Source organism: Hydra vulgaris, chromosome 07 (assembly GCF_038396675.1).
Source record: "Hydra vulgaris chromosome 07, alternate assembly HydraT2T_AEP".
In the NCBI taxonomy this organism is placed as follows: Eukaryota; Metazoa; Cnidaria; class Hydrozoa; order Anthoathecata; family Hydridae; genus Hydra; species Hydra vulgaris.
In genome coordinates, this window is record NC_088926.1 from 1,315,133 (window position 1) to 1,387,221 (window position 72,089).

The following is a 72,089-nucleotide window of genomic DNA, read 5'->3' on the forward strand; positions in this document are numbered from 1 at the left end:
TTTTGAAAAAAATACATCAATACCCAGAGTTTTGATAAAGATTAAGAATGATTTGACCTTTGAAGGATTTCATTGTGGTATAAAAAATACCATCCAAAGTTTATCAAAAAACAGAATAACCAAATTTAAATCATATTCACAACTTGAAGAATGTTGGAGATATCTTAATACTTTAATGAAAAGCAACAAAGTTTATGTACTTCAGAAACATTTTGATGCAATGAGTCCTGTTATCATTGGAACAAAAAAGTACAATCCTGAAATGATTATTCGTTGTTTTGAGTATTACTCATTATCAAGATCCTTTTATGACAGACTGAGACAAGACCACCATCTTCTAAGTATTTCACTTCTTCAAAAACTTGCATAAAAAATTAATTCTTCTCTTGATGGTTATAAGTTCATCAGTGAGGTATTAAAAAAACCGAAGAACATTTATGAAAAAAAATGTATTTACTCTAAGTTTACTTGTAGGAAGCCATAGTGAACAGAAAGTAATATTTTTACTTAATAACTTTGTCCATTTAATAAAGTCAGTACGAAACAAATGGCTAGCTGAGAAAATTCAAACTCTAAAGTTCGAAGATGATGGTGAATTGAAATCAGCATTATGAGCTGATTTAAAACATACGATTTATTAAAATAGTATTAAAGTTTTGGAAGATTGTTAATGTTAAAGGACCATATGCAGACTTACGTTATCGTGATGATGATAGAACTGTTATATCTACAGAAAATGATGAAAGAATAACTTTTTTGAACAAAATTGCATGTACAGCGCAGAAAATGACTGGTATTCAAGGTCAACGTCAGTGTCAGCTCACACGTGATACAGGGACAGCACTTTGGCATAGAAATTCAGGTATGATTGCTCTTGTCAAGTACTTTCTTAACCCTGGAATTTGATACATGGTACTTGGTAAATTTATAACTGACCCTTTAGAGAAAATGTTTTGGAAGCTTCGACAAGAGTCAGGTGGGACTTATTTTATAAACACTCAGCAAATTTTTGAAAAATCAGAATATTTAAAACCAAATTAATTATGCAAGTGGGTTTAAATATAGATGAAGCTGCAGAAAACGAAGCAGATCATGATTGTGAAAAGTGCAAGTTTTTATTAGATGATGATTCATCAAGTTTTTCATAAATTACCTGATCTGGAAGAAAAGCTGGATGTAAATGTTAAAAAAGCCCTAACCTAAATTTCTGGGTATGTTACAAAAACAGAAACAGGCGAAGGAATAAAATTTTATTATGACAAATATGGCGACTATGTTAAAGAAATAAATCGTGGAGGTCTTAACATACCATTTGACAACGCCTTTTAATGGACCATGTTTTGTTATGCCATGTTTCATTCACTTACTGATAAAGTATGTCAAAAGTCTTTATGTAATATATTTACGTGAATTTCTGATTTTTATGGCTTCAGAATGAAAAAGAAATCTGGAGTAACTTTATGTAATATTTTGTTTAATAACCATAGTACTTTGTATAATCCTAGATCACCAAAAGAACCAAAGCAAAAACTTATAAAGCTGTAAATAGAACTTTTATATTTTTTCATATTTGTATTTGTACTTAATCTAATGATTTTTGTGAGCATATTGTCTACTAAACTCATTTTATTTTTGTCTCCCTTGTACATTCCTTCTTGACTCGTTTTGTTTCTCAATGAATGTATTATAAATCAACTGTTTTTAATTTAAAATAACTTTTTTTAATTACCCATTTTATCTATTTTGTAACAAAATTATCTAATCTAGTTTCGCTAATAAAACATTTACTTCACAGATTTAACTTATTTTTTTGCTAAGTAAGGATTTTCAGGATTAAACTTGGTTTTTACTTGAAATAATGTTAAATCTGTGTTCTCCCATTCAAAAGAATTTATTAAAAATGTTTATTTAATATGAGGCATAAATTAGCTGTATTCTTCAATGGCCCCCAGTTCATCGCACATTATTTTCGTTTACACGGCCTGTTAGTATGAAGATAGCCATGGTAGTGTCGATATCTTCGTGGTCTACTTCAAAATTTTCAAGTTCAATTTCCGAATAATCAGAATCAGAATCAACATTAAATAATACATTACCATCATGTTCATTAACATCTTGTACATCTGTTGAACTAATATTATAAAGTACTTTTATGATTGCCAATTGCAAGCCATGTACGATATATGTATCGTTCATGGCCTGCAATTGATGAATGGCCTGCAATTGATGCATGGCCTGCAAACTGATGGTTTTTATTAAGTAACTTTACCGTTCTCTTGTTAACGGCAATTCCGTCTGATTTTATGCACACAATATTTGACAAACCAATATTAAACTCTTTAAGCTTCTTTTCAATTAGTTCTGTGCATACCTCAGCAGGTGCAGATCCATGAATCCAAGTCAATCCAAGATTCCAAAAATTACCGTCATTTCCATGAATATTAATATTTATATACCTGCAGTTTTTATATGATGTCTATTCATCTGTGGTAAGGCTTTTTTATTGAGCTTATTCTGTGAAATTTCCTTTACAACTTCTTTCCTTATTTTATCGGCATAATCCGTTACTTTTTTGTAAATGGTTTTGGGCGATTTTGGTAACTCTATGTACCCTTTTGTTTTCATTAACAACTTTAAATCTTCAGATGAACACAATTTATTGAAAGGAATGCCATCTTGTGAAATCATTCTTGAAAGTACAGTTTCAAGATATTCGTCTTTTTATTTGATAAAAAAAGTAATTTTCGATGCTATTGCAACTGCCTTTTGTTGTTGTTGCGCGTTCTTCTATATTTCTTTTTAACACATTAATTTTATGTTGACTCTTTTGATGGGAATGTAAACCACTAGTACATCCATCTGCTGTTTTAATTCTTTTTGCGCATTGTTTGTGTATGGCTATATCTCTCGTTTCTGTACGATTATAGTAATTCCAAATTGAACGTTTATCCATTAAAAGGTCTTTAAAATAATTTTTAAAACGAAGTTAAAAAATATATTCTTTTTTAACGATAAAACGTTTGCTAAACAAGCTAACATCTATTTCAAACGTTGTTTTATTAAAGTCGTTAAGCTTACTCAAGCGTCAAGTTCAATCAAAAGGATGTTTTCCACTTTTATATTTTTAATTTTTAATTCATAACAAGAAAAAAAATAATTTATTTAATATTTATAGTACGTTCTTTATTAGATAAAAATATTCAGAAATTAGTAATTAAAACAATCCCAACATAGCAAAAAGCTTGATTTACCGGTAAATTACAAAAATTTACCGTTAAAGTTAAAAAACTTAAACCAAAAATAGGTATTTACCGTACACCGGTAAACCGAAAACCGGTATTACAATCCCAAGTTTTGAGTTAATCAGGCCTACTTCCCTTAATTTTTAACATAAGCACAAATATTTTGTATTTTAATACTTTTATTTATTGAAAGCAAATTTTATTGATCCATCCCTTAGTTTCTTTGTTTTATTTAGATTTAATTTTAATTTTAGCTTCCAAATTATTGCTGGAAAAACCATTTGGTACTGCTCAGAATAAATTGGATATTTTAAATATTAAAGATGGTATTGTTTCTCTTAAACCCCCAAATTTTGTATTAAGAAATACCCACTTTTTAAAAATTCGCAAAAAAAAAGATGAACATGACTTGCCAAATCTGCAAGAGTTCTTTACAAATTACTATCAAAGGAACTAGTAAAGGGAAGTTGTCTGCTAACATGATTAACCAAATTTCTGAAAAGCTTGCTGCTTCAAATGGTAAATTACCAAGCGAGTTTGTCAGACAGCCAAGATCACTGAATGAACTTGATTGCTGGAAAGCTACCGAACTCAGATCTTTTTTGCTATGTACTGGTATAGTTGCATTGAAGGGGATTGTTGACAACTCTGTTCACAAGCATTTTTTAAGTCTTTGTCTTGCAATAGGTTATTATGTGAAAATGATAATGTTATGAGAAACTTGAACCTATAAAGTGCTCAACAACTTATTGAATATTTTGTTATTAACTCTCATGAGATTTATGGAGGTTTGTTTTGTGTATATAATATACATGGACTTTTACATATTTGTGATGATGTAAAGTTTTATGGAGTCTCACTAGATAAATTATCTGCCTTTAAATTTGAAAGCTATCTTCAGAAATTAAAAAGATTAGTGCGCAGCAAACGTAATCCTTTGGCTCAAGTATGCAAAAGATTAGATGAAAGACTGACTACAACCAAATTAAAAAAGTAACTTGCAGAATGACCACAACTAAAAAAGATTCTTGTTTTTTAACTGAGGATAGCATTGTGTTTCTTCAAAAGTTTATCGATAAAGACCATTATCAGTGTTTTTCTGATAGTTTACAATTCTTAGATGATTTTTTTGCTGTTTTTCTTCCTTCAAGAGATATTGGAATCTAATTTATCAGGGATACAATAAAATCTGTTGTTTGCATTAAGCAGAAAAACAGCTTTTTGCGAAATGTGATTTTTATGAAAGTTAAAGATGGATTTGTTGTTTCTGCTTTGATGTTTCTGTTTTTGGCAGCTGAGAATGTTGATATGAGCACAAAAACAACATTTTAGACATTTATTTTTATTTATAATTTTTGTTAATAGACTATGATTTCTGTAAATAGATTTAGCTCGGTTAGATAAATATATGAAAATGGTTAAACATATATGCATATATATATGCTCTAAGTTCTCTAAGCTTTATTCACCATTAGCTCTAAATTTATATAAATACACATCATACAAATACATTACATCATTTTGATGCATTAAAATTTAATATAATAGCATTACATCATACAAATACATTACATCATTTTGACACATTAAAATTTAATATAATAGCATAACATCATATAAATACATTACATCATTTTGACACATTAAAATTTAATATAATAGCATTTTTTTAAGCCGATTAAAAAGTGGATGACATATAAGATTTTAAATTCCATATGAATGACAAAAAAGTGGATGTCACGATCCCATATCTTTTTTTATAGCGACTTACCCATATCATCATATATGTTTATATTTTTAAAAATATATATATATATATATATATATATATATATATATATATATATATATATATATATATATATATATATATATATTTATAACAACAATTATAAATGTATTCGATAAAAAAGAGTGCTCAATGTTCTTAAAAAAGAAGAGCAATAACAAATTATTAGAAATCACTTATCAATTTCAATTTTTTACACAATGTTTCGTCAATAAAGACATCTCAGATACCATGTAAGGTCAAGTTATTTTGCTCCTGACTCTGTCAGTTCAGTTTAGCTTGCTATTGGTAACATGAATTCCAGTACAACCTGCTTTATGTTAACGTCAGGAAGGGCATCCGGTTGTAAAACATTGCTTCAACTCTTTCAATGTCACTATGAAGAAACATCCAAACCACACAAATGTGGAAAAATTGATGCAAAACTTACACACAAAAAATTATATATATATATATATATATACATATATATATATATATATATATATATATATATATATATATATATATATATATATATATATATATATATATATATATTAATTTACATATATATTTATAAAAATATATATATATATATATATATATATATATATATATATACATAAATATATATATCAGGAATGAAATATATGTTTATATATATATATATTTACATATATATTTGTAAAAAAAAATATATATATATATGTGTATATATATATATATACATAAGTATATATATCAGGAATGAAATATATGTTTATATATATAAATATATATATATATATATATATATATATATATATATTTATATATATAAACATATATTTCATTCCTGATATATATACTTATGTATATATATATATATATATACACATATATATATATATTTTTTTTACAAATATATATGTAAATATATATATATATAAACATATATTTCATTCCTGATATATATATTTATGTATATATATATATATATATATATATATATTTTTTTTTATAAATATATATGTAAATTAATATATATATATATATATATATATATATATATATATATATATATATATATATATATATATATATATATATATATATATATATATATATATATATATATATATATATAAGTATATATATATATATATATATATATAATTTTTTGTGTGTAAGTGTTTCGTCACTTTTTCAACATTTGTGTGGTTTGGATGGTTCTTCATAGTGACATTGAAAGAGTTGAAGCAATGTTTTACAACCGGATGCCCTTCCTGACGTTAACATAAAGCAGGTTGTACTGGAATTCATGTTACCAATAGCAAGCTAAACTGAACTGACAGAGTCAGGAGCAAAATAACTTGACCTTACATGGTATCTGAGATGTCTTTATTGACGAAACATTGTGTAAAAAATTGAAATTGATAAGTGATTTCTAATAATTTGTTATTGCTCTTCTTTTTTAAGAACATTGAGCACTCTTTTTTATCGAATACATTTATAATTGTTGTTATAAATATATATATATATATATATATATATATATATATATATATATATATATATATATATATATATATATATATATATATATATATATATATATATATATATATATATATATACAGTATCGGATAAAACGAGTGCAACCAAATAATGCTAATTTAGTTTCCTTATGCAAAAGTGCTGCATTTTTTCAATTTAGAGAAATAAGTGTTTAACTATTTAGAGACAAAGTTCTTCAAGTTTTATTCATCACAATGTTCATTATTTGTATACGAAAATTTATAAATTAATCAAAAGTATTTAAAAATATTGATTTCCTTCTGGACAAAACAAGTGCAACTCGACAAAATGTTGACCAATCTGTATTTCGCTATCAATATTTCGTGGCGAATCCTTTGTTGTCGATTGCAGTCTTGCATCTTCGAGGAAGAGATTCGATCAGGTGATCATGGAAACTTTGTGGAATCGCTGCCCAGGCCTTTTGGATTTGTTCCAACAGTTGATCCTTATTACGAACACCTTCACGGTTAATTCTGCGGTTGAATCTCCCACAGGTTTTTAATAGGATTGAGATCCGGAGATTGAGGCGGCCAATCCATCACCGATCGGTGGTTGTCTTGAAGCCACTGCTTGACTACTTTTGCAGTGTGTTTCGGTCGTTGTCTTGCTGAAAAACCCATTTTATTGGCATATTCCATTCAGCATGAGGTAACATAACATCTTTCAGAATATTTTTATACATGAAACGGTCCATTATTCCATCGTTTCGATGTATTGGACCTAGACCGTTAGCAGAAAAACACCCCGAGACCATAACATTGCCTCCACCATGCTTTACGGTCTTGTGGCAGTAACGTAAATTGATGCGTTTTCTGGCCGGTCGACATACACCGCAAATGCCATCGCTCCCAATGATGTTGAACTTCGATTCATCACTGAACAGGACAGTTTGCCATTTCTGCACATTCCAGTCAATATGAGATGTAGCAAACAGGAGTCTTTTCTTCTGGTTTTTTAGTGAAATCAGCGGTTTCTTTGCAGGGCGTCGAGAAAACAATCCGACTTCAACAGAACGTCGTCTGATTGTTCGGTCCGATACAGGCAGCTCTAATTGCTTTTGTATCTCGACTGATGATATCCAGGAATCCTTCTTGACGGATCTGACAATCATAGAATTCTTTATGATCGCAGTCTTCCACCTTTGTTATCTGCTGCCAACTTCCCCGTAGAACGATATTTGGAACATAGTCTTGATATGGTCCATTTTTTCACGCGATATTTATTACAAATACTTTTTTGTGACATTCCACTTACGTAATCGCCAATAATTTTCTTTCTTAGTTCCAATCCAAGACTGTCGGGTGCCATTTTTGCACTTGAAGTCATAAAAATAATTAATCACGCTTCTCAAGGCTTACCGTGTTACATTTACCTTGTGATGATACAATAATGCTCTGTGAAACACAACGTCTTAGTTGGATGTGGACTGTATTGATGTAATGAAACACTTGTTGTATTTCACTTCTTGTATTGATGTTCTTCGATAAAACACTTTGATAAAACTCACTTCGATAAACTGTCTTAATAATACTGATTTATTTTACTATATAAGAGACATGTAAATCGACATGTAATTCAGTAAGTATATGGGAGTCACATATACTGACTGATTTACATGTCGATTTACATGTCTCTTATATAGTAAAATAAACCTGTGTGAACCTGTTCTGGCAGATTCTAGATGCTTCTTTTCGATGCTTTTGGAAGCTTCTGGATGCGTCTGGATGCTTCTGAATGTTTTTGGATATTTCTGGATGCTACTGGATGGTTCCAGATGCTTTTTCTGGAGACTTCTGGAAGCTTCTGCGTGCTTCTGGAAACTTCTGGAAACTTCTGGATACTTTCTTTAATTATTAAAAAACTTCTGTGACGTTGACACGGACCAGACTTAAATGATACAAACCAAAAAAGTTGCACTTGTTTTGTCCGCTGCAAAATGGCATAGCTGATTGCTCATGCCATGGCATGCTATGACTCCAGACTCCTGAACTGTTTGCTGTGGTAGTATAGTTCGTTTCGTTTTTAAGACATGTAAAATTAGGAACACTTTTTAGCATTGTTCGATGTTGGTTGCAAATGTTTTTTCTAATACTGTATATATATATATATATATATATATATATATATATATATATATATATATATATATATATATATATATATATATATATATGTATATATATATATATATATATATATATGTATATATATATATATATATATATATATATATATATATGTATATATATATATGTATATATATATATATGTATATATATATATATATATATATATATATATATATATATATATATATAAAGGGTGTTTTTTTTAGAGGTATAGAACTTTAAGTTGGCATTAGTGTTCAAGATGGCGACCGATTTAACAGGTGACAAGTGATTTATTCTCAGTTTAGTTTGGCAATTCATCATGAATAGAATCACGCCTGAACAACGGTTGCAAATAGTTCAATTTTGTTTCGAAAACAATGGTTCTGTGCTGAATACGTATTGCGCTCTACGTCCATTTTATCCTCGACAAAATCATCCATCAGAGCAGTTATTTCGATTAACCATGGAACGTTTTCGCACCACGTTTACTCTTATTGATAACTCGCATCCCCAGAGACGCCGTACGGTGCGTACAGAAGAAGCTATTGCTACTGTAGAGCGTAGCATTGCGGAAGACCCGAATGAGTCTATCCGCCATCGAGCACAGGAATTGGATCTGTGTCCATCCACTGTATGGAAGATTTTGCGGAAAGATCTTGATATGCGTGCTTAAAAAATCCAACTCGTGCAAGAATTGAAGCCAAACGATTATCAAGCAAGGCGTAGATTCGTCGAATGGGCCCAAAACGAGATTGCCGTTGTTCCCGATTTTCATAAGCGAATTTTCTTTAGCGATTTAGCAGAAGCGCACTTCTGGTTGAATGGTTACGTCAACAAACAAAACTGCCGCATTTGGAGTGAAGATAATCCTCAAGTGTATGTCAAAACACCGTTACATCAAGAAAAAATGACTGTTTGGTGCGCTTTATGGGCTGGTGGAATCATTGGTCCGTACTTCTTAAAAAATGATGATGGCCAGAACGTTACAGTCAATGGTGACAGGTATAGAGTCATGATTACAAACTTTTTTATTCCTGAATTGAACAACCATGATGTCCAGGAGCTGTGGTTTAAATAAGACGGCGCAACATGTCACACAGCTCGTGCCACAATCGATTTATTGAAAGACACGTTTGGTGACCGCCTAATTTCACGTTTTGGACCTGTGAATTGGCCTCCGAGATCTTGTGATTTAACACCGCTAGACTACTTTCTGTGGGGCTATGTAAAGTCATTGGTCTATGCGGATAAGCCACAAACGCTTGACCATTTGGAAGACAACATTCGCCGTGTTATTGCCGATATACGACCACAAATGTTGGAAAAAGTCATCGAAAATTGGACGTCCAGATTGGACTACATCCGAGCCAACCGTGGCGGTCATGTGCCAGAAATTATATTTAAAATGTAATGCCACAAGATTATCTTTCAAATAAAAAAAATTCTTGTCAATCGAATAATCCATCGTTGTTTTATTGCAATTTAAAGTTCTATACCTCTAAAAAAAACACCTTTATATATATATATATATATATATATATATATATATATATATATATATATATATATATATATATATATATATATATATATATATACAAACACACACATATATATTCATATATAGTTTAATTTTATCTTAGTTTATTTTATGATTAAAATTTGTATTTAGTGCAATCAATATTTTTGTTGTGTAAAAATGATTTCGTGAAGAAATGTTTAGTGATCTTGTATTGGGTAGATGATGTTGAGAAAATAGTTAATTAGCTACTAAACATGTCAGAGCAAGAATTTAGTTTAATCAAAATCTTGTTGTTGATAAATCTGCACATTTATCTCGTTTGTTTTTAATCAAAAACAAACGAGATAAATGTGCAGAGTCTGTATGCAAGCTGATTTTAAATTATCTCATATTAAATTTGCAGAGCAAGGTATTTTTCAATTTCGTCTGTGACGTTATATGTTTTATAAGTCAAGTTTATTTTTTTGTGAGCCATAAAGCCTACTTTTCACAGTTCTCTACTATTTTAAAAGAGCACTATTAGCACTGTTGATATCAATATTTCACCTCATATTTCAAATCCTAATTCATTTGATTAACTGATTAAGAACTAAAATAAGATGGAAAAATAATAGTATCAAAAACTGAAATTATTTGTGAACTGATTTAAAACTGAGCAAATTAACTGAGAACTGATTTAAAACTTATATAGAAATCCCATCAAAATTAGCAGTTAAATTGACAGAAGTTAAATCAACCCAAAAAATACTTGTACTGCGCGTTAAACACTTGAAGAAACTGACGCTTTCAAAAGAAAGTTAGCAGCTAAAATGCATATAATCGCTAGTAAGTGCACTAATTAGTGCACAATCTTACAAACAGTCTCGTTAACGAGACTGTTTGTAAGATTGAGAAGTCTCAGCGAAGCCTAAAAAAATCCTCGGCGAAGCAATTTTGGGTAAATATTAGAATTTTTTGTTAAGCCTACATATTTACTTAAGTATTATTTATATAAAAACAAATTTTGTTTATGACAAAATAGTATTCTGAATATAAGAGTCATTTACTAGTTTCATTAATTGTTTATTAAATTATTATTTATTTCATTATTATTTTAATTTTGTTTTAGCTGCATTAGCATCAGATAAAAATTTGGCGAAAGATATCAATTCGATTATATCTTCTAAGTATCGAAAGATATCACCAATTTTATTGGTGAACTTGGCGAATTAAAGTTTACACCTCAAACCGTAGAAAACCAGAAGTGATAATGTTTATATATATATATATATATATATATATATATATATATATATATATATATATATATATATATATATATATATATATATATATATATGTATGTATATATATAAACTTTTTTTGTATTTTTTGTTTCTTTTAGTTTTAAAATAAAAAACATTTCTTAAATAAACTCTTTTTATTTATACGCGTGCCACTTATACGTTGAGATGTTCGGACTGATTGACGTTTTTCTGTTCGCCCGTGTTCGTACGGTCCGAACCACCGAACCGGTCGAACGAGAGCAACAATAATTTTGTCAAACAACTCGGACAACCCAAACACCGGACAGAAAAACTAATGTCGAACCGAACACCGATCGATCACCGAACAATCATTGAACTAAAAATCTCGAAAGCGGTCGGACGTCGAACATGCAAAAAAATGAACAATTAAAAATGACACAAGAATCGGACAATTTTTTGTTGTTGTTTTAATTCTTCATATTTATTGGTATTTCATATTTACAGGTTCGTAGTAATTTCTAGTACAGATTTAAGTGAAGTATATACCGGTAGTAAATTTAAAAAAAAAGTTGAGTAAGTTTTCAATGAGTTTTCTTAGTGTTTGCCCTCGGCATTCAAATGGGAATTTTGCAGTTCCTTGTCCATCTGGTTTGCAATGGAATTCATTCGTTCACTTGGGGCTGAGGTAGCAGGAATGACAAGAACAAAGCTAGATACAATGAACAATACTGGAAATGTCTCTTTATTTTTTCCCCACCACTTTAGTGCTTCATTTCCCAAATTTTTTAAATCTTGAACATTTGGTGCCACAACTTCAGTTCTACTATATTGTTCAATTTCATTATTCTCAACAAGGGTTGTTGACTAGATAAAGGAAGAAAGTGAAGGCAAAATGTGGTTAGAAAAAGGCTTGATAGAGGAGTGCTGCTTTTTCTGAGGTGGAGAATTGGCCGGTGATGAGTTTGTCTTTTCAAAATTACAATATTGTATAAGGCGTCGCAGGATTTCCTTTGTTTCTATAAGCTTGGCAGAAGCATTTTGTCCGAAGACTTTAAAAGACTTGCAAAAACGAATATGAAAACAAACCAATGCAATGAATATGATTTATTTTGAATTTATCAGACAAATGTCAGTTGCAAAACTTGACAAGTACGTAATAATATCTCTTTGGTTTTCTTAGTCCTGTGTGAAGACCTGAGAATCATATTGAGTTTCAAAGTCAGAATCATTAACCCAACGCAAGAAGTTTTCAACTGGAAGAGTGTTTGCCAAGTGAGTGTCATCGTCAATTACATAAGACTCAGGATTGACTGATTCAGGAGTAATGTTCAATGAAATCTGTGCAAAAGATGAGGAGAAAGACTTGAAGTAATCTTGCATACTAAAATTTAACAAAATTGGCATACAAATTGTTGGATAGCTTGACCCTTCAAAATCATCATGCATCTTGCAACTTTTAAAAATTTAACCAAAACCTCCAACGGATTTTTGTCGATTGCCTCAATTGCTACCATTTTATTAGTTCCTTGTAAATGAATCAACAATTTATCATACATTAGAAGGACTCCTTCAAAGAATGCCAGATGTGAATTCCAGCGTGTAGCTACATATTTTTTTAGATTCCGACTTAATTTTGCATTCACATTTCCACTTTTCACGAATGTAACAACTTGATAACAATTGTGAAGAAGATCATGCAAAGATAAGCAGTGAATTTTCAGTTCAGATGGTTTAAAAAGTTTTGTCAAAACATTGTTTAAGATGTGGCTGCTACATGAATTTCTTTTCGATTGCAAGATTTCTGGACGAATGTCTATATCTTCTATTGCTACTACAAAGCCACTATCATTATAAGCACTCAAAATATTAGAACCTTGATCAGTAGTGAAAATTATTCGTCGCAGTCCGCCAGCAGTATAGGCATCTACCTTTTTAAAATTGTCAATGAGATATTGAGAGACGGCAGTGACAGTTTTTGAAATAGGAGGTAACACAGAAAAAGCCATTGCCGCCTCCTGTACTTGATTATTTTTAATCCAATGCAGCGTCATTGATAGATATGAGTTTCTGTAAAAATCATGAGTCTAAATGTCAGTAGTTATGCCTACACCACTTCTTTCTAGTTTCGCTTTGAGTATTCGGCTGATTGCGATTCTAGACTTTGAAACACTAGTTTTCATTGCTTCAGCAACTTTGTGTTTGGAAGGAAGAATGTCTTTAGCAGTAATATATCACCGATAAGTAGCACCAAGATGAATAGCAGTGTTTATGACTATTCAAATCCTTATCCATAAATTGTTACAAATGGACGAAGATCAGTACTAAATAACGCAAGACAACTATTCAACATCGCATTCATGTAGTTTTTATGAACTTGGACAGATGTTTTGAAGGTAAAATTTTCCTTTTTTATTATTGGCAAAATAGACTGTGAAGGATCTTGAGCTGTTGGGGCATGTGTTTTTAAATGTCTGATCAAAGTAGTAGTGCTACTTAGCTTTTGGTGAACAGCTTTTTTACAAATGTTACAAACTGCAATATTTTTGACAGGTTTGGTGGCTTTTAATTTGAAGAGCAAAGAAAAACTCATCCAAACTTCTGACTTCCCTACACCAGTAGTTTACCGCTTTCAAAAGAACAGAACCACTGGAAACCATGAAAAAAAGCATGAAAAACACACCTGGAGAATTACTCAAATTTTCTGCGGTCACAGACGAAGCTATGATGCGTATATAGAACAATAGACCATTAAAAGTTTACAACAAGATAACAATAGAATCGAAATAAACAAAATATTTAACGATTATATGTGCGCACGTTTCATGCTCTTCAGATATCTGTTAGCAAGCAACGAGAGTACAACCGTAGCATAGTTTCGCATAGATCGTGATTTTTAATAAAAAAACTTAAACTAGGATAAAACAAAGGTTTAAACGATATCAACTATATACTAAAATATACAGTAACCATAACTTAGAATCTCCAGAAAAAATGAATATTTCCACTATAACAATTAATGATTAATTGTAACGCATTTATTTTCCGGTAAACACTTAAAGGGCACTTACTGTACATAGAACTGGACACTGAATCATATTCCTCTCTGAAAATCACTTCTTAATACTGGACACCTGTCCAAATATGGTAATTTACCTTGCACTCTCTAGCACTTATGTAAAATATCTCTTTTTTTCCCTCAGAACTACAACGGCCTGATGTGTTTCAAAGCTGTGGTGAATAATTTGGATTAAAATGGAATAAATTCAAGAGAGATAATAATGCTGAACAAGTCGTACAACCGATCAGTCGAACACTTTCGGAAAAGTCAATCAATTTTAATCGATTTTGCCCAGAAATGCCGGCCCGGTCGGACGCCGATCATGGCGGTCATAAAAAAGTCGGACAATGGCAATGGCGGACATCGGACAAAACATTCTTCAATCAGAACCGAACATTTCGATCACGGACACCGTTGAAAACTTTTCAATTCAAACCGATCAATCATCTTGTAAAATTTTTTTACTCGGTCGCACATCGGACACAATTTAGCCCATGTCCGACCATCTCTACTTATACGAATAACTGCTTAATCATCAAAAACTGACCGTTTTTAAATAGGTTGAGCCTCGAATATATATAATTGCCGTCTTATACAAACGCACAAAACCCGTCTAAAATATGATTAAATAAGGCATCAAACGCGTCCTAAAAACTCGAAAAGCTTATTTCATATGATTTTGATACCCTATAAACACGTGTCAAAGAATGGTGATTAAAACGTTTTATAAACGTTTAAAACCCGTTTAAAATAGATTTCTAAAAGACGTCTGAAACTCGGCCTAAAAACACGGGAAAAGCTCATTTCATATAGACTGCTTTTCTACGTTAAAAACACATGTGCCGTAAAACGTGATTTACACGTTTAATACACGTCTCTGTGCTTACTGGGTTGCTACCTTCTATTAATTGTTCTATTCCTACCCCTATCCACAATAGTGAAATTGTTCCAAATCAAGTTACTGATTTTGTATCAGTTTTTGTATGATGATTTAAAGGCAAAATTGCTTAACTCTAATGTTTAAATTGCTTTAAAAATTATTATTGTATTATAAGTTTTTATACAATATATAATACTATAATATTGTTTAAAAATATTAACTATTCAATAAGGTTTCCATAAGAGGTCAGTATGAAAACATAATCCGAGATGAAGTAAACGAGATGATTGAAATCCATATGTTTCTTATGTCATCAACAAATACATGTGAGCTTTTTGTGTTGATCATTAATGTTGGTTTGAAACAGTAAAGGGTTGAGGATTGAAGTTAACGTTGTTAGCTAAGTGCTGACACTAGTGTGAATTAGCAGCGTTTAGTGCCACAGGACAGTAAGTTTTGTGATTGTTATTTAATTGTTGTGATGTTTTGTGTTTTATTTTCTTATAGTCGTTGGATCACTATAGAAAGTTCCAAGTCAAATGTAATAACAGTTTAAAAGTTATCCAAAAGTCATGACCCAAAAATACTCATTTTCGGTGCCAAAACACTGCAAATTTCCCATACTTAAGCCCTTCACCTTTTGTCAAAAAATGCTCAATTTTTCCACTACAAAAAGTTCTATAACTTTTAATCCGCTTAACTTCAAAAGCCGAAGGACCTCTTATTTTTTAAGTCTTCTCAACTCTATACAATGACATCCGTTGTGGATGAATATTCGAATTATAATAATTTACTGCGGAATGGCTGCTTACATCCCTGAAAAATTAATATCACTGTTGTCACTGTTTGCTACTTGTGTGCTATTGTTTTTTTAAAAATGAAATAAATAATGCTAGATAAATTTTAACTTTAAACAAAGCCAGACAAACAGTATTTATTTTCAATAAAATAGAGAGGCAATGTCGAAAAATAGTGGAGTAAAATAATTTTATTTTTGCACTTGTTGCGCTCTCATCAGTGGAGGCTTTTTAAACATTAGGAATATTAATTGAAATAATAGAAGAAAAAAGATTGCTGCCCCATACCAAACCATCAGTCGATGTAGTAGCACTTCCTTATAGCAGCAGGCTATATGATAGTTGATAAAGCAGCACTCCCTTGTAGCAACAGTCTATAAGATAGTCGATATATGTACTTAAGCCAATAAATACTCCATTTGTTTATATAAAAAAGTCTCCACTTTGAGCAAGTCACGAAAAGCGCAGCAAAAGAAAGTGCAGCAAGCGAAAAAAAAATTATTTTACGCCACTATTTTGCAACATTACCAAATAGAAATCACAAATTGTATTCTCATATTGTAAATATCATTAATTGTTATCACAACAGACATTAAATAAAAGAAACTTAATTTTTAACGGGAAATTACCATTTACTTGTGCACTTAATATAAACAAGATATTAAATTGCATTATAGCTAATAAACTAAAATTAGAATTACAAAAATATTCGGTTAGTTACAAATAAAAACTAAAAAATATTATTATTGTTATTATTATATATATATTTTTAATAATATTACAATTACGATTATTTATATTATGTAATTATATATACTTAATAGTATATATAATTATGATTCTATATAAGGATACATAAACAACAATTATAATACTTTTTATATCACCAAAGTTCAGTTTATACTACATAAATATATTATTAGTATACTAATCAATCTTAGAATTAATGAACCTATTGATTTAAAGTTTTATTAATTCATTAATCAATTTACCAAATAATTAATGATTTAATCAATATAAGTTTACCAAGTAATGTAGTTAAAAAAGTTGACAATTTAGAATCTGTCATTTTTAAAATTAGAAATAAATTAATGTTCGGTTTTTTATTTAAATCTTAAGAAGTAGAAAATACAGATTCTGGGCCAAAAAAAAGCGCATTTTCAAAAAAGCGTTTGGCTTAGAAAGTATGATATTTTTTCAACCATGATTTCTGAGTCAATAATAAAAAAAATTATATGGCGAACTTTAAATTCTAGGTGAATCATAAGCATTAAGCGTAATAGTAGAATTGTCCTATTAAAACATAAAAGCCTCCAGACTGTCCAATTTGTTCATCCCCAGAGTTTAATGTAACCACTAATCTTCTTCCATTAGTAATGCTGTGCATAAAATCGGACTGAGTATAATTTATGTAAAATGAGATAGTAGTTGCAGAATCAATTGTTTCTTTTGATTGATACAATAGTCCAGCTGATGTATTATTAAATGAGGTAATATTAGCACTGTTCTATGAAGAAAGATAAAAAACTTCTAAACAAGATGAGCAGTAAAAACATTTACTATCAACATCATATCGAGGAAATACTGTTTAATTATTATAGTTATACGGCGTCCATGGTTGTATAACAGAGTTAGTATTTACAGGAGAATCGAGTGCGTCATACATGCGTACTCTTGATTCCCACCAATCTCCAGATCTACCAATAAAATGCATTCTGATATATTTTAAATAAACACCATTACCATTTCCTATAGTATCCAATAATATATATTCTCTACCATAAGTTGTGTTCATGTATCTAAATGTTGATGAGTATAATTTAAGAGAAGAAATTGATTGTGGTATTGAAGAACCTATTGTAATAAAAGGTTGTAACCAATATGTTAGTGCATTACCAGTTTTATAGAGCAATTGAATTGTTATATTGGTTTTAAATGGTAAATCAAGTGAAAAGTATCCTCCGAATACATCATTAGTAAACGCATTACAAACTTGTAAAGAGTTTGCATAAAATGGACCACTACCAAGTGGAGCAAACAAAAAATCACAGGCTAAAGGTATAGTATTTATTCCGGTATTATCTGTAGAAGAAGAATAATCTCCTATGCAAAGTGTATTATCTGCGTATATTAATTTTAATAATTTTAATAATTTTAATAAATACGTTACCTGATACACTTCCAGTAGTATGAGTTCCTGTAATTGCTAACCATAATCTTCTGAGAATACCAGGACCAGTAGGTTGATTAAAAATTGCTGTTCCTTCAGAACCTGTATGTGGTGCAAGAGTCTGTGATTTTACTCCATGGCACGTTAAACTTGAATTTGATATTATTTTTAAACTGCTAGGATTAGATATAATTTTATCAACATAATTTTTTGTAGCAGCGTCATTTGAGTTAATAGGTTCTGCTACATATATCAATTTATCAGAATTCATGCTATTATCACTAGTTGCACTATATTGTCCATCTCTCCTAATAAACAAGTTAGTAGCTTGAGATGTTGTTAAACTACTTGCTACTTGATTTGTAGTTGAACTATTATTGCTTCCGAATTTAGACACAAGTGTCCACAGAATGAGGTATTTCCAAACTAAACTCTTTCACAATTATAACAAACGGGACTTTTTAAATAATTAACAATTTTAACTGGTGGTGGTTGTGCATAAGAGTCAAAACTTTTTTAAGTTTTGACTCTTATGCACAACCACCACCAGTTTTAAACCAAAAGTTTTTTATTTCCGTCTTTGTACCAGCAAATCTAATGAAATCCATTTGTACTTGAATCTCCTGTATTTAATATTCCCCTTTCTTTGTTTTTTTTGTTTGTATTTTTAGGTAATTGATCTCTTAAAAATCCACCTTTAAAATGTTTTAGTTTTAGTTTTATTGCTGCTTTGAAAATTTTTAGTAAAAACTAACAATTTTCAAAGCAGCAAAACTGAAAATCAGTTAGTGGCTTATTTGGTAAAATTATTCCTTCAACATTGATAAGTTTATGATAATTGTTATTAATCTTTTCCATTTTTACTTATAAGTTATTTTTTTTTTTTTTTAGTTTGCAGTACCATATGCTAATGTGTGATACCATCTTCTAAAATAACTCTTTGGTCTCTTTATTAACCTCCTTATTGACCTCTTTTACCTCATTGAACTATAAACTATTGTTGTTTTTCTTTTTTTAGTTTGTAGTGCCCATATGCTAATGTGTGTATGCCAACTTCTAAAATAACTTTTTTATCATCTTCTGCGCTTAATGCTATTTTATTGATCTCTTCTGTGTAAATTTTAAGTAAATGGGATCTTATTACATTCATTTTCCTAATAGGATTCTTCTTACTTAATAAACGATCTTTGTAATCTTCATGTGTTATAAATTTTTTTTAACAGCATTTTTCTTTACTCCCTAACATATTTTGTTATCTTTACCGAGTACTTTGTAAGAACACAACTTTGATCTGAGTCCTATAAATTCTTCAATTTGTGCTCCTGCTGACTCATCTTTAAGCATTCCTATCACTTTCTTATTAGCACCAAATTTAAAACCTATATTATTAATTTCTGGGTGCTTTGGGTCAAATTCACTTGTATCAAATTTGCTTTTAACATCGTTACAAATATCTGCATAAAAGTCTTCTGTTTTTATTTCGAATGCTAAAGAATCTGTATCTATAAATAATATTTTTGCTCGATCACAGTATTTATTTTTTATGTAATCATAGTGAAATTCGTACATTAGTGTTTTGCTTAAATGTGATATACGCATACCTTAGTATATTGGTTTGTTATAAAGTAATTTTGTTCCTTTCATATGTATTGCCATCAAATATTGTTCTACTTTCATAGTTTGGTTTAAATGCTAATTTAACAGCTTCATCTCTGTTTGTAACTAATCTAATATAAACTCTGTTTTCAATATTCTCCATTGTTTTTCCAAATACTGAAATATTCATTAGTTTAAAAAAGTCTTTTTCAAAATCATTAGTTGCTTTAGTTCTTAGATTTGTTGATTGTTTGCTTTGATCATCTTATTATTCATATACTTAATATTATAAGTTCCTAATCTATTAGATGTCATACTAATTCCACCTCTTATTCCTTGCTTTATCATCTATATCATACCATAATCAATCAGGAATTCTAATTTTATTTTTGTTTCCTTTAATGTTGCATCCCACGCTAATTCTGGTGATGTATAATACCAAGCAGGATCTAATTTATAACAATTAATACAAACATCTCTAAAGTTTTCAAATACATCAGTTAGTAAAATCACATCTGAAACGTTGTACAAATCATGGTAATCTCTAAATGTTTTACAGTTAAACTCTTCCATACAATTTTTGCATGTGAGTAATTATCATCACTTATACCTTCATCATTTAACTTTGAAAATAACGATTCTCTTGGTGGTAATTGTGTTTCAGAAAATTTATTAATAGAATCAACCCAATCTTATGAGTACATACCTTTTCTTAGTAACAAATCTTATTTTTTACCTGAATATAATTTTTCGGTGTCCCTACATTGATCTTTTGTTAAATTTTTTGATAAACTATCTAAATTAGAAGGCATAAAGCTATAACTATCTAAAAAACGAATTTCACGTTTAATTCCAATATTCTTGTCATCTTTGTTAATAAACTCACCAACTTTAATTTCTTTAGAAAAGCTAATATACTTTTTTTCATTGTTTGGTATACAACTCAACTTTCCTCCTGATAACTTTTTTATAAACAAGTGACAATCATAACCAGATAAATTGTGAAATAACTGGAATGTATTTTGGAATTACATATTTTGAATTAAAATATTTATGAGCAGCACCTCTATATTTTCCAGTAATATGGCAGTGGTCACGTACTTTATCTTTTTCAAGATCTTCCCCACAAATGTGACATAGTATTGCAGCATTAAAATCATCCTTGTTTTTAAGAGTAAATATCATCTTTTTTGAAAATTGAATCATATCGCAAATTTTCCTAACTTCACCTTCTAAGCTGTCAACAAATTTTTGTACAACATCATCCGTTTCATCATTCGCAGTAAATATATCTGGACTGCTTTGATATATTTGCCAAAAATACATTTGCCAAAAATACATTTGCCAAAAAATTTAATAAAATAAGAGAATGAACTTATATTGAACTTGATATTGCTTAGTATAGGAATCATTCGAATTTGGTTCACAAGTGTAAATTGGTTTGGTAAAACTTTCAAATTCGGCGTATACTACAAACGGTACTCTCATAGATTTGTTATGGTTATTGAACTGCATTGTTGAATTTGGTTTTGGAAGTTCAATACGTACTGAATGTGTCACAATACAATTTATGATTAGATAAAGAATTTTCAGTATTATATCCTTATAAGCAATTTCTGCAGTAGTGTATAGTCCATCGATTTTTAGAAGAAAGTAATCTGCTTAAACTTTTTATTAAACAATAATGATTAGTAACACCGTTTGAGATTAATAATAAATCTATAAAATGTTTACGATTACTATTTTTCGACGCACGTAAAATATGAACTGATGAATTTTCATTTTCAAATACATCGGTGCTGATATCTGTATTATTTTTCTCAAATTGTGTAATTAGGTTTATTGATACTGGAAATTCTATTTTTTCCCAATTTTTTTTTCAGCTTGATTTTTAAGCTTCTTATCTACTCTTTGAGTATGATTATCTGTTGGATTTAATACTCTTGCGATGCACCACTTAAAACACTCATAATCTTCATTTTTTATATTAATTATTACCTTTTTAGTTGCTAAATTTTTATCAAGTGAAATGTATGATTTAGCTTTAATAGGATCATACTTAATAATATTTATATCCATCTTTTTAACAGAAACAAACCTGCAACCTGACCCTGACTGTTAATATGATGATAAATTTTCTAGAACTCTCAGCTTTGATATTTCATATAATTCATTCAAATCTGTTGATTCTAATACAACTTTATTCTTCGCTCTAAATAGAGCAGTTGTGATTATAGTCTCTCCTGTATTAACGCTCCATTTCAAAAGATAGAACTATATAAACCTTTGATTTTCTATTTTCATTTAGTATTTTAATCACACTACAGCATCATAACATTTTTCACCTGTAGCTGTAAATTGTTTTGTAACATTCTTAATAGATGATTGTGTTTTTGTAAATTTTATTGCTGCTCTTACTTCAACTTTATTATCCGGTTCATTTTTATTTCTAACTTCCAATTTATTGTATCCTTTTTTTAATGAGTTGGTTTTTTGATTGACTTTATTTATAATTATATTGGGTACGTGCAACACAATCCAATTTGCAATAGAAACAAATCTACTAATTTTATCTACTAATCTACTAATAAACAAATCTAATTTTTTCAGTTGATTCTTTTTTTACAGTAGAATTATTGATTGTTGTAGATTCTTTTTTTGCTGTCAATGTATTGACTGTATTTTTAATTGTATCAGGAACATATAACATAAGCTAATTTGCAGTAGATTGCATCGGTTTTTGCTCAATCGATGTAGAATGTATCAGTTTTTGCTCAATCGATGTAGATTGTATCGGTTTTTGCTCAACTGATGTAGATTGTATCGGTTTTTCCTTAATCGATGTAGATTGTATCGGTTTTTGCTGAATCGATGTAGATTGTATCGGTATTTGCTCAATCGATGTAGATTGTATCGGTTTTCCCTTAATCGATATAGATTGTATCGGTTTTTGCTGAATCGATGTAGATTTTATCGGTTTTTGCTGAATCGATGTAGATTGTATCGGTTTTTGCTGAATCGATGTAGATTGTATCGGTTTTTGCTCAATCGATGTAGATTGTATCGGTTTTTGCTCAATCGATGTAGGTTGTAATGCTCTTATAAGATCACTTTTTCTCATTCTATAATAATATTTAATTATTCGTTCTTTAGCGATTTATCTCAATTCTTTGACATTTTTGTTTTCCATTTTTTATATGACAAGATTTTTTTTTATATTTTTAATTTTCTTATATCATTTTAATATTTTTTATTTTCTTTACATAGAGTTTTTTATTTTCTTTATATTCAAAAAAAAATCGTTACAAATACATGTAAAGATTTTATTTCATCTCTAGGACTATTGTTTTTTCATTTTTATCAGAATTAAATGTATCAATTTTAACACCATTATCAAATTTTCCATCACGTAATTCAAAAATCTCCATCCATGCTTAGTTCCATGCATAGCACTATATAATGATGGATATTTTGTAACTTCTCCTGTTTCCATATTAGTTAATTTAACAGACACTGATATACTTATAATTGATTTTAATTTTCATATTTTGGATCTGTAATTTTTACTTGTGTTTCACGATTTTTTCTAGGTCTCTCAACTGGATTCTTTACATTTGTTTCTTTTACTGGATGTATTCTAGGTCAACCAACTGATCTTTTCTCATTTACTTCTTTCACTTCAATCATAGAAGATTCTTTATTTAATAACCCATTATCAATAGCAATCATTGGCAATTTAGCGAGATTGTTTGATGTTTTTGAAATATTATTTTCTTCTAATAGATTTTTTAAATTTTTCTTTGTATATTTCATATTCATTTTATTATATAAAGAAAAAGAATTTAACTAATTTTCAAAAAAATTCATTTTATTTCCGTTTGATTGAAATTGTAACAATCTATCAGATATTACAACAGCAAATGCTTCAGTATTTGCTGGAACAGCCGCATTAAATGTTGCTTTAATTTGTACATCTACTACTCTGATTTTAATCTTTCTGATTGTTTACAAACATCAAAAACCAAAAGTGGGTATAAATCTTTATACTCATAAAGAGGTATATTGCTTTGTGTGATCAAATCATTCATTCCATAAAATTTATTATAACTATGTTCTATTTTTAATAAGGGAAAAAAAAAATTTTCAAAAACTATTTACAATAAACTAATAAAACATAAACTTTCTCCTTTTTAAATTAATACATCAGAAACAGAATTATTTACAACATTCGCAACAATATCAGCAATAGACTCTGATATTACAGAATCTTTTAAACTTAACATTTTTAATTTAAGTTCTTGTTTTAGTGAAACTAACGCAACACCTTCATTAATTGCTACACCAAGCTTTAAAAGAATAATATGATGTGCAAAAGATTTTATTGTTATGTCATGTTGTGCAATTATTTCATATCTATTTTCATTTATTAGTACTGAAGGGTGTTCTAAATCTTTGTGTGGCTTAAAAAGTATTTGAGGAAGTTCAACTCTTTTATATTTGTTTATACATTTATGCATTGGCGGATTATTTCTTGACATTTTATTTTTTTATATATTTGAAAAAGATTTACAAAATAAAATTAGAGAATCATATTCACAAATGGAATATTAGCAAATGGTGAACTTGGTCCTAATAATAAACCAGAGCCTGCTGATGTATATCTATTCCCACTACGTAAGTACATTCTATAACCTACAGAACCTCCTTTACTCCATGGTCTCAAATATAAACCAGATTCTGCAGTTGCCATTTTAACTCCTTGTTCATTCTTTTTTAAGTATACAATGCCCCTTCCAGAAATTTTATCAACCATAGCTGATCCAGCTGCTGAACCTACTCCTGTTAATATTCCTGTTGCAAGTGCCGGAGCAACGCTTGATAATAAAAATCTTCCAGCTGTCCCAAGTAAAGGTAAAATTGCTCCAATAAATGCTCCCTCTATTTGAGAATTGCGAGCAAGTTGTGCTTTACTTAAACTAATTATTACACCCGTACCTTTTTTATATACTCTTGTAATTCGATTCATTTATATATTTGGTACAGCTGATACATGTTCACCATTAAGATCTAATTCTGATAACTTAATGCTAGCTCCATAACTATCTTCAATAGCTTTTTTAAGTTTTTCTAATTGCCCCTGCGAAACATTTACTTTAATATTAGTATATTTACTCATTTTATGTTATAAAAATTATTTTTTTTCTCTTAAACGAAATCTAATAGACAATTCTTCTCCTCGTAAATTCAAAGGATTTTGATCAAGCAATTTAAGTATTCATTTTTGAAATTGTTTTTAGTTTTACTGGTAAATAAATTAAGTTTAAATGCCCTTGAACAATTTTAAATCTAGGACGTACAGTTGGGAAAAATGAATATAAAATGTTTTCTGTTCCTCCATTTATGTATGATAATTCTATTATATCACTTGCAGCACGTATACTATTAACACCTAAAATGCTTAAACCAAAAACAGTTCAAACTGAATTTGAAGTTGTAAAATCAACTTTATGACCAGATGCAACATTTAAAACTGATCTTAATGTATTATTATTTTCTTCAAGTTTAATACTTGCAACTCCTGCGCTTATATGGACGTTTTCTGACATAATCAATTGAATATATACATTTATATCAGTAATCTCATAACATCTTTCTGGAATGTTTATGTCATGCCAAGTTGCTCCATTACTTGTGCTATATCTAAAACTGTTGATTGAAGAATTAATATTAGGAAAACTGTAATATGTCTCTAAACTAACAAGAGCCATTTCATATTCTTTATCTTGTCTAAGTTAAACAATAGGAGCAAACCTAGTTTTTATGTTAATACTATTTCCACTTGATAATATATAGAAAGACATTTTGTTTTTTATAAGTACAAGAAAAAAAAATTTTTTACAATTTTTTTTAAATTTACGAGTTGGTATATAAAAATTATCTAATCCACTTCTAAATTTTCTAAAATCCCTTTTAGAAGATAGATCTATAATAACAAATCCATGAGGTTCTGACCAGGTATCCTAACAAAATCTTATAAACTCGTCTTTTGTCATATCACTATGTCATATCACTATGAAATATGATCTTTATAAATATGACTTAAATTTTTTGAATCTTGTGGAAATAAGCAAACAAAGTTTATATTTTCTCGTATAGCTTGCCTAGGTAACTTAAAATAATTTTGTGCAAGATAGAAACAATCTACATTACTATGTCTTCCTCTTATATAATATTTTTCACACTTATTTTGCTTTGTTAATTGTAAATCATCAAATATCATCAAATTATTCTTATGAATATCAAGATCTTCTGGATCTGGAACATCCTCAGCTGTTTCAAAAAACTTGCACTCTATATCTGTTTTCTCATTTAAGTTTTTTTAAATGTCTTCAATTATAAACTCAGGATTCGCATTTATTTTTTCTATTTTGTCTTGTAACTTAAATAGTTCAAGAATAACTTCTTTTTGTAATTTTTTTTCAAAAGATCGTTTTAATATTTTTTATCCTGGTTGAAAAAGAGATTTTTCAAAAACTTATAAATTATTATAGTCTAACCAACCAGGTCTTAAAAGTAAATTCAATAATAAAGTAATTTTCCCACAACCTGACTTTCCAACAATACTTCCTCTTATACTTTTAGGTAACAACTTATTATTATTTCTCTTATTGTTATTCGCATTCCATGACAAATCTATAATATTCACTTTTTTTTATTTACCCTGTATAAAAACTTTACTGTGTTAAATGCAAAAACAAAACAAATACACTAAACTTACAAAATGTTGTAATTAAAAACAAAAGAAATATACTACATGGAACTTGCGCTATTTGTGGAAAAACAAAAAATAAATCGAATCAGCAAAAACAGGAGGTAATTTAGTTAGTTCAATTAATTTAGCAACAAGTAAAATAAAACTATCATGGTCAAAGATCCCAGGTGAAATACATTTACCTGGTATGAACTTTGCAGGTCCTGGTACTAATTTAGATGAACGATTAACTTCTACTGTTGCATATAAAGAATGGAGTAAATCTGTAGATAGAATTGATAATGCAGCTTACCATGATGATCTTGCTTATAAATACTTTACAGATATAGCAAAAAAAAATAAAGCTGATAAAATCATGCTCGAAGAAATGGGTGCTATAAAAAATCCAACAATACGTGAAAGAATTGAACGAGGTATTATAAAACCTACTATATCAAAAGCTATTGCAAATGGAACCAATGAAAAATGGGCTGTTGATTTAGTTTTGGTCCCATATCCGCCTTTTATACTACTTTTAAGCAGCACAAGCCATAAATAATAATGCAACAGCTTCGTATACTTTTAGAAGTGTTTATTTGGTGGCATGAGATCAACATGCGACATACTTGTATTATACATTAAAGTCCTTGAAATGTTACAACTTATTTTATAAACTTTTTGATTTGATTCGTATTTTTTTAAATCAATAAAGACCTTTATATCAAACTTTCATCAAATGTGTATTCTTTTCTTAACTACAGGGTTTAATGTAAAGAGCAGCTACCTATAAACACACAGCTTTTAATTTTAAAGTTTAATTTATGAACATCAACCATGGAGGAGTTAAATTGTAAATAAAAATTCTATGTTTTATAAAAATCATTCTGGAATTTCAGCTAGAGGTAAACACAAATTTTCAACAATTTGAAGTTTATAGTATTTTAGTTTATAGTAAAATCGTAATCCTTTGGATCTTCTACAACTTTTTTGTACGACTGTTGATTGCTTCTAAAATCGCACATTCTTCTAAGCTTTTCGTTTTGCTTGTTTTTATTGTATTATTCTTCAAATTATTTATATTTTACTTAGTTGCTAAGGTTAATTACCTTGTCTGACAGTGTTTAGAAAATAAATTATTTAATATTGAGTTTTAGTTTGAACAAAAAAAATTATTTATAAAATGCTAATTTAATATGATATATCGCTTAATCCTTCAACAATTACAATAAACACATACTTATCAAGGTCATACATTGACCAAATAATGCTAATTTAATATGATATATCGCTTAATCCTTCAACAATTAATGACTTGTACTTTCCAATATTTACAGATGTATTATCGACACCGAATGAAATGCAGTTACACCATAGAGTTTCATATTTAGTCATAAAATTTATTTAACTAAATATACCACTAAAAGTTGCAAATTTTTATAAACACATGTCAAGAAATGTTGTAATCACTTTATGTTGATTTGCTTCATATATTCAAACAGTAATTGAATTCATTTTTTTAAAAACTTTGATCGTTGCTTTAATCAGTTGCCAAAGTTTGATTTAATAGCATTTGCTGTAAATCTGAATAAATAACTCGATTCAAAATACAAAATGCTTTTGTCTTTCCACACGCATAAGATTGTGTAATTTTTCAGTCAGGATAAAATTCTTTTACTTAAGACTTGAGGTGATCAGCTGATTTTTTCTTTTTTTTTCTTTGAAAAGATTATGAAAAAATTTCAAAAGTAGAAGTTTTTTTGGTTAAAACATGCTAATAATAAAGAGGGAATTTTTTAAATTCTTTGAATATGCGAGAGAGAAAAAGTTAATCTTCAAAATTTAGGAGACTTCTCCCAAATGGGAGGGACTTGACTGGTCTGTATATACATAATGCCTGGTGCCATGTTACATCATATGTATTTTATTTAGAAACATCAAAATGGCACAAAATAATAAATTTCCAAAGAAAGATGAAAGCATTATTCGCCGTCAAGAGTTCAAGCTAAAATTTAGTGATAACATCGGAGTAGATTGGAAAAAACTTGGACATTAGTTAAATATTGAAGAAAACTATTTAAACATGATTGATGAAGATAATAATAAAATTGATGCAAAAGCGCATTCAATGTTAATTAAATGGATCCAATTGGAGGACAATCCAACCCTTGAGGTGTTAAAAACAGCTCAAAGGAACATGGAGAGAAAAGATCTTATAAGAAAAATAGAAGAGTTCAAAAGTAATTATTAGTTGTTAATATTTTTTTTTGTAATAAATTTTTACATTCTTTAAGATAAAAACTCGAATTAAAGAGAGCTTAAGAATATTATTTACACCACACTGTTTTAATATGCATTGTACTGAATTCAATCAGCAATGTTATTTTTAAGGTTATTTAAATAAAAATTTCATAAGTAGCCTAAAGATAATAAAAAATCAGGTTTTAAAATACAGGTCAATATGTTATGTATTTTGTTCGCTCCTTTTTATTTTGTTTTACTTGTAGTTTTTATCACTCCTAGGGAAGCTGATAATATTTAAATGTATCATCAATGTTTTTAATTACGTTTTAAAATTTTTTTAAATTATGTTTTAAAATTTAGGGTTTTAAAATTCAATGTTTTAAAATACTTGTGTATCATCATTAAGGAACCAAAGTCAGTAGTTTCAGTTTTCCTAACATTAAAGAAATATTAAATATAGTTTTAGTTAATTCCGTTAGTGAATATAGGTTTGGTTTAATTTTGTAACTCAGCTTTTTTGTCACTATATCATTTGATAAATCTGGAGGAATTCCCAAAACATTTTCTTTTTGAAAAACTTATTCATCTTATGTTTTATAACTATAAGTTATAAAGACATGGTCTTTATAAGCAACTAGTTTTGGAGGTGAACAACCAAGGTTACATATGCTTGAGTTAAAGTTTTCTTTTGAAATGCGAGTCTCATTAAAATCATTAACTTTCTGTTTGCGTGAATCACTTTCTTAATCTTTGTTGTTTTTTAAATTTTCGACATTCTGTATAAAGCTTAATTGCAAGGTATTAAATCAAACTTCTATGCAACAGCAACACTGATCTAGTTAAAATTTATTAGCAAGAAACACTTTTTTTTAATAATGAAACTTATATAAAATTTCAGTCCCAAATAAAAATAGTTCCAAATAACATAACTAGTTCTCGGCATTTTACATACAATAAAGAAACTAATATTTATACTCTTACAATACCGATATGACATTTAGATATAAAAAATATTTAGAAAATGAAATAAATTTAAAAAAAAGTAACCTAAGGGGTCATCCATAAATGATGTCAGTAAATATAGGGGAGATAGAGGGAGGGGGAGGGGAGGGAGTGCTGGAAAGTTTGACACTAATTGACAATGGGAAGGGGGGTGTTGAGGCCAAAATGATGTCAATTTAAATTATTTTTTTAGTTTTAATGAGCAGATTTTAACGGTATTTACATCTACTAAATGGTATAGAAATGATGTTTTGTTTGTGAGGAAATTAATATTAAATGCGTGGAATTTGATATTATATTTTATTAAATTATTTATAATATAATATTACAAATTAATATAATAAGTTTCCCAGAGACATTAAATAAATAACAACTACTAACGTAAAATAAAAAGTACTATCGTTTTATTAATATATTACCATTTGACTGCGAATCAAATTATGTTAGAAATATTAACTCTTTGTATATAAAATTCACAATCGTTATTCGGTCCCTAGCGGATTATAAAATGTGGTTCAAAGAAAACTCATAAACTTGTCATTTTTTGAAATTAAATTGTCGTTATTTCAAATACGAAACTCTAATTGCTCTCTAGTTGATTGTAAAACGTGATGCAATGCAAACACATAAAGTCTATTGAAATTTTGAAACGCTAATTTCTCCCTGAAAAGGGAGAAATTAGCGTTTCTCCCTTTTCAGGGAGAAATTAGCGAAGAAACTGTTTTAAAAAGCTTGCGCTAACGATGAGCAAAACCATTATTCTGAGTGTGATGTAAACAATACTAATAAATCAATATTAAAATATGTACAAAACCGCATTACTTAACATATTGATGGTTTCGTATGGAAATGCTCATCCCGATAAAAAAAAGTCTAATATCCAGAAAGAAGTCCATAGTATATGGAATTCATTAAAAGAAGAGAAACTAGTGCATAAGGATCTTAAATAAAGAATAATATATTTAATCAACTTGTTTAATGAAAAGGCAATGAAGTTCAAGAGCAAGCAATTATCATTTTGGGCCAATATTCCAAAACAGTCTGCCCCCACGTATACTCCACTTGGATTTAACAAGAATTCCTCACAGTTTGTTGAGCCCACCAATGAGCAATCTGTTATTGATGATCAACAAAGTGCATTAACTTTGAGTTTGTTGACCACAAAATATTATAAAAATGCAAGAACAGTGGTTCAAGATCGACTCAATTCTGAGATTGCAGCTTTAAATTGTGAAGTTGCTGGACTGAAGACTAGAAAGAGAAGTGGATTCATTGCTGAAACTGAAGAGGATGACTTGAAAAAGAAAAAGAAGAAACTAGCTCATCTATGTAAAGAATTGGCCAAAAAAAAGTATGATCAAGCTCAACAGTAGAAAACTAGAGAACTGAAAAAAGCTAGAATGGAGGAAATCTGCTTGGAGTATCCAGAAGTCAAAGAAAAACTAATAATCAAAAAGAAACCTGGTCAACCGTTATTAGAAGTAGATCAACCTCTTCTTTTGAAGGCGATTATGGATATTGCTCTCCATGGTTCGTCCGCTGATGATAGACGTTGGTCAGAGGTTCTTCGGGTAATGATAACTTATCTATGTTTGTTAATATTGTATTTGTTAGAATTTTACTCTTAATTAGCACTTGCACTATTGTAAATATCATTAAAGTGTTAACAACAAATTTCAAGATTTGATTTGAATACAATTTACGAAATAAATCCCGTTTTCTGTAAAAAAGTTAATTATATCCAAGTATATTTTCTTTATTATTTAGAGCATTAAAACTTGACAAATTGACATCCGAGATGAACAAAATTGGATTTGCAATCAGCAAGAGCGCTCTCTACACTTGTATACTTCCGAGAAGTTACGGAACATTAGAAAGAAAAAGGCACGTCAAAACAGTTCTTGTTAGATTGATCAGTCCTCAGAATGAATCTCATTTAAAACATGTTGACGGACTCTTTTGCAGTTCAACCATAAAATATGTGGAAAAAGTTGGTTCTATTTTAGGGCCTGATGAAGTGTGTTTCATTAGCCAAGAGGACGAGGCTAGAGTGCCAATTGGAATCACAGCAGCCAAAAAATAGGCGCCGTTGTTGATGCATTTGGAGTAACGGGTAAATCTCCCGGAAAACGACTAGGTCGTGGCTGCAAAAAACAAACTTATACCGTCTGTATACGCTGGAATTACGATCAAAAAAGATGGTCTCGGAAAAACAGATGCTGTTACTTATTCTAGACCTACCTACATTGCTGTTCGATCAGGAAAACACGCATCCTTGACCGCCTCCGCTCATGGATTAGACTTTCAGCGGCTCTTGGATATCAAAGAATTCGACTCTATTACCAGAGATCATCAAACTAATATGGTTAAGCCTATCGTTGTGTTTAGCGTCGATGGAGAACCCGACGAAAATCCCAAATACCAGAAAGTATTTGAAATTAGGATTCACCATTTCTCAAAGAATAACTTTGACGCTTTTTTCATCATGACAAACGCTCCAGGCCGCAGTGCATTCAACAGAGCTGAGCGACGAATGGCACCTCTAAGTAAAGAATTATCTGGGGTGATTCTTCCGCACAAACATTACGGAACTCATCTTGATTCTCAAGGTAAATACATTGACAAAAGTTAATTTGTAAATATATTAATATAATTCTTAACCTATAATAACCAACTTATCTTTTTAAATCAAGCAGGACAACAGATGAAAATTTAGAAAAACAGAACTTTGGTTTTGCTGGACAGGCTTTGGCTGATATTTGGTCTGATCTACAAATTGATGGTAATCAAACTATTGCAGAGCATATTGATCCAGACAAATCAGAGCTAGAGTCAAGGAGTCTTTTATTACAAGATCAACGTTGGATTGCCGATCATTTTCGTACAAGTCAATATTTTACTCAAATTGTGAAATGTGAAAATCGCTCTTGTGGTCAGACTGTTAAAAGCTCTTACTTTACTCTAATTTGAGCAAGATTTCTTCCGCCACCTGTCCCTGTCAACCAAACGAGAGACGGGCTCAAAGCAGTAGATGTCTCAAAAGGAGCAAAAGAATTGTTTCCATCATCCGTCTTTATGCTCATCGCATTAAACATTGAAAGTATTCATCCTTGTAATGCCAAAGGATTTCTAATTTTGCCATATGGTGCGTTTTGTCCATCAATTCAGTCTAGCCTAGCTGATAGAATCTGTAAAAAGTGCAATATCTACTTTGCCTCTCAAGCTATGTTGAAAAAGCACACTTCTATCCATTCTTCTGCTATAACACTCCCTCTAATCAAAAGGGTCCAACCTGTTCGTATCGCTGCCAAGCGTCAGACAGAATTTTTGGCAGTCATCGCCTTGCAGAAGAGTTCGGAAACTGCTGAATGGTTAGATGAAAATGAAGTTGACGCAACGAATTTGATTGTACCTCAAGAATACGATATCCTTTTAGAGCGCAGAGAGCATTCACTACCTATTGTTTCAAACGATGGTCACTTCAACAACCCATGGGAAAATTATATTAAAGATATATAATACTATTTGCTTAGTTGATTATTTAATGAGATATCGACTATTATATAATATAATTTGATGAGATCTACTATTATATAAATGTATAATTTAGTCAGAAAAAAAATCAATTGTTTTTAAGCATTTTTATTGTTTTTTAGAGGGGGAGTATACAAAAACTGACATCATATATAACGGGGGGTTGGCCAAAAATTGACAGTTTGACAAAGGGGGGAGGAGGAGTCGAAAAATTGAGAAAAAACACTGACATCATTTATGGATCACCCTTAATATATAAAAGAAAAGCAGTAATTATAATAAATGAAAATTTAATAAGTTACTTTATAATTGAATATGTTTCAAAAATATACAAATTGGGAAATTTGCATAATATAAGTTTATATTAATAAATATTATATATTATATATATGTATATGTATTATTGATTTGGAGGGAGGGGGGATATGTATCCCCCAAATAAAATTTAAATGGAAAAAAAACTTTTTTTTTTCCTTTTTTTAAGATTATTAAAAACATATTGTTGACGTCAACTTTTCTTGACCTTCTCACCCTTTTCAATACTAAAATTTTCGGACCCTCGATCCCCCGCCCCCTATTTTGTTAACAAATAATGGGCAACCCTTTTTTAAAAAACTAAAGTATTAAAAATGTGTCTGCATTTATTATTACCTGCTTCATCGTTTGTAAATCAATTTAAATATAGTCTCTTACTTAATATAAATCTTACTTAATAATATTAAAGATCTGATGACCATTAAGGCTGATAAAAAGTTGTCTCATTCTCACATGGATGCAATTCGGATTAAACTGACGAAAATCAATAAAAGGTGGACTTAAAGAACTCATGGTAAATAACAATGGGTCTTTAGTGGAGTAGTAGACCTACATTTCTATAATTCGAAAACTGAGACTTTAATTGTATGACCTGTTCTTGTTAAAGAAGTGAAAGAGCTCACCTAAAAAAATGATTGCAAAAAGAAAACTGTGGTAGTGGTGTAGTGGCAGAGCGCTCGCTTTATAAGCGAGTGCTCTGAGATGTTTTAAGTTTCTGAGAGGTTTTAAGTTCGAATCCCACCACGTCCCTGGTAGTACCGCGCACAACTTGTTTTTACCGCGCAGCGACCTTGTTCGTCAAGATTTGTGTTTCGGAGTTATAGAGTTGAGAGAAGGTTATAACCAAAAAGAAACTTTGCATTTTATGCATGAACTTTGTTGAACAAGGTCGCTGCGCAGAGAAACAAGCTGAGCATGGTACTAACAGGGACGTGGTAGGGATCAAACTTGGTATATCTCGCTTATAAAGCGAGTCACTACACCACTACTGGGACTTTCTCAAGCTATGTTATTTAATAATGATATCATCATGGTTTAATAAAGATATCAAAACTTTGAGAATGAGACTTGATATATAATGGAAGATTTGTATGTTAATTATAAAGGACATTGTAATTTAAGTTTTCATCATTTAGAGTGTTGGTTCTTCTTTTATTATAAATTCTTCTTCTTTCTTCTTTTATTAGCTTTTTTTTCCTTTATCCATAGAACTTAAAAACGAAAATATAAATGTTTATCAACAATTATTTAAATTTAATTAAATAATGCTTTTTAAACGAAAAATTAATAGTTTTACTAATCAACAGTCTAATGATTCACTATCGGCAGAAAGGTGGGATTGGATTTACCAAGAATGCAACCTTGGGCATTCCAACTCCGCTTATAATGAATTTATAGAAATATTCTTAAAGCACTATGAAAATCACTTCCAAATTATAGAACAAGAATTAAAAGTAAAATACTTACAATGTCCATGGATTACCAGAGGTATAAAAAAATTTTCAAAAAAAAAACAAAAACTTTACATCAAGTATTTAAAAAATAGAAATGAAAAAAATCTAAATACTTACAAACAATACAAAAATTTATTTGAAAAAATAAAAAAAAGTTCGAAGAAAAATTACTACTCAAACCAAATAAAAAATGCAACTGGTGACATTAAAAAAACGTGGAATACTATAAAAGAAATAATTGGGAACAAAAAAGTAAAATCGAATAGTTTACCTGCTCAAATAATCATAGATAATATAGAGTACAGTGAGAAAAATACGATTGCTGAAAAAATCAACGAATTTTTGTTAACATTGACCCTAATCTTGCCTCGAAAATTAAGTCTCCTAATATCTCATTCAAATCATACCTATGTGATACCCAGAGCGAAATGAAATACAAAAAACTAAACTACCAAGAACTTAATGTTGCTCTAAGTTCCTTAAAATTAGATATAACTCACAGGTATAGATGATATCTGTAGTAGGGTAGTGGCAAATGTTTTTACAAAAATAAGTAGACCAATATTTGAAATTTTTAAGTCTTCGATTAGAACAGGAGTTGTATCGGACAAGCTTAAAGTAGCTAAAGTAGTACCAATATTTAAAACAGGTGAAACATACTTAGTTAATAATTATAGACCTATCTCAATACTCCCTACCTTTTCTAAGCTTCTCGAAAGAGTAATCTATAACAGATTGTATAAGTATTTAATCCCAAACAAAATTCTAAATAGAAATTTAATCCAAAATAAAATTCTAAATCAAGTTCGACTTCCAAAAACAATATTCAACTGAACACGCAATTCTAGATGTAGTTAACAATATATGTGATTCTTTTAATAAAAAACAGTTTGTTCTAGGCATCTTTATAGACCTTTCAAAAGCGTTTGATACTGTAAATCATTATATCTTACTTAAGAAAATGGAAAGCTATAGGATAAAAAACATAACCCTTGACTGGTTCAAGAACTTTCTAAGCAACAGACAACAATGTGCTTCTTCTATATATTAACGACCTTACAAAAGCCTCGGGTAAACTTGATGTAATTATGTTTGCCGATGACACAAACTTATTTTACTCCTCGAACTCAATCAAAGACCTTTATGAATGTATGAACAAAGAGCTTAAAAGATTAAATATATGATTGAAGCTAAATAAGTTATCACTAAATACAGAAAAAGCAAAATACATACTGTTTCATTATAAAAAATTAATTTACCAACTATCCTTCCCTCACTAAAAATAGATAAGGTAAACATTGAAAGAACAGAAACAACTTAATTTCTTGGGATCCTTAATGACGAAAATATATCTTGGAAAGCCCATATAAGTACAATAAACACCAAAATTTCCAATAATCTTAAATCGCTTTACTTTTCTTATATCTAAAGTTATCTTACGTACGCTTATATTACATGGGCAAGTACACACTAATCCAAATTGAGTACTTTTTATATAAGTCAAAAACATGCATCAAGATTAGTTTATAATAAAGATAAACTCACTCATCCTGAACTCTTCTTATTAAAAACCTTGAATGCTCTAAATGTTTACCAAATGAACATCTACCAAAATGTACTATTCATGCTTAAATACAAACTTAGACTAGTCCCATTGCATTTTTTAGATAACTTCTTTCATGTTAACTCTAATAGATATATAAGAAGAGCAACAGGCAACTTCGCATTGCCTAAAAGAACAACAAGTTTCTCACGGTTTTCTATTTCCTACCGGGGTCCGAACCTTTAAAACAAAATAATATCAAAAAATATAGAACTTAAAGTATTAAATAATCCTACCAACTTGAAAAATTAAATTTAAAACACCTCATAATTAATATCAACAATTATATTGACATGTATTAAACTTAGCAACAAAATTTATACTAAAATATTTATGTGTATACTGACTGTATACTGTTTAACCACTTTTGACTACATATAAATATAAAATAGACTTTATTTAACCATTTAAAGAGATACTCGATGATAAGTCTTTTTAGACTTCTTCGAGTTTTCCTTTACAGCAGCATGTATATATCTGAAGTAACAAAAAAAATGCTTGTCTTATCTTTTTTTTCTTATTTTTAAAGGGTGATGCGGAAGTTATCGGACAAATCCTAATTTCATTATTTGAGCATAATAATTAGTTTTTGTGGCTATATGCGTAGGCATAAACGTTCTATAAAATATAAACTTTATTATTTAAAGCACAATTATTTAAAATGAGGTTAAATGCAGCTGAACGAGAATCTTTTCGAAAGCGACTAAAAATGTTTTTTGTAAATAAACCTTATATATAAAAAAAAATCTTAAATCATTTTGAAAAGGAAGGATTTGCTCAAAGTACAATATATGATAACCTAAAAAGACTTGAAACTGTTCAATCGCTTTCTGATAGAAAGCACCCTGGTCGTCCGACATCCTGGACTAGAGAAAAGAAAGCCGAATTAACGAGACTTGTCAACAATCGAAAAGGGGTCAGTCAGAGAAAAATAGGTATTAAATTCGGTGTAAATCAATCGACAGTTAAAAAAATGAATATTAAATATAGAAAACGTGAAATGACTCCAAAATACACTATAGAACAACAAATATAGGCAAAGAAAAGAAGCAGGAAACTAGTTAACCAACTCTGTAACACAAAATCGCTACTAGTCATCGATGACGAAAAATACTTTTGTTTTGCAGGGGACAACATGCCTGGAAATTCTGGATACTACACAAACAACAAAAAGACATGCCCAGAAAGTGTTCGTTTTATAGGAAAAGAGAAATTTCCAAAAAAATTATTAATGTGGATAGCCATATCTGACCGTGGTATGTCCGAGCCATTTTTTCGCACTTCCAAGGCTGTAGCGATCAATTCATCAATCTATATTAACGAATGTTTAGAAAAACGACTTCTTCCATTTATTCACAAGTATCATAGAGACTTTAACTATTTATTTTGGCCAGATTTAGCAAGTTCTCATTATTCTAAAGATTCTCTAAATTGGATGGACCAATATGTCTCTTACGTTGATAAAAAATCCAATCCCCCAAATGTGCCTCAAGCACGACCAATTAAAAATTTTTGGGGACATTTGGCACAAATAAGGTTTACGAGGGACATTGGCAAGCTTCAACAAAGCAAGTTTTGATTGATCACATTAAACTAAAACTACAAGAAGTGATTTAAACTTTTGATTTAAACTTTTTACAGTCGCATACGAAAGGCGTCAGAGCAAAATTGAGATCAATTGCAGGTGGTGGTATTTTTTCATATAAAAAATAATATATTTTTATTAAAATATAAATGCTTTATTTAAAAAAAATATAGTAGTAGTTTGTTTTTTTATTTATAAATAAGTTATTGACGTTTTTATTTTGTCCGATAACTTCCGCATCACCCGCTATTCTTTTATTTTTAAAAAACATTGATAGTTTTTATGATAAGAAACACTATTAGTTTAACGTTATACTTAGTAATACTTGTAAAACCTTTTTTTAATATGATATGTTATACGTGGTAATATTATGTTATATATATATATATGTTTTTATTTTTTAAGTTGCATTATATTGTCATGTAGTTGTAACGTAACGATGTGTAAATTTATTAAAGTTGTAAAAAAAAAAAAATCTATAATATAGGGAAATTTTGATAAATTAGGGCGCCGATCAGGGTTACTGTCCCAGGCGACGTGACGGCTCTCAGTGGCCCTGTATAAACGAACTAGATGTACAGTAGACTCCCGGATTATTTTATATAATTGTATATTTAGTTTTAGGTGCCTCGAGAAAACCCTACGGTTTTGTCGTAAAGGACCGCGAAAGAGCACTTAGTTAGGAAGTTTACGACTCTTTCTTTAACAAAGACGCAAAATATCTCCAGAGCTCGCTTTGGATATCTGGATATCTTGCTTCTAAAACAATGTGTTAGCCACTGGGCTATGGCTGCTTTTCGCAACTATTCGAACCTCCACGAAGAATAAGAATTCAGTTCAAATAACTAAAAATCCACTTTTAGGCGCTTTATTTCAAATAACCAATACTTTTTTGTATAAAGTCGCGCGTGACGTAAGGTTCGTGTGTTGGTTGGAACACACTGAGCCGTATTAGTCCATAAGAAGTGAGAAAAAAGTTTATTTAGTTTAAGAGTTAGTATAAAGTTATCAAAAGATTGACAGCTGTCCAGTGAAAAAACAAAGACTATGTAAAGAAAGAATGGGGGAGGGGGACTTTTTTACAGAACTTAAGTTTAAAGAAGAAAAATACATTTAGAATAAAATGCCGCGTAAGTATTTTAACACAACAAAAAAAGTATATAAATAAATAAAACTGGGAAGTTTAAAGATGATACATATAATGCATAAATTTATTAGTAAACTGTTAAAACTTTTGAGTAAATAAAATTTCAATATTTTTTAATTTCCTTTGTTTTTTAAGAATAAGCCGGAAATTTTAGAAAAACGATAAATAACTGACAGGCTTATTGTCAAAAAGGACAAAAAATTACTTCGAGTAAACAAATTTTTTAATAACTGCAAGTTTGAATAACTGCGTGAGATTTGCATGTGTTTGTTATGGAAATTTTTTCGAATGAGAAGGAACTTCTAATAAGTGCCGGTTAAAAAAAACAACAAGTAAATATATCAGCTGACATATAGGAGTAGGCGTAAAACAAAATTATATCATGAAGATTTGGGCATTTTATTATTTAAGATCTTAACCTATTTCTATATGGTTAAGATCTGAGCAATGATCTGTTGCTAGCCGACACAAAAATACTTTTGCTCAAGAGCTATGCAAACAACTGTTTCGATGGCAACATGCATAAACTTGAGTAAAAAAAGTTGCTTGATGAATTTCGAAAGGTCCCGAACTTTTGTCTTAAATACCTTATATTGCGTTCAGAATTCGTTGTTTTATTTTTAGGAAGTACGTATAGTGTTCCTGCTGCGTCATTACTATAAAAAGTGTCTGTTAGAACAGTCAAGTTAGTTTTCAAAAAGATCTAGGCTTATAATGTCTCATCACAGAACAAAAACTTTGCTTAAGGTCACTATGGTTGCCAAAAGAATTGTAAAAAAATTGTACGTAGGCAGTAGATTGGACACCAGAACAATGGTCTACATGTGGTCGGACGAAAGCAGTTTTTCACTGACAAGTTGAGACAAAATGTGAGTGCGTCGCCCCTGACTCAGCTAGTATCAAACAGTATCCAATTAATAGTTATTTTAGATCTTATAATAACCATTGATAAACAAAATGATAAACAACATAATAACCTCAGCCCTTTCCACCTTTGACTTTTTAATTTTAATTTGGGAACCTAAATTAGCAGTAAAAATCCATTATTTCTGATTTCAATTAATTTCAAAAGGAAAATTATAATTCTATCAATAAAGATTTAATATATGTAATCTAATACAAACTAGCCGGGCAACATCTTGATATGAATCATTCTGGCACGCTATATGTGTCGTTTTGAACTTAAAAGTTTTATCAAGTTTAAAAAAGTTTGATTTACAATATCATTGTGTCAGTTTATCAACTTATTTTTTTTTTTACACTTAATCTTATAGGAGTTTTATTATTATTAGTGGATAATTACATAATTACATAGTTACCGTTAATAAATTACATAAGAGTAATTTATTAGTTCCTGTCTCACCTTTTTGTACTTATTACATTTTTTAAATATAAATAAATAAAATATGATAACGCACGTTGACATAATCGAAACAATCATGGTTCTTGAGCAAAGCAGTTAATGTGTAGGACTGTTGCCCATCAACAGCCTAGATCTTTACCCAAAACGGTTGAAACAAAATGAAATCAAAGATTTGTTGAGATTTGTTGTTTGGGTTTAGGACATGTCTATGCAAAACTTTTAGAAACTCTCTGAAAGCTTGTCAAAATATATTGAAATAGTACTTAAGAACAAAAGACAGATGAATAACAATTCGATAAGCCCTTAAAGTTTACATTTATGGTTTTTACACCCCCTTTAACCTTGATTTATTGAAAGAAAAAAAAAGAAAGTCAGAAGCAAAATTTTTGCGCTGTATAATGAGCACCTTTAGCAAAAATTGAAATATTTTCACAAATAATTTTGTTGGATCAAAAATTTAGATTAACAGTTTTCAAGTCAGTGGTTTAAGTCTATCCTGCTCAACCAATGGGTTTCACTGAGACGTTATACACTCAAATTATTTACATAATTTATTAATATACTTCATCTTTAAAATAATACAGTAAAAAGTTATAAACTTCCTGAATATTGCTAAAAAGTTATCAGCTGCAGTGCAGGATAGTGTTTTTTTTTGTTTTTTGTTTTTTTGTAGTTATTTAGGTGCTCCCAGAAGTCCTTACGATCTTATCACAGAGCACCGCGGGAGAGCATTAAACAGAAAGTTCACGCCTCCTTCCGTACTAATGTCGCTTGTTGGGATGGAGCGGGCGTCGAACATGAGACCTCTGAGTTCTGAGCCAGAACTCTAACCACTGCGCCACGGCTGCTCAATATGTTACATCATTGATAACAAACTTTAATGAATGGCTTCCACAAGTAACAAAAAAATCTTGTGGGTTAAGGTCAAGATTTTTTTTACTTTTTTGTACCCCTACAATTTTTCCCTTTATCTGTGATCCATTATCATAGCCTTGGGTACACTTTTTTTGTAAGGATACTAATTTTTTTGAATGCTAGTCAAAAAGGCAAGCTGTTATCTCTTGCTCAGATGTATTTAACACCTAAACAAATTTAAGAAAATGTTCCCTCACGTTTACTTCTTCTCCTGAAACTATATAGACAAACCAAACTCCAAGTATCATTCGTTCTTTGACTTACGTCAGGACTTTGCACTGTATTTGTATACAATTTTTTTTTCAAGAAAGGCTAAACCTGAAATATTTAGCATTTTTTTTGAAAAAAAAAACTTTTTACTTCTTGGTTGTAAATGTAAGTGCTTTTGTACAGAAAAGGTTTCTGCTATAACATACCAAAAAATAACAAAAAATAATAAAGTTTTTTATAAAGCAAGAAATTTTTGACATAGACATGCACAAATTCAACTTTATTACTCACTTATTCAATACCATCTAAACTATGCAACTGTATCATGGGCGAGTGCCACAAAAAACAATTAGAACCTCTTTATCGGCAACAGAAGCATCTAGCACATCTAACAAACTTTAAAGATCGTTGTACTAATGCCAGACCTCTTTTATTGGAAATGAATATTTTTAATATACATCAACAAAATGCTTTTAATGTTCTTTGCTTTATGCACAGATGTAAAATAAACTTAACGCCTGTATCAAATTTGTATGCCATAAAACCCAAAAACAAATATGACCTAAGAAATTATCTATCAACATTATATCCATCCCCTGTTTCATTTATGATAAGTGACTTCTCATCTTTTTACCAGAAATAGAAAAGTTTTTAAACAATTTACTGTTTATTTATTGAGAGGGACGCTAATATTAGCAATAATAAGAACACTAGTAATTTTTGCCAAATAAATTTCCGATTAAACCAACGAAGCGTCTTAAAACATACAAAAGATGTCTAATTATTCTCAAGTTGAGTTCGAGGTCGTTCATAAGGTTCTATTAGCGTTTACTTTAAAAAACACTGGTAACAAAGTTGATGTTTATGTTCTAAATAATCTTTAGAACTTTAAATTAACATTTAAAAATATACATTTTAAGAAATGCAACGTAACATTTAAAATGTAAGATATACGAAGAATTCTAACAAGTCGTTGTTGATGCACAAAATATGAGATTTTTTTAATTTTCAGATAAAATTGAAATAATTTTTATAATTTTCTTAAAAGTAGCATCTTAAATAACTACAATTTATTATACTTCTTTATAAGCAAATGGGACTGTCTGCATAAGCGCACACTTTGGATTTTTTATTATGCGATTATTGTGGAGAGCACTAATTATTTTGATAATACTGGGCATTGTTTTTGTTTTATTCAAAAATCAAAGAAAAGAAAAATTAAAGCATATTGAAAAAAAAAGAGCTGTCAAAAGTGAGAGGCGATTCAACTACAAAAAACACAAGAAAATTTTAACAAACAGACTAAAGTCGCTTGTTGCAGGGCAAAGTTTAAGTGCGTTATTTCCTAAATCTACAGAGAAAAAAAAAACAATCAAGGAATTTGACAACGGTAATTATAAGCTACACCGGCTTTTATTTCAAATGTGGGATCCAAATAAACAAAACGATCAAGCTAATCTTTTAAACTGTGATAACTTGATAAGTATGGATGAAAAGCAATTTAAACAAGGTCGACGTTTTGCTCGTAAATTAAACCATAAGTTTTATGAATATATAAATGTCTCTGAAATTTATGAGACAATTCGGCACAGTTGTATGCCTGTTCACAATATATTTTCCTATAAAACTCCAAAATATAGTTATGCATCTTACCCAATAGCATATACGATAACACTCGACCGAACTGCTGAACAATCGTTGCGTTTTTTGTCAAGCATTTATCATCATGACAATATATATTGTATTCACCCTAACTCAATATTCGGCTCAACGTACTTAAATGTTTTTAAAAAAATTTCTGACTGCGTTCCTAATATTATTTTACCCGATCGAATATATGGAATAAAAGTAAAGACATACAATCGCCTATTAGCACAAATAGCATGTTTCAAAAAACTTCTTAACACCACTATTCCATGGAGATATGGATTTAATTTACCCAGTTCTGCTTTTCCATTAAGAAATAATACTTATTTTGTGCAATATTTAAAACAAAAACCCTATGAAAATGTTGTTCCGTGGGATATACCGGCTGAACGTTTTCAAAAACGTTTTATGTACTCGTTTGCTTTGAAAGAAATAGAAGGAGAAACATTACTTGTACGAACAAATATTAAAAAAAAGAATCCTCCTGGAAACATTAAAATATTTCGAAAAGGGGAGCATTTTATATCGACCCGTGAATTTTGGGAATTTCTAACTGAATCTGATATAGCTAAGTCATTTTTAGAATGGGCCCACGACACTAAAAACCCAGAAGACTTTTTTTATGCTAGTATGAATCGGTATAAAGGCGCTCCCGGCGGAATACCATATAACGAAGAGGATCTTCAACAAGAAGGAGCATTACAGACAGTAGAGAGTGAAAATGTAATTGATTTGCCAGATAGCGATTTTGTTGTTAACCTGTGGAAATCTGATCACAGTATAAAATGTCACGGTGTGTATAGAGGTTATATGTGTATTTTTGGATCGGCCGATTTAAGATGGCTAATTCAACAAGATAGTTTGTTTGCATTTTCTTTTGATTATCGAGTTGATCGTGTAGCAATAGATTGTCTTACAAAACATATACAGACTCCATTGCTGACGGAATATAACGAACAAACAAATAATTTGTTCTCATAATATTTTGTAGTACAAAAGTTACTCATAAAATAAAGAGGAAAAGAATAAATAACAGACTCCTAACCATATAAGGGTTAAAATAATTTTTTATTATTAAAATTCTACCAAAAGTGTAACTAGTTAACCAGATATATTGGTTGTTTATCATAAGAAAGTATTAGGTCTGTAACTAAGGATGGGGTTGACAGTCAACAAACATATTTTAACTTCTTAAATGTTGAGTAATTTTATCTTCCATAAAAAGCTTTTTTGTTTATTTAATTCTAGTTTTATAAGTTTGTTGTTAAGTTATACTTATTTTCTGAGCGCGAACCAGCATTAAAGCCAAGCAACACTAGCGCGAACCAGCATAAAAATAAATCAGCAAAAGCGCAAACATAAAAACAAACAAAACATAAAGCAAACTGACATAAGTGAGACAAACGGCTTTAAATAAATAATAAGCATCAGAAAAAAAGAAAATTTCTCAACCAAAACTCAATAATAGGTATGTGCGCATTTTACAAAAAATGTCTTTATCTTTCAGTCTTTATAAATTGGTGTAGAGTATTGTAAAATGGACCCTTTAACAAATTATAACACAAATAACTAGCTGTATACAATAAAAAATTTTAAACAGTTTGTTTATACGGAAATTTAGTCGATGTTTTTCAACTTAAAATCTAAAAATTAAAGGTGTATTTATTTATCAGGTTGAAATTTTTTTTTTAACGAAGGAATGCTAGGAGCTAAGGACCCCAGAGGAACCTTTTAGCAAACCAAAATTTAGAAAAACAATAGACCTAGCATTAACTCCTTAGTCACTTGACTTGTGATATTGGACCAAGGTACGTACTAGAGATAAGAACCAAACCCTTTTTTTAAAGTTCGAGTCCGGTTTAGTTCGGTTAAATCTAATGTTTGAGTTCGGTTCGGTCTTAAGCTTAGTTCGGGTTTGATTCGGTTCGGTAACAACTAAAGTTTGGGTTCGGTTCGGTATCAATCCAATTGATTTTTATTAGTTTGATTCACATAAAACAGAAATAATTTAAATTATTAAGGTACTTCTCTACCATAAATAAGTGAAAAACCTAAATTTTTTTGATTTTTTGATTTTAGTGAAATATTAACAAAACTTTTACAAGGAAACCAAAAAAATACTTTTCAAAGTTCATAAACGTAAACTTTCCAATTATTTTGGGTTACAATGGTTGTTTATTTTGAGATAACTTGTATAGCAACAATCGCTAAGGGGCATATTTTCTAGAAGTACCTTTTGTATCAGGTATCCAAAAAAGTTCGTGCGGTTTTTCCGTATATAATAAAAACACACAAAACGACAAAAGTAAGACATTTATTCATCAAAATAGTCACCATTAGCATCTAAAACCTTTTCCCAACATAAAACAAGCTTATTTATTCCACTTCTGAAAAATTCTCGGTCCTTTGAGTCTATAAAAGCTTTCAACTCCATTTCAACCGCGTCCTGGTCTCGGAACTGCTGTCCTTTTAAATGATTTCCCAGGGAAAGGAAAAAATGGAAATCAGTAGGGGAGAGGTCTGGCGAGTATGGTGGATGAGGCAAACTCTCCCAACCAAGGCTTTGGAGCTTGTCCTGAGTCACGCGAACGGTGTGCGGTCTCGCGTTGTCGTGGAGAAGCAGAACTCCTCTCCTGTGCACCAGTGCAGGCTGCTTTACAAGCAACAGGTCGTGAACTCGTTGCAGCTGTGCTGAGTAGACCAGTCCAGTAATAGTTTGGCCTGTTGGGAGCAGCTCGTAATGCACCACACCAGCTGTAGTCCACCAAATGCAGAGCAAAACCTTCCGCTCGTGGAGATTGGGCTTGGGTGTCTTTGGGATGGGGTCATCGGGGGACAACCAATGGTAGCAACGCTTGGTATTGTTGTACACAATCCATTTTTCGTCGCATGTCAATAAACGATCAAGAAAAGGCTCAACATTGTGGCGTGATAAAAGTGATGTGCAGATTGTAAGCCGTTGCTTCTTGTTGTCGATCGACAATTTGTGCGGAACCCACCGACTCAGCTTCCACGCTTTCCCAATCGCATGCAGATGCAGGCGGATGGTTTCAACACTCACAGCAAACCTCACTGCAAGTTCTTGGCAAGTTTGGCTGGAGTCAGACTCGACAGCGTCCTTCAGTTCATCCTCATCAACCAACAATGGGCGTCCAGAACGCGGCAGGTCTTCGATGGACTCATCTCCCGAAGAGAATCACTGAAACCACTTCTGTGCTGTGCGTTCACTTACTGTACCTTCTCCAAATGCTGTGCAGATGTTTTTGGCCGCTTGTGTTGCATTCCTTCCAAGTTTGAACTCGTAAAGTAAGCAAGATCGAATAATCGTTGGTTGGGTTGCCATCCTTTCTTTACACAAAACCTTTCCTGTAAGCTCGTTACAAGCCTACACTATATATGCAGCAACTGCGCGTTACACACGCGTTCTATTACGCAACAAAGCTACTTGCCTTGTGCGATGTGGGTGTTGTAAAAAATGCTAAAAACAATTCAATTACCAAAAACCGCAGGAACTTTTTTGGTTACCTAATAATTTGAACTAATTTAATAAAAAAAATATGTTTTTCCTGATGGCTAGTATAACCAAATATAGAAAAATTTATTTTTTTAATTTTTTTTTTTTTTTCTTTTTTTTTTATCATTATTTGCATTTTTTTAAAAATTAAAAAATTTGCTTTTGTGCTTATTGTTTTCCGAAAGTTTTTTTTGTTGACAAAAAAAAAAAAAAAGGTTTGAAATTTTCCCAAAAGTTTAAGAATGGGTATGACTGCAATTTAAACCTCAATCAAACATTTAAATATAGTAGAACCTTTTTTTAGATCAATTTTGGGGCAAATAATAGTGAATTTTGTCCTAGATTATTATATCCTGAAAATTTCAGTTCAGAGACTTTATTAGTTCCGAAGAATTTTAGAAAACAGGTTCGGTCCTTGTTTATCCTTTAACTCATAAATTTTCTGTCCAGCTTGATTAAAAAATATATACTTTTTTAAATCAAGCTGGACAGAAAAGCTGTCTTCAAATTACGCATACTGTCACTATCTTAACCATTGATCTTACAGACTAACCGTAAATAAAATAGTATTATGTATTGTAGATTTATTTCATGTGTTCGGTTATGATAATTATGTTATATTATGTATTATAATTATATGGGGGGCTATATGGGGGGTTGAACCAAATTGCATTTCTAGTTCTATTTCGTTTTTTTGTATTCTTTTTGTCAGGGTCAAATTTTAGTTCAAAATTTTCAAAACCACTTTTATTTAGGGCATCTTCAAATATTCGTTTAGAGGAATTGAATACATTTTCATTTGAGGAGTTTTGGTTTAGTCTGTTATTAATTGAAATCGGGATTTGTTTTAGAACTTGGGGTGGATGGTTAAAGTTAATGTTAATATATAATAGTTCATCGTTTGGTTTTTTGAAAGGCTTATATGAACTTTCAGAGAGGTTAAATGTGACATCAAGAAAATTCACAATTTTTAAATTTATGTTTATTTCGATTTGAAAGCCAATATTTTTAAAAATTTTTATAATATCTTTTCTAATTTTGTCGAGCTGCGGACCAGATTTTCTACGCAATACTATTAAACCATCGTCGCGATAAAAAACTATAAAAATAAATGAGTTCAAATAATATTTACATTAACTACCCTTTTAAAAAAAACATTTAAAAAAATAGCATAAGTAATCATTTCTAAAGAATTCTTTTTATAATAGTGTCATCAAATTCCACAAATGTGTGAAAATTTACAGTAGTTAAGACATTTGCAACTTCCTGTAATTTAATTTTTGGTATAAATTGAAGTTTTATTAATTTGATCATTCATTTCTGATGAATCTTTGTTGATGAAACACAGTGTTAAATGGAAAAAATTTTTGTTAAGTGATTTTCTACATATATATATATATATATATATATATATATATATATATATATATATATATATATATATATATATATATATATATATATACATGTATATATATATATATATATATATATATATATTTATACATAACATAATACTTAACATAAGTCTACAATACATAACATAAAACATACATTATGTTTTATGTTATGTATTGTAGACTTATGTTATGTATTATGTTATGTATAGTAATTCGAATTGCAAAGTTTCCACTACTATAAATCTCTTTTTGGTTTAGTTAGGGTAAGGAAAGTTTGTTCGATTTGGTATGTCCTCAACAATTTCAAAGTTTCGGTTCGGTTTGGTTCGTTAACAAGTAAAGTTCGGGTTCGGTTCAGTTCGGTCGTACTTAAGGTTCTATTTCGGTTCGGGTTCGGTTCGTTTCTCATCTCTAGAACGTACCTTGGTCCAATACTACAACAGGAGTTCTTCAGGAGTTGATACCAGGTCCTTTTTTTTTCAAAACTTTTGGTCAGCTAAAACGTTCATCTAAGGTTCATGGCTGCCAACACCTCTTTGTTAAAAAAATACTTTATTAGTGCATGTTAAAAAGTAATTCTGTACGTAAAGAATTTTTATTATTTTTTTTAATTTTATTTTACTTTGCCGTTTAATAAAATTCACAATAAGAAAGATTGTATATATATAATAAATGGCCGGAGCAAGAAGAAGATGCATATTGTCTTATCGCCGAGCCCCGTTTACATCATCTTCAGTTTATGAAACAAATTAAAAATTAAAAATTTACAGGATGAAAATTATATAGTAAAACACAATATATTACAAATAGTAAATTGTATAATAAGATATATATATTTTCTTTTAGCTATTTATTGTTCATTTTTATAAAAATAAAATAAAAAATAATTCAAAATAAAAATAAGTGAGTAATGATGACTTTTTCAGTTTAATATAAAGTAGGAATAATAGCGAATACTAAATATAAATCATTTATATAGATTTATATCCCTGGGGAACACCACAAGTTATAATATGTTTTTCTGTTTCATTCACTGCATATATTATGTATTGTATTCTGTTTGACAGGTAACTTTAAAACCATAGTAAGTTATTGTTCTGTACTCCATACAGTTCTAGTTTTTTTTATAAGAATATCATGGTTAACTGTGTCAAATGCTTTTGACAAATCAGTAAAAACTCCTAATGTATAGCAACCATTATTGAACCCATTGAGTATATAATTTATTAGCTCGACTACCGCATGATTCGTTAAGTGATTCTTTTTGAATCCAAATTAATTATTACACATTATATTGCTTATAATATTATAATATACAATATAATACAATATAATAATTATACTATATAATATAATATTGTTCTCAGTTAAATAATTATTAAGTCATACATAATTCGTTTTAACAGTTTTAAGAAACATGGGAAGACAGAAATAGGTCCATAATTAGACATTTTGTGTCATCGCCAGATTTAAAAATTAGTATGATCTTAGCAATTTTTAATTTCCCTGGTACAATTCCGGATTTTAGTGAAAGGTTAAAAATGTAAAAAGTGACGGTTTAGTAATATCAAACACTTCTTTAACAACATTCACGCTAATTTTATCTATGCCAGCGCATCTATAATTTTTTAAACAGTTGAAGGCATTTCGCAACTCACTTATGTTTAATTTTGCTTCTTTCATAGATGTTTTGGTTGATTTTAGAGATGGGAATCGAACCCTTCTTTTAAATTTCGGGTTCGTTTCGGTTATATCTAATGTTCGAGTTCGGTTCAGTTCGGTCTTAAGCACAGTTCGGGTTCGGTTCGGTTCGGTATCAACACAACTGTTTTTTTGTTAGTTACAAAGCTTTACATCCACAATAATAAAACAAAAATAAATTAAAGTAATTTTAAGTAGTTAAAGCATTGCAAATGACTTGAAATAATTTGCAATACTTTTATACTGCAACTTCCAAAGTTCAAAAAACATTGCAGTTGTTAATAGCAGCAGTTAAAGTGCACAAAACATTAAAGCAATAACTTTCTGAACACAGATAGCGGTAGCTTAAGTAGCCTACTGTCAGTCTAGTAATTAGGGCTGCATGTTGTATTTGAGAAATATAAGCATTTCCACTGTTTCTGGGTTTTTGCGAGCCCTGCGCTCAATCACACTGCCCCACACACTGAAAACACCCTTTCACTGGCAACATATGTAGCAGGAATAGCCAACAACTTTCTACCAATCAATGCCATCGTCGGAAGCTTATGTTCACGGTCATTGTCATACCAGAATTGCAATGCATCACACGCTAACACGGACAGCGCCAAGTATTTGTCAAGTTCATGTCTTGTGTCATTACTGTCTGTTTTAAAGTCTGTCAGCAAATCATACAATTCAGGGTCAGCTTTATTCTTCTTTGAAGGAGGCAGCTGATTTTAATTACTGCATTCACTAAAGCTGTCTATATCTGTATTGCCTGAGTCCTTTCGTACCACTTGATTTGGCGAAGAAGAAATAATTTTGTCCACCATACTACGCATTTCTAAATAAACAAAATTGCGATCTTCTGTGTTGACAAAAGACAAGTATTTGTAAGAAGGAACAATAAGTGTTGATAGCTTATCCAATGGATGAATAATATACTTTTCATTAAAGCTGGACAGAAAAGCTGCCTTCAAATCCCGCATACTGTCGCTGTCTGAACCATTGATCTTACAGACTAACCGAAGACAAAATAGCATTGGCCATACATCAGGGAACGTTGGCACATTGTCATGTGACAATTGTAAAGACGCCTTAATTGTACAGTATGCAAAAATTCTACGGCGTCATGCAACAATTTTTCATTAACGTTGTTCAGGAGCTCAAGTTTGTCAAACTGCTTTGAATCAGCAAGAATTGACTTGACATGATCTAACTGGCACGACAATGATTGCAAAAGAAAAAATTGACTGTTCCAACGAGTCGCAACATCCTGTTTGAGAGTATGATTTAGTTCCTGGTTTTTCCCACTATGTTTAGCCCACGATTTCCTTTGAAGTCTTGATTATTTCATGAACTAAATTAGCAGGGTTCTCAAAGCCTTTTTAATAGCTAAATTCAGATTATGAGCTGCACAGCTAAGTCTAACATCGTTGCGATAAGCCGACTTCATATTACTTTCATTATCAGTCACAAATACCAAATTGTCACTTTTTATAGTCTGAGGGAAAAGTTTTTTAAGTACTTCAGTTGTCTTTGCTTTTAATGCAATGCCAGTCTTAGACTCACTAAACTCAAACAATCTAATACACTTACTTATAAGGCAATAACTGCTGTTAATGTAATGTGCTGTAAAAGTCTGATAGGAGTATTTTAGAATGTCATCGGTCCAGTGATCAGTTGTTATTGCGATATGTGTAACCCCAGCAAGTTCGTCTTTCAGCTTTCAAACACATTCGTTGTATAACTTTGGTAGTAGTGTCTAAGACAGCGTTGTTCGATCACACATAATATCCTTAAGTTGCACTGTTCCGTACTTCGATCCAATATCAATCATTGTTTGAGCAAAGTGACGGAACCCATCCTTCTGAACTCACGAGAATGGCTGAATGTCTTTTGCAATCATGTACAGGGCTGCACGTTGAGCATTTTCACATATGTGTTTAGGAACGTGTAAAGTATAAAGCAATAAACAATAGAGATTAAAAACATAGCAATACATAATCGCCTATTTTTTGTACTACAAAAAACAATGTATTTCTAAAATATTGCTAACAACTTGTAACAAATATATTTTGCTATCAATGGCAGCAAGTAGCAAGTGAAAAGTTAAAACGGTAAATAGAAAAAAGTAAGATCCGCTAACTATATTTACTAACCTCTGTCTTTTTAGGTAAAAAGCTTGTCATTTTTAATTTTTCAAGTTCTGAATTGATCTTATTGATGTGCGATGTATAATGTCTTTGTAAAGTTGTAGTATGACCAATTGGCACTGACAATCATAATCCACACTGCTTACAAATGGCAAACTCCTTGACAACCTGTTGATCATAACATGATTACTCACAGTTATACAAAAATAAAATAAAATGTATTGTAACTAAGGTCAATTGACTGTATTTAGCATTTAATATTCAATTATCAAACTTGAATGCTGCTCAGTTTGGCATTGTGTGCAATATGCAATGCCTGAGAGATACAGGTGTTTATTGATTTATTGAAATATTTATAAAACTAAATAATTATATATGCAGTAAGTCTAGCGACAAACCTCATCCCCAACTTCAACGCAACGGAAGCGTGTCCAGCATTCCCTCTTTGTCCATGATGCAGGTACTAAGCGAGCCACTCCGTCTATTATAAATTTCTCCAACACTTTTTTAGTTAATTTACGAGTTAATTTACTGTTACTCATTATTACTAAAATATTATGTAATTATTGCAATCATTAATTACTAAGATATGAATAAAAACTCAGAACATTAACAACACCTCAATATTTCAAATGTTTAGAAACAACATTTCCGTTTTGGTTGGTAATGTTATGAATTGTAGACTTATCGCGAGGTTAGAATTATTTTGTTTTATTTCCCATTTTAAATGTTGGGAGAAAATTATTGATTTTTTTCTAAAAGTAAAAATTACTTAAAATTTTAGCTTAGTTTTTAAAGAAATAATAACTTATGCTTTAAATAATTTTGCTTTAACCAAATTGTTTAGAAAAAAATTTAAAAATAAAATATATTTTAAAAGTAATTATTACTTACTAAAATTACTAATTCATTTTCTTCCAACACTTAAAATTAGAGATAGAACAAAATAATTCTAAACTCGTGATATGTTATGCATTAGGTTATGTATTATTTTATGTATCATGTTATGTATTGTAGTGATGTGCGAATTGCAAAATTTTCACTTTTTTAAGCCTCTATTTGGCTTGGTTAGGGTAAGGACAGTTGGTTTGATTCGGTTCGTTCCCAACAGTTATAAAGTTTGGGTTCGGTTCGGTTTGGTAACAACTAAAGTTCGGGTTCGGTTCGGTTCTGTCCTAGATAAGGTTCTAGTTCGGTTCGTTCGGATCGGGTTCGGTTCGTTTTCCATCTCTAGTTGATTTTATACAAGAGTCAAAGTTTGAGGTGTTTTTTGGAATTTTATTAGCTAACAATGGGCCAATATCAAGAAAAAATTTGTTGAGCTTTTTAATTATGGCTTCTTTGTTATAAATCATTTTCCCGCCGAGAGTTTTTGTGGCAAATTGTTTTTTGGACATTAATTTTTACCGATTATCTGCTTAATCACATTCCACATTTGTTTCCGCGTGTTATTTCCAACAACCTTGCATAATAATTTTTTTTTCAAACATGTTTTTATATTTTTTGTAATTTAATTCATTTATATATGTTTTATGTTTTAAATACTTTTTATAAAGTTTTTATTTTCTCTTTGTTGGTTTATACAAACCTTCGGTCATCCATGGGTTTAAAAGTGAAATAGAATTTATAATTTTTTTTTTACTGGGAATGCCAAATCATAGTGTTTACAAAACTGTGCCAAAAATAATTCAGACGCATTATTAGCATCTTGAGATTGTAATATAAGATTCCAATCAGTTTTTTCAGATAAAAGATTTCGAAAGTATAATATAGAGTTTTTATTGATTTGTCGTATTAAGGTTGTTGATTTAGAGACAGAACGGTTAAGGGTTATATTATCTGTAATTAAGAATATTGGGTAATGATCAGTTATGTCGGTTTTGATTATACCCGATTTTAAGAAGCAATTATGAAAATTTTTAGTAAATATATTATATTTACTAAAAATTTTAATATTCTAGTAACGTCGATGAGGTCTTACTTATTTTCGTTTATTTATTTTTTGTGGGAATTATATCGTGCTAAATAAGCGTATCTAAAAAACATTTACATTTGAAGCATTTAACAAGTTTAAATTATAATCACCAGTTATAAGTACACGTGTTTCTTTGAAATGTTATTTTTGCTTAAAAAATGTTTCAAATGGGTTTGAAATAATTTTAAATTACCAGCTGGTTTTCTATAAATAAAATTGATAATAATATTTTTGGTCACTTTATTATCTATTTCAATGCTTAACGACTCGTAATCCATTTTGTTAACATTGAGATCATTACGCAAAACAAAGTTTAAAGATTTGTGAACAAAGATACTTAAACCACCGCCAAAGTGGGTTTTACGCGGTTGGTGAATTGACACGTAATTACTTAGCTCATAATTAGAATTTAGTTTTCATTGGTTTTCAACCACGTTTACGTGAGACTAATTATTTTAAAATCATAGTTTAGATCATGCAATATTAGTTTTAGATTATTAAAATTTTTATTAATACTTCAAATGCTTAGATTTAAAATTGAAAAATCTAGCTATTTTTTCTAAGAAATTAAGTAGACTAGAAATTTAGGGCGTCCTATGATTCAACCGAATCCTAAATTTCAATTTAGAACTGAATATGAGAAATTTACTACACAACCGAAAACATTCACGAAAAAAATTAGAACCGAAATAATTTCAATTGAATTTTCGATCGAAAGTCATGAATGTATTTAGAATCGAAAAAATTTCGATCGAATTATTAAGTAAAATAAAGTCGTAAATGATTTTAGAACCGAAATTCATTGAAAAGGTTTACAATCGAAAGTTTTAGCACCGAATTATTTTCGCGTTTATAAATTTTATAAGATTTATATTTTTGTAATATAAATTTAAAGCGCTTGTTGTTTGGAATACAGTCTTACATAATAAATTGAAAAATAACATTGTTTATTTTCAAAAACATCTCGTAGTTGGTGGAATAATAACAACAGAATGGAGTATCAAAAAGTTGAAGGTGAAGGAAGAAATTCATTCCTCTACATAGCTGGGAATAATTGCTATATAAAAAACAAGAATCACAACGGTTACATTTATTTAAAATGCAAAAACTATCAACTGTGTTTTGGAACTGCAAAAATACGTGAAGGAAGTGATTTACTTGAGACAATGCGAGGACATTCTTGTGATTCCAAAACAGATGATTTTATGCATTTGGAAGCGATAGAAAAAATGAGACTGAAAGCTGCAACTACGCAAATTCCATTACGCCAGATTTACATGGAAATCATTCAAGACTGTCCTGAGAATGTTTAAAATTCTTTATCTTACTTAAAATGTGAACAGATATCGTGGTGCAAGAAAAACTCAGTATAGTGCAAATCCCAACAACGTAGAAGAAGCAGTACTGGCAATATCTGAGCCAAATCCATTTACTAACATTCTGAAAGGAATCGTCAGATTTGAAGACCAGTTGGCTATACTTTTTTGTTCATCAGCACTACTACAAATACTCTCAGGTAGCACAGTAGTTTAGCTTAAAATTAAAGACTTTTTGTGAAACTTTTTTAGGAATTCATTCAACATCTTTTAACCTTAGCTTGCTCAGAAATTCTATTTTTGTAAATATTTTTAGAACTCTTACAAATTTATTCATTTTTTTCAGGCTCGACAATTATTTTCATTGATGCAACATTTCGCGTTGTTCCTAGCATCTTTAAAGGAGGTCAACTACTAAATATCTCCATTGTGCATTGTGACATTGTCCTTCCCGTGTTGACGGGAAGAAAAGAAGGTATTTACATCGTCATATTTAGAAAAATTAAGGATTTTTCAAGTGACTTTCAACCACGAATTTCTATGGCTGACTATGAAGCAGCAATAGGCAGTGTCTTGAAAGTTGTCTTTCCTGAAATAAGATTGTTTGTTAGCCGGTTCCATTACGGCCAGGCAATTTTGAGAAAAATCAAAGCCGTTGGTCTTCAATCTGAGTACATCAACCCTGCAATTAGGAGGTGGGGCCGGAAATTCGTTGCCATGTGCCTCTTGCCTGGTGAACTCATCAGAGCAGAAGTATATTTACTCAAAACAGAGATGAGTCGATTTGCTAACATTGAAACTCGTGAAAAAATGAGAAAGTTTGTGTATTACTTTGAGAAGTATTGGATGACAACACAAACCCCAGCTTTTTTTTCTGTGCATGGACTTCAATTCAGAACCAACAATGTCTCGGAAGCACTGCATTCAAAAATGAGTAGATGCATGGCTGCTCACCCTAGCTTCTGGAGATTTCTAGACAATATATATCATCAGGTATTTCTATATTTGAATGAATATTGTACAGGCTAAATGCCATCGATTAAACTCATAACAAAGTAACTTGATTTATTTTGTAATCCCTTAAGGTATTAGGGTCTCTTTTGATAGGCGCAAATCATCATATAAATTAGCTATCATAATTTCACAATCACACTATTTAAATTCGTGCTAACAAATACTTTACAAATCAAACCATTTTTTCATATTTTGAAACGGCTTGAAAGTGTGATTATGATGATTTATTTGAGACAATTTGCTCATTAATAACATTTTGATGGTATATTTGTAATCTTTATTGCATTTACAATTTCAATCTTTGTTTGCTTGAATTAAATTTCTTATTATAAAAATGCATCAAAAGATTTTTTCAATGAACTTTTTAGATAATCCTGAATGCAGAACTGGAACTCAACCAATCACAGATTGGTCATCAATCTCGAAGAGGACAAAGAAGAGAGAGTTCGATCTTTTGAACGATTACAAAGTTATGAAGAAAAACTTTCCACAGGAGAGTGGACTCCAACAAAGTTTCTTGAGGTTTCAGCTTTCTTCTTTAATGACATCAAACTCACATCAGTGGGATATACAGAACTAGAGCAGGTAAATTAAATTGTCAAAACTCATGCGCATAAAATATTACTAAAAATGAAATAATTTGGTGTAGTAGGCGTTTCAATTAAATATTTTAATATCTTGGATAAGGTGATTAGACTACATTATTATTATACTACAGCAAATTAGATGTTTTCGTACGAAAACATAAAATTTGCTGTATTGTAATTTTTTTTTATAAGGTACCATTAGAATGTTTTTATCTAATTTCATTTTTGAAATTTAATTTTAGGACAAAAATCCACAAGTGAATGTTCAGGATTATCAACTGCGGAGACATTGTGCAAGATATGCCTTGCACTTTCTTTAGAAGTTGTTGTTCTGCCGTGTAGACACTTTTGTATGTGTCTTCGGTGTTCAAATATCCTTGCAAATGACAGAAACAAAAGATGTCCAATTTGTCGTTTAGAAATTGAAAACTTTTTAAATGTTTTTGTGTCTTAATTAGAGGAATTGTATGATCATTTACTATTGTAAATTAAAACTTAAGTGGACTGTTGTTATCAACTGCCAATTAATAATTTTTGTAATGAGTATCATTTTGAGGTAGGACACAAACTTAATAAATGGTACAGTTTTCGTAAAATACTTTTTTAAGTTGATAGAGTTGTTTATTTTATACATTGATCACAGTTTGATAAGCATTACCTCGGTTACTGCACGGTTAGCCTTGTATGTGTTCAAATTAATTTCAACGTTTTATGAAAGAATATTTTTACTTCTAATCTAATTTATATTCTAATCTAATATACTGATAATATTTCTGACCCAGCTGAACCAACAATTTCTATTAATAATGAAATAAATTTTCAATGAAATCAAGTTAAAAGATATTAAAAACCAACTTTTCTCGGTCAGGAAAAAAGGCATTACGATTTTTTAGTTTATAAAAATCTTGCACCAAAACGATGCTCGTTCGTTCGCAAAAAAAAAAAAAAAAAAAAAAAATTCATAAAAAATCAAGAAATCAATGTTGTTCAAGTTTATCCTTAAGTTAACAAAAAAATAAAATAAGCAATGCTGATAAAGATAACCAGCACTAAGAATGTGAAAATGACTAGTGACTGCTGTTTATAAAACCCCAAATCAGAATTGTGACTATTTCTTCAATCACCTAAAAGAAGTGTTTGACTTTTATTTACAATCATATATAGATTATATTCTAATTGGTGATTTTAATATTTAAACTTCGGATAAAATAATGAAGGAATTCCTTCAACTTTATCAATGCATTAGTTTAATTAAACAACCAACCTGTTTTAAATCGGTTAGTAAACCTTCATGTATAGATCTTATACTCACTAAGTAAAAGTTGTGCTTTCAACATTCGAATACCTTTTGTACTGGTGTGAGGGATCATCATCATACACAATGTTTAGATCTACGTTTTATGAGTTATCACCTAAAAAACTAATATATAAATCGTTTAAAAAATTTTCGAGCAAAAAATTTGCAACAACTTTCATAAAAACCTAAATTCTTGTTATGATATATTATTTATTTGAAACATTATTTATGCTATGATTATAGCTTTGATGAGGTTATTTTTTGTTTGCAAAAAGAAGCAACCAATACCACCATTTGGTTTCAATTAAACTCGATGGTTGCTAACCCAGGTAAGTTCTAAGTTCTTTTAGTTGGCTTAAAATACACAAAAAAATCTATCGCCAAAAAATAGGAAATATAAGGGTTTTTGCCTCCGATTTGATAAAACTACTTGGTATAACAATTGATAAAGATCTAAAGTTTGGGAAACGCATTAAACAGTTATGCAGTAAAGCTAATAGTAAATGTTTTGAACTTTCACGCTTAAGAAATTTTTTATCCTATGATAAATCTTTTTTGCTGTTTAATGCTTTTAATTTGTCTAACTTTTCTTATTGTCCTCAAATTTGGATACTTTGTTCAAAACAAAACGACAATCAAATAAATAGAATTCATAAAGAAGCTCTATGTATAGTCTATAAAAGATTTGATTTGTCACTGGATAAATTTATTAAATTTTGATAATAGTCCAAGAATCCATCTAAGAAAATTGAGATTTTTTATGATGGAAACTTTTAAACCTAATAATTGTCTAAATCCAATATTTATGAAAAATCTTTTTACTTTAAAAAATCTTACGCATAAACTCCGTTGTTGCAAAAAAATCATTTTTCCACCATTATGATTCATGCTGTACGTTATATAGAGTCACCTCGCTCTAGAACACTATAAATAATGAGACCATGTCCGTAAAAAGTCTTGAGGTGTTCAAAAAACATATCAAAAATTGATATGGTAATAATTGCGTTTGCAAAAATTGTCGTTTTTAAAATTTTATTGCTAGAATTGTATTGTCATAAATATTTTTTTTTTTATTGAAAGAATTGTAAATTTTTATGAGATTTTTTTTTCTAATGAAACTATTATAATTTTTTTATGACATTTATATATATATGTGTTGATTTAAATTTTTTTATGACATTTATATATGTGTGTGTGTATAAAGTTAAATGTTTTGATTTAAATTAGTTTTAGTGTTAACTAAAACTATCTTGTAAAAATCAATTTGAAAAAAAGTTTTTAAATTAAATTAAATTAAAAAAAAAGGATTTTGTAATTCGATCGAAATTTTTTTCGGTTGTAAAATTCGGTTCTAAAACTTTCGGCGCAAGGAGGATTTTGTAATTCGATCCTGCAATGAAAGTATAATTTTCGAATCTAAATTGTTCGGTTGTGAAATATTTCGGTGATATTTTTGACGATAAATATTTTCGGCTCTATCATGTGACACGAAATTTAATAGACTCACAGATTGAATAATACTCACTTTCAAATTTTTTTTTATTGAAACAGCCATCACCACTCTCACTATTAAAATTAAGTAGAAGATTATAATCCATTTTTAAAAAAGTAAAATATTATAATCATGAAAATAAAGATATTAAAATATTAGAATTTGACACTTTTACTTTTCATTGCAGCCCAATCGCGTAAGATGAGTCTATCATATGAAATGCTTGCAAGTTTTCCTATCGCTCGTTCCAATTTCATCTGTTCTCTTAGTACCTTCCTAATTTGCTCTGTCTCAGCGCAAAAATCTTCATTTATATAGATATTTTTTTCTTTTAAGTTAGGGGTCATTTTTAAAATATCTACTTTATCTTTAAAGTTTAGACGTTTTATAATTATAGTTCTTGGTCTAACTAAATCTTTATGACCAGTTCTATGGGCCCTTTCAATTTTAAAATCTTTTAACGTGAATTATATTTTCCGTGAAAATTCACAGAAATTAAGAAGCATTTTTGAAAAATTTTGGCTATTTTCCGTGAAAATCCAAAATTTTTGGCTATTTTCCGCGAAAATGACGTATTTCTGAGTGAACCAATCAACGTTTAAAAAATTTAAATAATATATAGTAGTGTATGTATATATATAATATACTGTCAATCGATTTATGTGGGATTAATCTCAATATCCGTTGACATATATTGTCAATGAAAATAACTAGTAAATCAAAAAAAAATTCTTTTTTCAAATCCATGCTTTATGCAAGCAGAATTCTATTGGGCCTAGAAATTCTTTTTTTGTTATCTTTTGTAGAAGGAAAAATTACTGTTACGTTTTTAAATTTTTTTTTATTAATTCAATGTTATTTTAAAATTTTAAAATTTTTGTAGAAGGAAAAATTACTATTATATTTTTATAAAATTTATTAAATTAACAGTAATAATTTAAATCTTTTGTAGAAGGGAAAATTTCATACAAAAAATTTTTACAATTAATTTTTGCAAAAGATAGATCTATCTGACGATCTATCTTTTGGACCTTACATTTTATAGTGCTATCCGAGAGCACTTTGTCAGTTTGTCAAGTCGGTGAATGTTGATATTGTTGTTATTTCTTACCTAAAATCTTATATAACAGAAGATATATATATAAATAAATATATATATAAAGTAAAAAATATATATAAAGTAAATATATATTAGGGTGTGTCGATTTTTTTTTTTTTATCAATTTGAAAAACGGCAAGACTTTTGGTGAAGAATTTTACGGGGATTCCGAATCCGCAAAAAAAAAATTAAAAAAAAGAATGTCTTGCTGGGTGGGTCAGCACTTTTTTTAACGGAAAAATGACTAAAATATGACTAATTAACGGAGGGAAATAATAATTGAAATTTTTTTTTTTTTTTTAATTTTTGAAAAACTTAATCACTATTACGTTGAACTTTAGGAAAATTTCATATTTGGTGCAAAATTTATAAAAATAACCACAGAAAGTGAGTTTTTGTGAAGGGCATTTTTACAAAAATAATCCACTTTTTTCATATTGTAGACAAAATGTGACGGTAGAGTGCGTTTATTTTTTTATCGAATTTTAAAATATTGGGTGTACATTTTTGTGAAGAATTTTAAAAGGAATCCGAATCTGCAAAAAAAATAAAAAAATTAGATATTAGACGGGGGAACGCTTAGTTTTGAAAGGTAAACTGACTAAAATGTGACTATTTAAAGAGAAAATATATTTACAAAAAATAGAAGTTGTAATATTTTTGATAAACTCAATATAAACAATATTGAACTTTATGAAAGTTTCATATTTGGTTAAAAAGTTGTAAAAATAACCACATAAAGTTGGTTTTTGTGAATGTTATTTTTATAAAAATTAATGCCATTTTTTATACTTTAAACACTCCATGTAGCTGTAGTGTGTGCCGTCTTTTCCAGTTTTTTATTATGCTTTAAATATAAGGGTATTTTATTTTTGTAAAGAATTGCACAAGGAATACGAATCCGTAAAAATAAAATAAGATCCACTTTATTATATCTTGTAAGATCCGCTTTATTATAGAAAAAATGACAAAATTATGTCAAAATACAAAGTTATAATAAAATTAGAGAAAGAAATTATTTATTTGCATTTTAATTTCAATATTTCGTATAAAAAATCTTTTTTAAATTTACATATAAGTAACAAATAATAGTTAATAAATTTTATTTAAAATTGGTAATTCCAGCTAAGTTAAATTTAGAATTGTTTTTGCTCATGAAACTCCTGCTGACGTCTTGTGCTCTTATATATCCTTCTCTCTTTTCATGCGAATATGTTTTTGAACAAGCCTCTGTAACCTATATAAAACAGTAAAAATAATTTCATTATGGAACAATTTCAAATAAATTATTGTATTCTTATAATTAGATAAAAAAAGAAACCTGCTTAACACAACGTTCGATGGATTGTGAATGACATGGCCAATCTGGAACAACCATAGGCTGGTAAAAAAAAATTCTGATTTCATGGGTTGTGAGGCTTGTAGTAAGAAGTGGTTCGTATAATGAATCTTTCCAATCAATTAGATTGGTTAATTTATCAGCATCAGTAATTATGCATGGTGTTTTGCGACTTCTTACTGAATCATCTCCAAACTGGGTGTTATCATCTCCTTCCCCTCTAATTTCTAGTATCTTTTGCACTCCGAACTTTCGTTCCTCTTCATTGTTGGAACACAAAAGAGTCTGAATAATGCACTCACTAAATGCAAACCATGCAGATCTTTTTACAGTTTTTATTACTATTCCAAAAACTTCTTTTTTTTTAAATTTTAATTGTTTCGATTGGAATAAAATATGCCTATGTCCATCTATGCAGGAATGTTTTACCTTAATTTGAAACCAGCAAGGAAAATAAACACCAACTATAAATTCAATAATTAAGCGTAGGTTTCTAAGGTTCTTTTCTGTTAAAAAATGAACTGAAACCCACAATCTACAGAAACGATTGGCAGTAGTAAGCCATCTTGAATGAGAAACATGACCAATTTCAAGGTTTATTAAATTTTCAGGTAAAACTCCAGATCTTATTGCTGTTACAATTCTGTATCCGTAAGCTTGATCAGACGAAAGATCCTTAACTATTTTGTCTGGCAAAACAATAAGTGGTTCACCTAAAGTTACCATTTCAAAGTTCTTGTTTATTTCCAAATCTGTAACTGTATCCAATAGTTTTCCTAAACCACCATTTGTTGTTTGAAAGTGTTTTTCCATCTAATTCAACTATTAGATGTCTGAGGGGTAGTTCATTTGTATGAAGAGCGCATATTAGCCAGTTCAACTTTTTATCAAGTTTTAATTCGACAAATTTTATGACACCTCCTTCCCATCCAGTATTAACATTTGTAGAATCGCCTCCCAATGCTTGAATTGTTTTGTCAACACCATGTTTAATCATCCATTCGACTAAATGATCGGCAACTATTTCGGCATGCTTTTTTTCTTCAGATGATTTTTGTGGAGTAAAATGAAACAAAAATCCTCCACCTGGTTCCATGCATGTAGTGTAATGTTCCTCTTTAATAGATCCAGGAAAAAACCGACTGGATCCTTCTACTTCTACCTTTACTTTTGGTAACGTCTTTTCTACTATCAAACAAAATACAATTGATGTTCCCATTGCCTATATACTTTAAAGTTTTATTTTTCAACTCATTCATTACATTATCTTGAGCTCTTACAATTTTTTTATGGTCAACAATAAACTGTGTATCTTTCTCAGTAATCAATCCAGCATCAATCCAGGCAGCTGTAGTCAAAGCCGCAGCAGCTCTAGAAGAAACTCCGTATCTAAAAATAGAATTTGTTTTTAGATAGTTAAATAAAGAATTTTGTTTAATTTAAAATAAAAAGTATATATTTTACCTTAGACTATGTATTGCGACATTTCGTACACTTTTAGTATTATATTTAGACTTTTTTACTTTCGAATTTGAAGTACTAGGTTCTGTGTTAAATTCTTTATTAGTAAGTTCATCTTCAGTCATTGAAAAATCATTGTTTAAAATTGTATTTGTTGTTATGCTGTTTGCCCTTTTTCTCTTAAAAGCTTCTTTATTAGAATGGTTATATAATTTTTTAACCTGTCTATTGTGTTCAGGCATATCTTTGGAAGATATTTGAAGCAAACCTTTAGCACCGACTTTATCTCTTTCGGTTTTAATATAAAAAACGTCTATTATAGGAATTTTATATTCCTTAGAGCAGTTGCATGTAATGTGGGCTTGTTGTTTACAAATAACTTTGCAACCAAATTCTTTACAATCAAAAATTATACACTTACAATTTAAAATATCAAAAAGTTTATCCAATTTAAATATAAAGTCTTTTTTATTTTCTTTATTTTCTCTGTTTGCTGATATTAAAAATGCAACATCCCAAGCTTTTATAATTTTGTACACAATGTTTTTTTTTAGAATAAATTATAGGAGCTTTAAAATTAGCGTTTGCTTTTTGCCACTGGGTAATAACGGCACATGCAACCTTTTTTGCCATATCTTTTATTAAAAAGGTTCTGGAGTTTTTATCACACTGTTCTCTTAAAAGGACTGCATATCGAAGTGTGTCTCTATATGTTGGAAGTTGAGATAGTAGCAACTCCTTTCCAGTACAAATTAACTCAGTTATTGAGGTTTTTTTCATGTTTCTTGTCTTTATTGTTATTTTTTTGTTAAAAGATGCCATATTAATTTCTACAATTTTTTCTATTTTGTATGTTTATATATAATCAAATTTTCTTTATAATATATAATCTTATTTAATCGCTTTTATAGTCAAAATTTAATTTTAGTATCATACTTGTCACTTATTTATCAGTAGTTGTGAATAATTATTAGATAATAAAATTATATTGCTTAAGTAATACAATTTTAATTAACTAATTTAACAGCTGTCGTTAAAACTCTACCGTCACATTTTGTCTACAATATGAAAAAAGTGGATTATTTTTGTAAAAATGCCCTTCACAAAAACTCACTTTCTGTGGTTATTTTTATAAATTTTGCACCAAATATGAAATTTTCCTAAAGTTCAACGTAATAGTGATTAAGTTTTTCAAAAATTAAAAAAAAAAAAAAAATTTCAATTATTATTTCCCTCCGTTAATTAGTCATATTTTAGTCATTTTTCCGTTAAAAAAAGTGCTGACCCACCCAGCAAGACATTCTTTTTTTTAATTTTTTTTTTGCGGATTCGGAATCCCCGTAAAATTCTTCACCAAAAGTCATCTTGCCGTTTTTCAAATTGATAAAAAAAAAAATCGACACACCCTAATATATATATAAAATATAAGTATATAATATATAAGTAAATATATATATATATAAAGTAAAAAACATATATATATATATATATATATATAAATATATATATATATATATATATATATATATATATATATATATATATATATATATATATATATATATATATATATTTATATAAATATATAATATAAATTATATAAATATATATATAGAAAGTAAAAAATATATATAGAAAGTAAAAAACATATATATATATATAGAAAGTAACCTTATATAAAGCATGGAAAAAACAATAGGTTTTGAATAGGCTTTAATGTTTTCGAAACTGCAAATAATTTTGCAATAATGTTGCAATAATCTGCAATAATGTTGCAATAATCTGCAAATAATGTTTTCGAAACTTGCAAATAATTTGCAAATCAATGATTTTTGTGACGTAATACGCAATTCATATCAAATAAATAAAATGTATGGGGAAATACGAATTAAATTTTTGTTAACTTAATTAACTTTTTTTGGTCAAATTTTTCCATTTCCTTGTATTGTCATCGAAAATGATTAAGTGTGCAAAATTTGAGCAAAATTGCTTGAGAAAAAAGCTTTCAAAAATTGATTTCAAATTTTGTGGCACACAAACATATATATATAGAAAGTAACCTTATATAAAGCATGGAAAAATCGATTAAGATATATTGTTTTTGATAGTTTTTTTGATGTTGAAACAAAGCAAGTATTTAAGCGAATATTTGCTTTTTTTAAAAAAGTGATAAGTAATTTTTGCTAAATAAAAACTTCGTTAAAGATTAAGCAAACAAAGTTACATTAAAAGTTCTTTGCGTTTAATAGATAGCGTAAAAGTTTTGTCCTATCTATTAAACACAAAGAACCTTTAGTATAACTTCGTTTGCTTAAACTTTATATATTCGTTTGCTATAACTTTATACTGCAAAGAACCTTCTTTATTTATTTGGCTTTTTGTGTTACATTGTTTTCTGATTATGATGATGAACACTTGATGAATATTAACAGTGCCATGTTGACCATAGATGATGTCTCTGCTAGTGCTTTTTGTGTACATTTTGGTGAAAGATTACATTCAAAAGATCAGGCAGGCCTTGAATGTCACTTCTCTTCTGTGACAATTTTTGGCTTAATGTGACTGGTGATTTTTAATCCTAACAAAAGTTGTTTACTGCTAATAACTATCGCAATGTTGTAACCTTTTGTTGATGAATGGAAACACTTCTGCTATGGCTGACTCTTAATTTTGCTCACCATTTTAATTGTGTTTAGTAGATAGGACAAAATTTTTATGCTATCTATTAAACACAAAGAGCTTTTAATATTACTTCAATTGGTTTCTCTTTAAGCAAACAAAGTTTTTATTTAGCAAAAATCTCAATTCCTAATTGTGAAATTTTACTAAGCGAAATTTAAAACTCTTAATTGTGCTCACCATTTTCTCACACCTTATTCCATTCTCTACCTTTATAAATTTCTTATTCAACCAAACTATGGAAGATAGTTGTCACATTTGGACTGTTTCTTCTAATGATTCTATTTCTCTTCTAGACAAGGTTCAAAAATGTTTGTAAATATAGTTGGATTTTCTCCAGCTTCCTAGATTTAGCTCCTGTCCCACCATCATATGACGGCATCTATTTTTATTTTTTTTATAGATACTAACATGGACTCAGCTTCAGCATTATTATTTCTTGTACATTAAAGGTTGGATTTCTCTTCTGTTCTCATTTTTCGTCTCATGTCAAAGACATTGCAAAAGGTTTCATTTTTTATATATATTGCAAAAGGTTTCATTCAAGAACAATCTAGAGAAAAAAGAAATTTTTGTTCTCTAGATTGTTCTTGTTTAAAAAAAAAAGAAAAAAAGAAACGATTACAAATAAATATTGCAATTCTTTTGGAAGGTGAAAATCATGGGATAGAGTGAGACACAGTTAGAAACTTCTACGAAACAGTTGCTTGATGCAGTTTATGCCTGCCCAAGATGAATACTTTTATAGATATACCATCTCCAGCTTTTACTCAACAAGAGTCCCGAGGCAGGTGTGTTTTAAATCTGAGTAACATTTCTTACTTTCATTTCTTACATTCTTCTGAGTAACATTTCTTACATTCATTTCTTACTTTCCCTATGAAAGTAAATCATACAAGGCAGCTTGATATAGACCAGATCTTGTCTTTCTTAACCCTTTAACTCTCTTATCTCTCTCAGTCCTTTAACTCCAAAACATAAACTTTGATGTTTGCAGTGGAGAGATGAGTTGAGCTCTGTACCACCAGGAGTCTTTAGTCATTCAGTAATCACTTGGATTCACTTAAAAATAAGTCAACTACAGCAATATGATTGTTGTGTATATTATTTGTGTATAAGTGTCTTCTTATCCACTTTTTTTTTAGTTATTAGTGTTTGCAAAAATTTGGAAAAGGTTTGGGTGTTCAACGTTTTTGTAGTAAGGTCTGTTTTGTTGCAATAATTATTTAAAATAATTAAAATGGTGTAGGCAACAGGCTGTGATACAGATAACAATGATGCATTACTGACAAGTGATGCTAGCCATTATTTATCAGGCTCTCCGAAACACCATCGTTATCTACGAAATCACTATCTCTGAACCACCATCAGTGAATATAGTGTGTCCTTGATGATTGAAATACAATGCTAAGTTAATTTAACATAAATCCTAAACAAGGAAGTAGCAACAATAAATTTAATCACAATTGACAATTTTAAATCGTGTCTCACTGAATGTTTTTTAAACAAATATGTATCCAAAATTTATATCTATAAAAATATATAAGGTTTGTATGAAGTTAATTGTTTGTATTTCAAAACTGGACAACTACAATTGAACACAATTTATGATTTTGTTGTGTGTTTATCAAGAGTTTTTTCAAGTATTTTTTAAGATTTTTTTTAGATTTTTGAAGACTATATTTTAAATAATTTCCAACAAAGGTAGATATTCTAAATGAAAAATTTTGCGATTTCAATGTTGCAGAAAAGGCTGTGATGCATTACTGCAATACCCATTTTCATGCAATAAGAGTTGATTACAAGGAAAAGTTTGAAAGTTACAATAAGAAAGTGAAGCAAGAATCACAAATTATAAATCAACTTTTAGATTCAATATATGCATGCAGGTTTACATTTACATTTATGTTTTTTAGTATTTTTGTTTATTAAACTTTGCGGTGTATTTATATCTATTTTACTATATATGGATCTCCTTTTAAAAAAAAATACTTAAAATACAATTATAAAAGAATTTTTTTATTTACAATTACAATTACTACCTTTTAAAAAATAGTGTTGTTTGTGTATTTTTCATGTTAACAGATGGACATGCAAACATTTTAGCTATCAAAAACCTTATCTTATGAAGAAAAATCAAGATAAGCGCAATAATCAGGCAATACTTCCATGTGGCTGAAAAATGTTTATTTATGTTTCGTATGACAACCAACAACAATGCTATGGTGTTAAGAAATTGTTTCTTGAACGCAACCATCCATATGGTATAGAAGAATTTTCTATGTATAGTTCACAGCGTCAATCAAAAAGATTGTTAGAACAGCAGTCATTGATGTTCATTGAACATGGGGCAAATACAGCACTTGTGACTAATAGCCTTAATAGAAGCAGTTTGAAAACTAAACCCAGAGATATTTACAACATAAAACAAAAGCTTAAATTCAAAGGTTAGTTATTTTTGTATATGCAGTGGTGTGAAAGATATTAGAATCACAACGTGTTTTTTGTCTACTTCAGCAATTGTCATGGTATACTTATTTTATTCAACAGAGTAACTCTGGTTTGAGTTCCTTTTTAGTTTTAGAAAACTACTTTAAAAATGCTGGTGGAAAACAATTTGATTATTCTTTGAGTTAGAAAATAGTTTCATGTAAAGTTGAGGAGTAACGTATTGTTGTTACAATTACACATATAATATATAACCTTTTACTTCCGTTATTTTTGTTATTTTATGAAAAATAAAACATGGGCACTTCTGATTTTGAAATAATAAGTAATGTAGCATTTCAAACCTATTTTATTTTATTTCTTGTATTTAGTATAAATTTTTATGTACTTTTGCAGAGAAAAGGTAGAGATCTGAGTCCATGAAATAGAGTGAAAGTGGAGGCTTTATTATAATTGGGGATTGTGACACAGAGGGAAATCAGTAAATGATTTTTTTATTTTTTTATTTTATGTTAATTCACCTCCCCAAGGCTTGAAAGGCCACTACAGATGAGGAGGCTACTTAATTGTGGTTATAACCCTCTCTCAACTCTATAACTCCGAAACACGAACCTTAGCGAACAAGGTTGCTGCACGGAGAAACAAGTGGAGGCTTGATTCAAAAGGCACTCTAAACTATAAAGCAAAGTCTAGAATTAAGAGGCTTGTCTAACCTCAAAACTTTCCACATCAGAGAAAAAATTATTACACATGCCAAAAAAACAACATTTCAAAAAAAGTTTCTGTGAGCTGTTTTGTTGTCACATCATTCAGGCTGGCTACACTAGTTTTTAATGGAGTAAAACACTTCTAAATATAATTTTTGCTTATTGAGTTACTAAATTTAAAATGAATAGACAGTCAGTACTTTTTGTATTATCCTTGGGCAATTGATTATGATGCTAATGACCATTCTATTAGCTGTCTTTTCTCTTTTGGGCTAAATTCATGACTTTTGTCTTTAGTGATGAGTCAACATTTCAAGTTCTTGATAACTAGTGCCAGAATGTTCAACATTGCTCTGATTAGAAACACTTTCCCAACTGCCTGGTGAAAACTGTGAAGTATCCAACATCAGTAATGGTGTAGTCTTTAATCTCAGTCTATGGTGTTGAAAGGCTGTATGTAGTGGAGGGCACAATAAGACAGTAACTTGTACTTTATGTCAAACTTACTTGTGTTCTGAATTCTAACCTGGATTTTTTTATTTATTTTACAGGTATTACTGTTATGAAATTAATATTGAACTGATGTTAAACTAAACAATTGAACTATTGCACTTTTTAAGTAATGAACTATAAACTAAACTATAAAATGGCATCATCCAGTTTGAGATCCGCTCCTAAGCACAAGCTTATTGGAAAGCCAATTTCTCAGTTATCTATTTTTTCTTGCATCATGAGTGGAGTAGATGTAATGACAGCAGCAAAAAAAAATAAGAAAAAAGCAACGAGAGGAATGAAAGAAAAAAAGAAAAAAATGACATTGATGGAACAAAGGAAAATGTGGATTGCATAGCTGTTATTGTTACCGGGAATGGCCAGGAAAGACTGTTGGCTAATCCAAAAATTGATAGGCTCAGGCAAATGTCTGTGTTAAAGTAATTGAGAAATGGAATCTGTGCTCACAGATCAAAAGGCTTGTATTCAACACAACAGCTAGAAATACAGGGCTTTATAATGGTGCATGTGTTAGAATTGAACTAGCTCTTTGAACTGAAATGGTCTAGATTGCATGCCGTCATCCTATTGTGGAAGTTATTCTTTTAAGTGTTTTGACGCCTCTGTTTGATCCGATTGAAGGTCTATTAACTGTATTTTTACGTTTATCTTTCTGGTGTCTCAGTAAATACAAAGACTGGGAGAAATTTCAAGCTCCTGGTCCAACACATCATGCACGATAGATAGCAAAAGCCATTTACATACTGAAAATCTTTATAAGAATCTTTCTTTATAAGAATCAGTTCAAGTTGACTGCTCATGAATTCAAGAATATCACAGATTTGGCTCTGCTTGTCAGTCTTGTTTATGTCAACCAGTGGAATGAAGCACCACTTGGAGTCCAAGCCCCTCTCAACGACAGATTGTCAAATCTGAAGACCTATTCGAACAAGTTTGTTGCCACCAGCACAGCGGACATCTGAGACAGTCTTCGAGAAGTTTTATGAACTGGCTACACACATGGCATTCATAAATGATGTAGCTGAATGAGGGATCATTTTTATTAAAAATCACAATGACACACTGACAAAGAACGAGGAACAGAAGCAGTTTGTTTTTTAATTGGTCAAACCATCGCAATTTGACAAACCTCAAGAATTTTTTAACTCCATCAAAGAAATCACTTAAGTAGTAGATTATCTACTGTGGAATTATATAAAAATTTATTTAAAAACTGTATATAAAACTATATAAAACTATAAAAACAGTCAAATTTTAAAATTAAATTCTGATTTAGATTGTAATTTTCAATTAAAATTTTTCATTACAACTTTAATATAATTTTTTAATTTTAATTTAATTGATAATTTTAATTTTAAGTTTCAAATCAATAATCAACATTTGACAAAAACTATTTTATTTGAGATAATCCAAAAACTATCAAATGGGTTGAACTCTAAATGTTGTTTTCATTAAAATTTGCACAGCTGTTATAATCAAAAACAAAACAAAAATGGAACTGAAATCTGTTACTTTATTTTTGTGGGCCATCCTAATATATATATATATATATATATATTATATATATATATATATATATATATATATATATATATATATATATATATATATATATATATATATATATATATATATATATATATATATATATATATATATATATATATATATAATTGCTCTGTTCTTTTAAGAAC

At 29.6% G+C, this 72,089-nt stretch overlaps 2 protein-coding genes and 1 long non-coding RNA gene across 4 annotated transcripts in view; all 3 read left to right on the plus strand.

Annotated features, from left to right (window-relative positions):
* Positions 1 to 42,918: 42,918 nt before the first annotated feature.
* LOC136082223 (beta-1,3-galactosyl-O-glycosyl-glycoprotein beta-1,6-N-acetylglucosaminyltransferase 4-like) lies at positions 42,919 to 44,765 on the plus strand. Its single transcript, XM_065800768.1, has one exon. The coding sequence runs from the start codon at positions 43,206 to 43,208 to the stop codon at positions 44,697 to 44,699; it is 1,494 nt and encodes a 497-aa protein (XP_065656840.1). The 5' UTR covers positions 42,919 to 43,205; the 3' UTR covers positions 44,700 to 44,765.
* A 10,670-nt stretch (positions 44,766 to 55,435) lies between these two features.
* On the plus strand, positions 55,436 to 57,737 carry LOC136082213 (uncharacterized). The gene is made up of 5 exons (XM_065800731.1): positions 55,436 to 55,695; positions 55,787 to 55,959; positions 56,106 to 56,752; positions 57,142 to 57,358; positions 57,603 to 57,737. Exons 1-4 carry the CDS (start codon positions 55,436 to 55,438, stop codon positions 57,229 to 57,231), a joined length of 1,170 nt encoding a protein of 389 aa, XP_065656803.1. The 3' UTR covers positions 57,232 to 57,358; positions 57,603 to 57,737.
* Positions 57,738 to 66,288: 8,551 nt separating this feature from the next.
* Positions 66,289 to 72,089, plus strand: part of LOC136082224 (uncharacterized) — an 8,042-nt gene continuing 2,241 nt past the window's right edge. Inside the window, exons 1-2 of one of the 2 annotated variants that reach the window (XR_010639501.1) lie at positions 66,289 to 68,616; positions 68,813 to 69,174. This is a non-coding gene — a long non-coding RNA (uncharacterized LOC136082224). The remainder of the gene's footprint in view (positions 68,617 to 68,812; positions 69,175 to 72,089) is intronic. The other variant, XR_010639502.1, reaches the window with a different exon arrangement.

What these genes read in the sequence shown, in the direction of transcription:
- LOC136082223 (XM_065800768.1), top strand. Translation starts at nt 43,206, where the DNA reads ATGCGATTATTGTGGAGAGCACTAATTATTTTGATAATACTGGGCATT.
- LOC136082213 (XM_065800731.1), top strand. Translation starts at nt 55,436, where the DNA reads ATGGAGTATCAAAAAGTTGAAGGTGAAGGAAGAAATTCATTCCTCTAC. An exon ending in AGACTGAAAGCTGCAACTAC is followed by an intron (nt 55,696 to 55,786) that starts GCAAATTCCATT and finishes AAATGTGAACAG; the next exon opens with ATATCGTGGTGCAAGAAAAA. An exon ending in TAGACAATATATATCATCAG is followed by an intron (nt 56,753 to 57,141) that starts GTATTTCTATAT and finishes TGAACTTTTTAG; the next exon opens with ATAATCCTGAATGCAGAACT.